Source organism: Lethenteron reissneri, chromosome 37, assembly GCF_015708825.2.
Source record: "Lethenteron reissneri isolate LAM-NWPU_2019-01 chromosome 37, ASM1570882v1, whole genome shotgun sequence".
NCBI lineage: Eukaryota > Metazoa > Chordata > Hyperoartia > Petromyzontiformes > Petromyzontidae > Lethenteron > Lethenteron reissneri.
In genome coordinates, this window is record NC_083815.1 from 11869867 (window position 1) to 11941955 (window position 72089).

Consider the following 72089-nt stretch of genomic DNA (forward strand, 5'->3'; position numbering starts at 1 on the left):
AACACTATATGGTCCAGTTCTAGCTGATTATAAATGTGGACACTTCGCTTCAGAATTGTGTTTACTGTTGACATCTCTGTCGGAGAAGCCTCAATGACTGGAAGATAATACGGTGCTGACTTTTGCAGAGTGCCATCACCTTGAAGTAATGTATGTAAACCTGTCCAGCTTGGTATTGTGCATCTTTCAGCATCTATGGACTTTACAAAAACATATGCCAGTTCAGTTTGTATAGCAGACACCGTGTTCAATTTGTATGTGTCCGCCTGTAATGGAACACTTTTCTGATGAAACAAGTTCTATGGTCCTTGTCTATTAGACTGATGGTACTGTTTGACAGGGATGCTAGGGGGTAGTTTCAATGAGGTTTTTCCCTTCTGTAGTGGTTGTCTGTTTGTTGTTGACACAGGTTCAACTACAGAACTTTGCAGCATAATCCCATTTGTGTGGTGGGTAGTTCCACGACCTGACAGTGTCTCCTTCCCAAAGTCAATATTGTCCCACACAAGTACTGTAGGAACCTTCTTTGAGCATCCCTTTGGTATTTTGTCTCTGCCCTTTACTAATTGAAGTTGGGCAAGGCTAGTGTCTAGACTGACAACTGTGTCCCATGCTGCACAATGTCCTGGTCTATTTAGAAGTGACACAATTTGTGATGAACCTGTTAAATGGCGAACAGTTAGACCAAGACACAATGATTTAGGGGTCTGCCTCCGACCCTTAGATGCAAGATACACTATCTTGACAGATAGATATCACTTTTAGGTTCAAATCATCTGGAATATCAACATAATGGGCCAGTGTTGGGTCCTCAGTTGCACCAATAATCCAGGAAATCATATTGTACAGTTCAATTGGAACGACAGATTTTGCCTCGCTCACATTTAGGTAATCTGATGTGGGTGGCCACTGGCATTTCATACCGGGAGTCACACAGATGCATCTTTAATATTAATGCCGCACTGTAAAGTGTCCTCGTGTCCTCTGCAGTATTGATGGAGGCCATTAAACTTGGTCTTTGTGGACCAGCTTTTGCACTAGCCCTGTTTTCACAGTCACTTTCGCTAGTTACCTCAGTTGACTGTTGTTTCTGTACCTGATGGATGAGGTAGCCTGTCTATCAGCTTATCTGCAGACAATGTCTCAACGAAAACCATCTCACTTAAGTTGCGCTTCTTGGGGGAGTGAAACACCAGCTGGGGGGAAATCACGGGCCAACCTCCTACTTTTGAAATGTGAAAATGTGAGGGAATTATTAATTAATATTTATTAATATAAAATATTGCTAACTCACTGTTCTTCTGAGGTCACAGTAACTGATGTACTAGACTTTGTCAAGAACCTGGTGTACTGTCTATAACAGGACTTGTGGTATCGCACCTCCAGAGACAAACAGTCTTTGTCTCGAATATGCACAAGAATGCTAGTGTCTTCCTTCATCTCAGCAGCTTTCAGCAAATTGCCTGTAAAAAAAAAAACAATTCAACTAATAAAAAACTGTGTTAAGAGTTAAACAATATTGAGTGTTCTGGCTGTAGCTGTATGCAAAACAATGCAAATCTGTCTCTGACTGTAAAATAAACATTACGTAAATTATGTAATTGTAATTGAAAGTTAGTCATGGTACCCAGCATAAGGGAATAAAAGTTCAAACGTGTGTTTGTGTGTGTGCTTTGTTTTTACCTACCTGCTGACAACGTTTCTGCCTGTGAAAGATGGTCCTTCTGGCATTTGCCTCCCACAGTAATGTACTTGTCCGTTTTCTTACAAATTATGCACAAGGCAGAAAGCACAGGACCAGCACAAGCTACAGGCAGGCCGGTCCTGGACCTAAGTTTTTTTGCGGGACAATCAACTGCAGCGATACTAACGTTACTACCCGATGGCACAGACTGGCCTTGATCTTGAGCTTCAGGACGCTGTGTGGCCCGTTTCTCGGCCGCATCCAAGAGCTTTTTGTCAATGAAACGCCTGTAGCAAGTGGAGTGAAACCCAGCGTCTTCGGGAACATTGTCAAACTCGATTTCTAGACAATGTTTGTATGTTTCTGCTATTCTCCGATTCTCACCTTGCAAAAAAGCCACCGTTTGACGCAGTTTCTGAATGTATCCCACCGTGTGCGTGTAAAATCCTTTGTTTCTTCTTTCTTTATGGACGTGAGATGCATGTAGCATTGTTTAAAATACTTTTTACGGACTTTTGAAGGAGGTCTGGCCGTAATTTCCTCCTCTTCACTACTCGATATTGACAACCAGGGGGCAGACATCTTGGACTAATGTTTACCTCTCGTCCCAAAAAAGCGGCCACCTTATTGGTCTAGCGGGAAGCACGTGACGATTGTTCCGCGAAGCCTCATCACTGATGATCAAAATATGATTAGGCGAGGAAAGAAATATTGCCGACTTTAAACGTAAAAAATTAACCCGTAAAAACACAGTTTTTCACTATAAATCCTTTATATGCGTGGCGGCTAGAATCCTCTCGTCCTCTGGCTTGAGATGGCTGCCACCTATGGGTCAGATGATTGCCTGCCACCATTAAGCAATTGGTAATTAAACATATAAAAAATTTTTCCTAAAAAGTGTAACATTTTGGAATTTTTTTTCACGAAAATACATTGTCACGCACAATGAGTCTGTGTGCAAAATGTCAGCTCGATTGGATCACGGGAAGTGGGTTAAAAAACGACCGAAAGATTTGCACGGTCGTAAGCACGCAAGCAAGCAAGTGAACTTAATATAAGTATAACCCGTAAAAACAAAGTTTTTCACTTTAAATCCTTTATATGCGTGGCGGCTAGAGTCCTCTCGTCCTCTGGCTTGAGATGGCTGCCACCTATGGGTCAGATGATTGTCTGCAGTATTAAACAATTGGTAATTAAATATTTAATTTGTTTTCCCTAAACAGTGTAAAATTTTGGGAAAAAAATGTTCACGAGCATTAATTGTCTCGCACAACGAGTCTGCGTGCAAAATGTCAGCTCGATTGGATCACGGGAAGTGGGTTAAAAAACGACCGAAAGGTTTGCACGGTCGTAAGCAAGCAAGCACGCAAGCAAGCAAGCGAACTTAATATAAAGGATTTAATAAAAAATAAACTGCAGGATTAGACATGGAGAACTTTTATTTTCACGCCCAAAAACAATAGATCTTTTTATTAGAATGAAAATAATTTACTACCCCATATATGGGAACGGGATTAAACGTAAAATGTCTTCACCTTACAGCCTATAGTTGGTTATTGGGTGGGTGAGTGTGAGTGGGTGAGTGTTACATGTTATGTTTCGGCTTGGGTCTATAATTGTCCACGCTCAACTGACGTTGGCTGTAAATTACCACGGCCCCTTACGTTATGGTAAGCATCGGGGCCACTTCCTGGAGTCGTGGTACATTTAATTTAATTAAAGCGTGTTTAAAAAAAAAGTACTTATTCAGAAGCGACTTGCCACCAATAATAGCTCAACGAAGTGGCTCATCATCACGTGTAAATTATAGCAGCCAAATACTTTAAACGAATATTCATATTCTTGGTTCTTTCGATAAAGTCACGTAAATAGAAAACCAAAAAATAAAAAAATGAGTAATGAAAATCGAACAAATTGTTTTTATTATTTTCAATTTATCTTATTTTTTTTACTTAAAAAAATAGATTTTTTTTCTATTTACGTGACTTTACCGAAAGAACCAAGGATATTCATTCCTACAGTCACGAAAGTTTTAAGTCAAAACTTTAAACGAATGTTTCTTAATGTGGAGAGAAAAACCGGAGGACCCGAAGAAAAATCCACGCGACCACGGGGAGAGACAGAGACACGCAAACTCCAAATATACAGCAGGCATCAGGGTCGGGATCGAACCTACAAACTCCTGTATACCAGGCGAGGTAGTTAGGGGGGAAAGCAGAGACAGCGAAAGGGAGAGGGAAGATAAGTGGTCAAATTCACACTCAGTATTACTCACCAACCATGATACACTCACCATCACACTCACCATGATACTCACCATCATACGCATTCACCATCATACTCAGACACAAGCACACACATCAACAGTCGCCATTCACTACACGTGGCGGTAACGTCACCACAATAACCCAGGTGCCATGGATTGACGGCTGTGCCAGGCTAAGTGCAGGAGGAGGTCACGGGCCAGACTCAGGTGCCATGGGCCGACTGCTCTGCCTGGCTCGGTACAAGAGGAGGGCTAGACCCTGGTGCTATGGGTTAACTCGTGTGCCACCACCTGCACAACCACCACAGTAACAACCACACAATTATAATCATAACAATAACCACGACCAACAACTGTAACCACAACTATAATGTAACCACAACTATAATTCCCACCAGCCACGCGGCCGTCTGGGAGTGCCTCTCAGCAGCAGCAGCAGGGCCGAGCTCTGCTTGAAGCTGCGCCGTGATCTCAGCAGAACGTGACGGCTGTTGGCCAGGCGCCTCCTCTGTCTCCTCCCACCGCCGCCGCCACTGCTGATGTGGACACACCGCGCGAGGTTCTCACCTTCAGGCTGAGTCGACGTAGAGGAGGCCCAGCGAGCCGCCGCTTCAGAAGCTTTCGCGAGCCACTGACGGTGGCTGTGAGCGGGAATCCCAATCAGCCGCTCGCCACCCACAATCCACAGCGCGCGCCGCCTCCACTCGGCCCCAGCGGAAGAAGCAGCGGGGGGAGGGGGGTGGGGCATGGGGGGTGAGGGGCATGTGGGGAGGGGGGTGGGGCATGGGGGGTGAGGGGGAGGGTCGCGAGGGGGAGGGTCGCGAGGGGGAGGGTCGCGAGGGCGAGGGTCGCGAGGGGGAGGGGGTTGCCAGGAAGGGGGGGGTTGCGATGGTGGGTCAGGGGGGGGGCAAAGGGGGGGTCACGATGGTGGGGAGGGCGGGGGAGGCATGGGGGTTCACGAGGGAGGTCAGGGGGGTTGCAAGACGGGGGGTCGCGAGGGGTTAGCGAGGGGGGGAGGGGACATGGAAGGTAGTCGCAAGGGGAGGCGGGGGGGGCATGGGGGGAGGAGCTCATGGCTGTGACATCACGACATAGAATTGTAATCTATTACTGTTAGTAGCTCAGCTTATTGGAGAGTATATTTAGTATACTGATGATACTATGTAGTTTATATTTAGTTGTTTACGTGGTTGTTTAGTTACTGCAGCTACATACTATTAACATTCCTTCCCTTTATTAATACTACCCCTATCCCCTCCCTTTAATGCTGCTAATCCTGCATAATGCACAGGCATAATATGACTTTAAACCCCCCGCCCACCTCCTACGCATTTCACAAATAGTACTAATCACATACCTGCATTTTCCATAAATATGCTAAGTTCCTCTTGATATGCAAATTATTTTGTCAAGGCGCCCTTCCCCCCTTCCAACCCAGCTTAAATATACGTTCCAAGCGTGGTGGTGTTTCATTCAGACGCTGTCTCCCCGACAGACCTGGTCTTCACCTGAGGACGGCTGCTTGCGTTGTGGCTGAAACGTCGTGAGAATAATTTTATTATGCTTTATTTTATTATTTTATTATTTCCCTTCTCCGTGACTTTACCGAAAGAACCAAGAAGATGAATCCCTGCACTTACGAAAGCTTTAAATCGAGATGTAGAGGTGTTACGTACCGGGGTGTAGCAAGCCATTACGTTGCGGTGTCTACATCACGGTCCGTGCGTGGGGTGTCTACATTAACGTCCGCATACAGCCCCGCCCCTCGGGGGGCAGTTGGCTATATAAGGCGGTGCGTGTGAGAGCTCGAGGCAGTCGTTGGAGCAGAAGAGCCGTTGAAGACTGAAAACCAGCTAGCTAGCCCTGGGACTAACCTGAGTCGGTCTCCTGCAGGAGTGGAACCGAGCTGTGGGTGAGTGGTGGCTATGCGAGTCTCTCCGTGTGAGTCTGTGAGTCTGTTTGTGTGGAACGGTCATGGTGGGGGTATTGAGGGGGGGGCATGGGGGGTCTCGGGTGGGGGGCAGAGGAGGCATGGGGGGAGGAGCTCATGGCTGTGACACGTGCTTTCCACTGGCAGTTTGGCCGTTAGAGAGGCGCCGACAGACCCCAGAGCAGGTGAGGAGTTGAACCGAGCTGTGGGTGAGTGGTGGTGGTGGTGTTAGTCTCTCTGTGTGAGTCTGTGTGTTAGTCTCTCTGTGTGAGTCTGTGTGTGAGTCTGTGTGTGTGTGAGTCTCTCTGTGTGAGTCTGTGTGTGAGACTATCTGTGTGAGTCTGTGTGTGTGAGACTATCTGTGTGAGTCTGTGTGTGTGGAACGGTCGTCTAGCTGACAGCGCGCCGCGCTATTAACTGCGAGACCCCGAGGTGGATTCTCAAGGCCAACAACAGTGACAATTATCTGAACCGGTGCTGGGCCTCCCCTAGGTCGACTCAACCTCGAATGAGTACCTGGTGCAGTGTGTAAAGATCACCACTAGGGAGACAAAGGCGGCCGGGCGTGGTGCTGGCAATCCAACCCCCTCGTGTGTAGTGCCAGCCTTCATACGTACTGCTGGCTAACAGTACTTTCCCCGACAGACTGTTAAGTCTCTATGGGGATCTTTGTTTTTATTTCGATTTAAAGCTTTCGTGACTGCAGGGATTCATCTTCAGTCATCTGGAATGCTCTTCCGACATTAGGAAGCCACTGGAGCGATGTTCTTTTAAATCTATAATTTTTGCGAACTTTTTAGTTTATTGTCCTTCCCCCTCACTTCTGATTAGCAGGGTTGCCGAAGCACAGTGCAAAATAAGTTCAACATACAGACATAACTGGTATTGGCCAAAACATCCAAATCCCCTGCAAATTCCTCAAATTGGGATCACACAGCAGACGTAATGGCAGCAGCGTCACCCCCATTCTCTGTAAATCATCTGCAGGAACCTCCTGAAAAGGAATCAAAACAAATGATCACCGACAGCTGTTGTTGTTATTCTCTTGCCTGCAGCAATCCTGGCTCTCTTTGGCCCTCAAATGACTCAACGGGAGAAGCTGGAGCTTGCCGCCATACAGGAAGTATGGTACTTTGCGCTCCGTAACAGATCCCGGGGACCAAACAACGATGGATACGACGACCACGAACATCATTACATTCCGGTGAGACTCGCCACAAACTCCCCGCCGTGGGGGCGGTCACAGGTGCGGCGGTCGCGAGGTTCGTGGCTTCTTGTCATTGCACCTGAAGTACCAACCAACCAGAGACAGCACACATGCACTCTCCCACACACTTCACAATCACGTTTATTTCACAAGTTAAGCCCATTGAGCTAATGAGCTTTTTTAAGGGTGTCTCAGCCAGCAGACATCAGAGCATTCCACAATTACAGATTTAAGAAAACCAAACACTTAATAAAACAATTATTTCGTAAAATAATGCTCACACTTCTTACATGTTGTGATTTTCAAAATATAGTCAGTCTAAATGATTGTAATTTGGTGCAGGTCCAGCATGAGCACCTCCACTACCGCTATGAGGTGCTGAAGAAGATTGGGGAAGGAGGTCAAGGCCAGGTGATCCGGTACCTTGACCACATGAGGAACACCCTGGTGGCCGTGAAGATCTTGGTATCACCATTGAGGTAAGAATTCAGAGCGGTGTTGTCACAAGGACGACGTTGTTGTTCAGTCCTTTGCTGTGGGCGGCCGTGTGATGAGGTGGTGACAACTCGTGCCTCAGAGGGTCCCCGGTTCGACTCCTGACTCGGGTGCCCTCCTGTGTGGAGTTTGTATGTTCTCCCCCTGTTCTGGATCAGTTCACTCTTACATTACATTAATTCTTCATTTCACCTGGTAGATGCATTCCTGAAAAGTGCCGTGTTAAGGGAAAGCACATTAAGCAAACATAATATCCCCATATATAATGTAACGATAAAGTTTTTCAAGCTATAATACACGCATACAGTGATATTAAGAGACCAATAATGGAAGGTATGCTGTCATGTCACGTTATCATTCCGCCTACTGTATCATACCGCTCAGCCGTGCAGTTTCATAGCGGGCACATTCCACGTTATAATGGGCGCTTTCCTGCATTACAACAGATGCATTCCGGATTATAATGGGTGCGGTCCACGTTATAACGGGAGCCTTCCACGTTATAATGGGCACGTTCCACGCTATAAAAGGCACGTTCCACGCAATAAAAGGCACGTTCCACGCAATAAAAGGCACGTTCCACGCTTTAATGAGGTTGTCCCATGTCATAACGGGCGCGTTCATGGGACCTCCTTTGCCAGTACCAAAGATATACTGGCAAAGGAGGTCCCATGATGTAGCTGCTCACCCCGAGCTCTCATTCCTCCGATAGTGCTCGTCTTTGTGCTGTACGCCTTTTGGCGTCCTCTGGTTTAACACCGTTTTGAGACTAGACTCAACAGAAAGCTGTCTGGTGTGGACCAATCAGTTTAAAAGACAATGCATATATTATCAGAGTATGTTTTTTGTTTGCATACTGACCACAAGTATTGTGGTTAATTCAGACATGATTCCTTGTAAAGGTTAAAGGTTTTTTTTACATCTTAACACCTATTTTGTTGCCAGGAAAAAGGGGAAAATCTATTCTCATATTTTGGTATTGGCAAAGGAGGTCCCATGATGTTCCACGTGTAGAGGAGTAGTGGAGAGTGGTGGCGTCGTGTGCGCTGTCAGGTGCGGTGACCTCACGGGACGTGGGGTCGCACGCGCTGGGCAGTGCACGTGACATCACCCCTCCGAGGGGATATAAGGGAGACCCCGTAACGTAAGCGGGGTCACTGGAGGAACGGGGATAGTGGAAGGGGTAAAGAGGGAACCAGGGATAGTGATAAGTGTTAATAAACCCTGGCGGAAGCCCCTAACTCAACCTCCGTCTCCGAGTACCTCCGTCTACGATACAACAACTGGCGTCAGAAGTTTACACCGTCGCCAACATGTATAAAGCGGGCGCACGGCGTAGGAACCCACCGGCACATGACTTGGAGGGTGCCGAAGGCGGAGAGGAGGCTCCAGCAGTGACCCCGGAGCCCGGGACCCCGGTGACGGTTCCCGTGGAGACGAGCGGGCCGGAGCGGGAGGAGTCGGCTGCGGGGAGTGCCAGCTCACCGCCGCCGCCAGAGACGGAGAGCGTCCCCGCAGCTCTGCTGCAGCAGCTCCTGCAGGCGGTGGGGCAGCTGACCGCCAGGTTGGCCGAGGTGGAGGCGCGGACGCAGCCAACCGCCCCGCACGCGGGACGGGAGCAACTGTCAACTGCCAACGTTGAAAGCGCCGCAGTTTTCCCAGCGACCGCTCCACCGGAAATGGCCGCCATGTTGGCTGCGACGCAATCCGCGGCGGCCATGTTGGCTCGGGAGCCATATGCGGCCGCTGCTACGGCTGCCATGGCGACCGCGACGCCGCGTCTCTCCACCGACGCGGCCGGGATTTCTCGGCACGCCGCTCCTGCGAGACCAGCCGCCGGCGACGACGCGGCTCTACATCAAGCGGCGCCCGCCGGGGGGGCCCAGGGTAAGTACGCGCGTGCCGTCCTCGCCGGGCCGCCGGGGTGGGCAGCGGCGGCTGCTGCTGCCCCGTACATCGCTGTGCCGCCGGAATGGGCCGCGGGTGCTGCCGCGGCTCAACCTGTCGCTGCGCTCACGGGGCCGGACACCGGCGATGCCGCGGCTCTGCACCTCGCCGTGCCTGCGTCCCTTCTCATGGATGACGCCGCAGCTGCGTGTTATTCTGCCGCGTCTTCGGCGTGGCCCATGGAGGCTGCAACGCCGTGGCGCCTCGCCGCGTCGCGAGAGGTTGCCGCGGCTGCGGCCGCTGTCCCGCACCTCGCTGCGCCGGCGGGGAGGGCCGCGGGGGCCACCGCGGCTCCGTGTTTTACCGCCGCGTCTTCGTCGTGGTCCGGGGAGGCCGCAACGCCGTGGTGCCTCGCCGCATCGCGAGAGGTTGCCGCGGCTGCGGCCGCTGTCCCGCACCTCGCTGCGCCGGCGGGGTGGGCCGCGGGGGCCGCTGCAGGCCCGAATTACACCGCCGCGTCTTCGGCGTGGCCCGTTGAGGCTGCAACGCCGTGGTCCCTCGCCGCGTCGCGGGACGACGCCGTGGCTTCGTACGCCGCCGCTGACCGGTGGGTCGCGAAAGCGCAGGCGCCTTCACACTTCGCTGCGTCTACGGCGTGGCCCATGGGGGCCGCAACTCAGCCACAATTCGCTGCGCCTACGGCGTGGCCCATGGGGGCCGCAACTCAGCCACAATTCGCTGCGCCTACGGCGTGGCCCAAGGGGGCCGCAACTCAGCCACAATTCGCTGCGTCTACGGCGTGGCCCATGGGGGCCGCAACTCAGCCACAATTTGCTGCGCCTACGACGTGGCCCATGGGGGCCGCAACTCAGCCACAATTCGCTGCGCCTACGGCGTGGCCCATGGGGGCCGCAACTCAGCCACAATTCGCTGCGCCTACGACGTGGCCCATGGGGGCCGCAGCACCACCGCACCTTTCCGCGCACCCTTACGCGTCTTCGGCGTGGCCCGCGGGAGCCGCAATGCTGCCACCGCCGCAACACGTCGCGTCCGCTGGGTGGCCCGCAGGTGCCGCTTGGCTTCCACACCTCGCGGCGCCGCGCGGCCAATGGCAGCGCAGGTTACCCGACGTTGCGCCGTTTGTCGCGCAAGGGGGCGACTGGTCGGCCTTCCAGGACCGGTTCGACGCGGCATACATGTCGGTCGGCTGGTCCATGGAGGAGGCCTTGCCGGCGCTTCCGACCTGCTTGGACGAAAGGGCTCTGCAGGCCTTCAAGTCCATCCATCCGGCCAATCGGGCTACACTCCCGGCGGCCTATATCCAAATGGCCAACGTTTTTGAGCCGCCGTCCACCGCGCAGCTAAAGTTTTCATTGCGGCGGCGGGAGGAGGGGGAACTGCCGCTGGCCTTCCGCTGCTCGCTCCTGGCCCTGGCGCAGGCTGCATACCCTGACCTGTACGGCAGGGCACTTGATTCTATGGCCTTGGGGAAGCTGCTTGACCTGGCAAGGGAGCTAGGAATTGCTCTGTCGATCAACAATGATCGGCAGATCACATCCTTGGCGGTCGCAGAAAACATTCAGGCGCACCTCTCCCTCCGCCAACGGCCTCAGATGGCGGCGTGTGCAGGGATCCTGGCGCCGGACGGGGGGGACACCCTCGCGGCCCTGGCGATGCCCGATCGTCGAGGAAGGGGGACGGGTGGTCGCCGTCCGGAGCAGCGGGGGCGGCCGGGACCTTCCCGTCCACAGGAGGCGGACACGGTGGCCTGCTTCCGCTGTGGTCAGCGGGGCCACATTGAGCGGGGCTGCCGGAATGCCCCGGGGGCCTTTGGAAAAGGGACTCCACCTTCTCCCAGACCCTCCTTGGCATCGGGTTCAGGGCCCCAGGCGAGTCGCGACGCATCATCTGCGCGGCCGCTCCCTTCACCTCATGCATCTAGCGGGGCTAGGGCCCATCGTCATGGGGTTGTCCTCGAAGGGTCGGGTGCACCATCGTCATCACCCCCTCAATGGCCCAGACAGACCCGCCACTGGGATGCGCTTGCGCATAGGATGGTGGCGGCAGCTGCCGGCTCCTCAGCGGTGGCAGGATATGTGCAAGGGGTGCACGTTCGCCTCCTGGTGGATACGGGGGCGTCGGCCACCATTATTTCTGAGGCCATTTTTGGGCTGCTACCCCGCAGCGTGGGTCCATTAAGGCCGGTTCGCGGGGCTTGTGTCGCCGCGAACGGCGGCAGTTTGGGCATCCTGGGCCACGTTGTAGCGTCGGTTCGGGTTGACGAGATTGAGTTGGCCGGGCCGATTTTGGTCTCCAGGACCTTGGCAGTGCCATGCCTCTTGGGGACCGACTTTTTGTCTAGGATGCCCATCCGAATTCTCGTTGACCAGGGCTGTGTGGAAATGCCGTCAGGGAGGCGGCTGCAATTCCTACAATCACCTACCGTCCTGTCTCCCTTGGTCGCCGGTGTACGGGCCTTGAATAAAGTGCCGGTGACCGTACCACCGGCGTCACAAATCCTGATACCCCTTAGGTTGCGCAAACCGCTCGAAATGGGCTCCACGGAGACGGGTATCCTCCTGTCCCCGTCAAGCTACTTTTCAAGGACGAAGGGGTTGGTGGGCGCCTTGACAGCCGTGTCGGGGGGCCAGGACCTTTTTTTGCAGGTCCTCAATTCGGGACCCTTGCCGGTCATAGTCCCGGCCGGCGCCGTCCTGGCACACGCAACCCCGGCTCCTCCACCCGAGAGCGCTGCCCCGGATGGAGGGGTCGTGGCGGGCGTGATGCGCACGGGGGACCCCGACGCATCATGGATCGCCACGTTGTGCGACGAGAATGCCTCGTTGTCCTTCGGGGAACGTCGGCAACTCCGCGACCTCATCGAACGGTTCACCGATGTGTTCAGCCAAAGTAAGTTTGATCTGGGTCGCACTACTCTTTTGGACCACCACATAGACACGGGCGACGCGGCCCCCATTCGACTTAATTCCCACCGCTTTAGCCCAGCGGAAAAAGATCATGTCCGCTCGGCTGTCGAGGAAATGTTGGCGGCGGACATCATCTCCCCATCTACTAGCCCTTGGGGTGCCCCCATTGTGCTAGTCAAGAAACGGGACGGGAGTCTCCGGTTCTGCGTCGATTTTCGTAGATTGAACAAGATCTCGGTGGCTGATGCATATCCATTGCCTCGCATGGATGATTCCTTGGACGCCCTCTCGGGCGCGCGGTTCTTTTCGACTTTAGATTTGCTCTCCGGCTTCTGGCAATTGCCACTGGATGAGGCCTCTAGACCCAAAACAGCGTTCCGCACGCCCCAGGGGTTGTTCGAGTTCAATCGGCTTCCTATGGGTCTCCATTCGGCCCCGGCCACCTTCCAGCGTCTCATGGAGATGGTCTTGGTGGGGCTGCAGTGGGAGTCTTGTCTAATCTACTTGGATGACGTTATTGTTTTTGGCCGTACGTTTGGCGAGCACTTGCAACGCCTTGAGGCGGTGTTCGTCAAAGTGCGTGCTGCTGGCTTGAAATTCAAACCCCAGAAATGCCACTTGCTACAACCATCGGTGAGGTATTTGGGACACATTGTTAGCACGTCAGGTGTCGCCACGGACCCGGATAAAACGGCTTGTGTCCGGACGTGGCCGACTCCCACATCTGTCGCGGAGGTGCGTAGCTTCGTTGGATTCGCATCGTACTATCGCCGGTTTGTCCGCGATTTTGCGACAATTGCGAAGCCACTGCACGCCCTTTCCGCCAAAGGACAAAGGTTTCACTGGGGCGCGGAGGAGGAGGCGGCTTTTGCGGCGCTTCGCACGGCCTTGGCGGATGCGCCGCCCTTGGGGTACCCGGATTTTACGAAACCCTTCCTGCTCGATACCGATGCCAGCGACACGGGAATTGGGGCTGTCCTGGCCCAGGTGGTCGACGGGGTTGAGAGGGTGGTAGCCTATGGCAGTCGCGTTCTGTCCTCGACGGAACAGCGATATTGTGTGACCCGGAGGGAGCTTTTGGCCATAGTTTATTTTGTTCAGTTGTATAGACCATATTTGTACGGTAGGCTGTTTACGGTCCGAACCGACCACGCGGCCCTGCAATATTCGCTGAAGATTAGTCAGCCCTCGGGTCAGCTGTCTCGCTGGCTCGAAGTGCTCCAGGATTACCCTTTTGATGTAATCCATAGGAAGGGGACACAGCATGGAAATGCGGACGGTTTATCCCGATTGCCGGCAGGCGGCGGGTGTGCTTGCGCCCTGGGCTCTAGCCGTTGCAAGGCCCCAGGGGACGCCGCGGCCCAGTTGGTCGCGTCGGCCGAGGCGGACACCCCTCCAGGTGCGGCGTCGACCGCAGATTTCGGCCTTGGACTTCCCCGGGAGGTATGGTCCGGCTTGCAGATGGAGGATTCCTCTCTGCTGAAGCTACGGCGCCGTGTCGGACATAACGCCCGGAGCTTAGCTTCGTCGGCTGCCCCGGCGATCGCCGTGCATGACGGACTACTCATGCGTTGGGATGCCCAATTGGAACGCTATTGTGTGGTTGTGCCCACTAGCCTGCGTGGTAAATTAACCCGAGCCATTCACGAGAAGCTTATGCACCTTGGCTACCACAAGACCTTATTGACCCTTAAGCGGGACTATTACTGGCCGGGTGTTGAGGGTGACGTAGCACTGATTTTGAAGGGTTGCCACGACTGCGCGCGGAGGAAGGCCCCAGTTGTCCAGGACCGGGCCCCGCTGCAGTCCATCCGGGTTTCTCGCGTTAATGAGCTCGTGGCGCTCGACATTTTGGGGCCATTCCCTGCATCCCAACGGGGCCACAAATACCTCTTGGTGGGCGTTGAGTACCTCACACGTTGGCCCATGGCATGGCCTTTGGTCGATCAGTTGGCCTCTTCTATCACCGAGGCCTTCGTCCAGGGGTACGTGTTTGACAAGGGCGCGCCGGAACAATTGTTGACTGACCAGGGGCGGAATTTCTCGTCTAGGTTGCTCAAGGAGGTGTGTGACCTCCTTGGCACCAAGAAAATCCGCACCTCGCCCTACCACCCCCAGTCAGATGGGATGGTAGAGCGCTTGAACCGCACCCTTACGTCCATGCTGTGCCACCAGGTGAACACGTCCCAGTCAGACTGGGACCTGTTCGTCCCGGGGGTCTTGGCGGCGTATCGGTTGGCCCCTCATGCCTCCACGGGATTTTCGCCTTTTTATTTAATGTACGGTAGGGAACCGGAGCCCCCGGTGCACGTCCAGATGGACGTTGGCTCCTCCAAGAAGGGGTCGTCGGTGCCGACCCCTTTGAAGGTCGCACTTGACCGGCTGCGCGAGGCGCGACAGGCCGCTGCCGAGAATTCCGCAAGCCGGCAGGCGGCTAATGAGCGGCTGCCAAAACACCAGGCAGCTGGCCTCCCGTGGGTAGCGGGTCAAAAAGCGTGGCTGCATTGTCCCCAGGTCCCCGTTGGCACATCGGCCAAATTGCATCGCCCTTGGCAGGGACCCGTGGAGGTTGTGGAGGTCCGCCAGCCGCAATGCGTCCGGATTCGATTCGGTCGCAGGCAGTGGATAGTGCACCCGTCCCGGCTCAAACGTTATGTTCCATCTACCCTGGGGGATCCACCCCCAATTCCGGAGCGGCCGGCTGATGATGTATCCGGCGTGCCTGACCGGCCGGGTCTCGTTGACGGAGGTGACGTCCGACCTGTGTGTGTGCCCCCAGGCCCCTCCCGAGTGAGGCCAACAGAGACCCCCCAGGCACCGGAGGCCACGGCGGTGGGCCTGTTGCCCGCTGACGGCCCACCTGCACGGGTGGCGGACACCGCACGAGGGAGCGGGCCAGCAGCGCATACCCGCTCGAGGGGGGTGCGGCTCCGGTGACGGCCCTGATGGCCGTTCAGCGGGCCTAGCCCCTGGCGCCCGTTCGGCGCTATCCGGCGGATGAGGCCTTCGGGCTCTATTTGTTTTGTTTTTTTGTTGTTACTGTTCTGCTTGAAGGGCCGTGCTGCCCTAAGGTTGATTGCAGCCGGGTCGGCTGTTTTTTTTTTACGGGGGGGGGTGATGTAGAGGAGTAGTGGAGAGTGGTGGCGTCGTGTGCGCTGTCAGGTGCGGTGACCTCACGGGACGTGGGGTCGCACGCGCTGGGCAGTGCACGTGACATCACCCCTCCGAGGGGATATAAGGGAGACCCCGTAACGTAAGCGGGGTCACTGGAGGAACGGGGATAGTGGAAGGGGTAAAGAGGGAACCAGGGATAGTGATAAGTGTTAATAAACCCTGGCGGAAGCCCCTAACTCAACCTCCGTCTCCGAGTACCTCCGTCTACGATACAACACACGTTATAATGCCTTGCTCTGAGAGCCACATTCAGTCACGAATCAGCTATGGCTCAGTCTCTAAAACTCAGGCTCAGCTCCAGCTCAGCCGTGGTTTGACTCAGGCTTGAGCCACTCAGCTGCTGATAAAGATACACGAGTGGCTCAGCCGTGGCTTGGCTCAGCTCCTGGAAATCCTGAGTGTGGCTGGGGCCATGCTCGGAGTCGGCTCAATTCACACATTAGGGAATCACTACGTTAAGGCAGCACCCCAAACCCCCTCTATCCCTTGCTTATTTTATCCTCTTCCCTATCCTTTCTGGAACCTTCCATGAGCGCGCTACTGGAACTTACAATGACATTACACTTGGGGAAAGTATAATTATTTAATTCTGAATATAATTTGTTTCTGGTCATTCCTTAAGCAAGTCTAAGTCATGATTCATTTGTGGATTTTCTCTGCACAGCTCCAAGCGTGATAAATTTCAGAGAATGGAGATCAAGATGGCTCTGGAACTTCAGGGCGAGGGCAGTGATGAGGACTACAACGTCGTCAAATTCCTGAACCATTGTCCTGGAGCTGTTGAAGTACGTACCATGTGTTCCCACCGCCCCCACCCCCCCCCCCCCCTGGCGTGGTTAACTTCATTAGCTAAACAAAAACTATTTTATTTAGCAGGTAAAGCCCACTGTCCGATTAGTTATTTTTCACAAGCGGCCTGGCTACAAATGATAGCTCAAAAAAGTGGCTGATGTGGAAATGTATGGCAGCCAAATACTCTAAACACATGTTTCTAAATGTAGAGGGAAAAACCAGAGGACCCGGAGAAAAATCCACGTGACCAGGGGGAGAACATGCAAACTCAGAATATACATGCGTCAGGGTCATGATCAAAGCCCCGATCTCTTCCACACCAGGGGGGGTGATAACATCACACCACCGGGGCTAGATGTTACTTCTGGGATTCCCGTGCCAACCTCGCATTGCGATACTGTGGAGCTGTCATGTGCCCCAGGTGCACTAGAGGCCACTCCTCTTTTCTCAATCAGCGCCGCCACTCGATCAGCAGGTTGGCTGCAGCACAGTGGTGACACTTGTGCCCCTCGGTGAAAATCCCTGAGTTTGATTCTCACACGGACGCCTTTCTGCGTGGAGTTTGTATCTCCTAATAGATAACTCCACCACCCGGAAACAGCCAATGAAAGCAAGTGGTCAGATGTGCTAGCTGCTTCGGTTTATCAGCAAACCAATGACCTAAACCCACACGGAGCTATGACTCATATTAGTCGTGAATGTGCAAATAGAATATTAATTTTGTCGTTATCATAATCCACGCAGTATTGCAGGGTATGACACTGACACTGCGTCATTGTTGTAATTGTTGTTGTTGCTTCTGCCTCTTTCACAGGGAGAGCCTCCATGATGTGATTAAGGAAGCGGGGCTCCGGCAATTGCACATGGGGATGGTGAAAACTTACACCAGGGGCATCCTCAAGTTCCTTTGCCACACCAAGGCCAGGAGCATCATCCATGCGGACATCAAGCCAGTGAGTGGACACAGCATTCAGCGCGACTTTGTTCCGGAGTTGTGTCATTATTGGGGACTCGGACCATAGAGAAAACCGCCCACGTTGGTCACAGGGTCGATGTGTTAGCTCTGTCCGTCTATCTGGAAGGAGACAGGGTCATGTTACCTCTGGTGATGATCCGGTATGAATTAAACTGTCGTGTAGAGTCGTGTCGCTATTGGGGGACTCACCACAGAGAAAACCAGCAATGTAGATCACAGCGTTGCCACAAACTTTGAAACACAAACCGGAGCTGAAAAGAATGATTTTCAAAACGTGCCAAACATGCGTTTGAACTGACAGGTGCCCCTTGTCGGCTTCCATGTTGTGAATAGAAAAGTTCCCAAATCGTCACTAAATCCGTGCGCCCTCGAGTGTGGTTTTTGGTTCGTAACTCGTTAACGGGCAGCTGTGAGCAACTAGGATAAGTTGTCTATAGAGCCGCACCCTTTTACTTAGATGGTGCTTCAGAGAGCTTTACATGTGATGAGCCTCGACGAACATCGCTCGTCTTGACGCATTTGAAAGGGGCACCCCCAGTGGCAGCTGTCTGAAAACAGGGAATGTTGCACTTGACTAAAGGTTGACGACTGTTTAGTATGTACTGTGGTACGTGATTGATCCACTGATGGCTGAATGCTATTGGCGTAACCTTCGAGTGTGAATTCCTTATGCCTCTCTTCCTTTGGGAAAATGTTCTAATCAAGGACACCGTGACCGGCACCATCAGGGTCACAGACTTTGGCACCAGCTTTTTTGTGAAAAGTCAACGTGAGTAACCTCACCTGGGTGTGAGTTTCTGCGTGTGGGTGTGTCTGTGTACCAGTGTGTGTGCAAGTCTCTTAGTGTCTGTACATGTGACAGTGTGTGACAAGGATGCTGTTCATGACATAGTGAGAACACACATACACATATATATTTGTTGTTGTGGTTGTTGTGCAGCTCTTTATGTTGGTGGGACTCGGCCATTCCAATCTCCGGAGGTATTGCTGGGCTACAGATTGACCTGTGCAGTGGACATGTGGGCACTGGGCTGCACGGTGGCGGAGTTGGTGACCGGCAGGGAATTATTCCAGTCGGACAGCCGCGACGACCACCTCCCGTGCTGCATGGAGGTATTTCCAACTGGGCGTTCACCCACTCGTGATTCCCCCCTCCTTCCTTGAAGTTGTAGGCTCTGGGGGGGGGGGCGGTAGGAGAGGGGGGGGGTCGATTTGGTACTTGGTGACCTGGCGAATGGCAGCCATCGTATGTTGTATGTGTGTACACGTGTGTGTCTTGTACGTGTGGGGAAGCAGTGGTGCAGGGGTTAGCGTGCTCAGCTACAAACCCGGTAATGCGAGTTTGATTCCAAATCACGGCCAACATCAGTGAGGATTATCTGAACCGGTACTGGGCATCCCCGAGTTCGACTCAGCCTCAAATGAATACCTGGTGTGGTGTGTACCTGCTTCAATATGGCCAACCATCCCCTCTCTGTGTGTGCCACAGTCCTGGCCCTCAACAGGTGCCGCTGCTGTTGCTGCTGTTTCTACTCACTACTAAAAGCACTTGCCCCTACAGTCTGCTGCACCTACACGGGTGACCTTTGCCTTTATCTCCACCATGTGCAGATCCTCGGGTTGCCTCCAAGATGTATGATGTATGCAGCTCCTGATGGAATGCACTACTTTGGTGAGTTGAAGGGTAGGGCGAGCAACCGACCGGATTCAGTGTTAGGGTGTGGCCTGGAGCTGTTGGGGTGGCCACGGGGGGGGCCTCTTTGTACTTTCAATTCCTTGGGTGTGGGTGGGTAAATGGGTGTGTGGGAGAGTGGGTGGGTGGGTAAGTGGGTAGGTAGGCAAAGTGGTGGTTGGTGACTGTGTGTCTCTCCTGCTGTGCATGTCTCCTGCAGATCGTGTGGGCATTATGTTCTGCCCAGTCAAGAGAAGGGTGCCAGGGAGCTTGTCACTTCACGGGGCACTCAATAGCCACGACCCGGAGTTTGTTGAATTCGTCAGCTCCTGCCTGCGGTAAGAATCATCCCCCACCCCCTCCCCATGAGGATTTCCTCCACCAAGGTGATCAACGATCGCTCTCCTCCGATCACCAGGAAGATGTGGAGCTGAGTGAACCTGCCGATGACCAGTACCACCGGTGTTAAGATCGCCCTCTTTGGAGGTTCATTAAAGATTCTACTTGGCAGTGCGAGGCTCAGGGCATTTTTAGAGTACTGCGTATTGAAGGATTTCCGCTGCTACCACGACTACCGCTGCTGCCGTGCGTTCCTGGACCTCGTGGGAGAAGGGAAGGAACGTCAATGCTCTCACCACGCCTCTCTCACCATGTGCGCCGCGTGTGACCCCCGTGTGTCTCTCAACAGATGGGATCCGGATTGTCACATGACGCCAGCACAGGCGCTGGGTCACAGCTGGCTCCGGACCGCGGCCACCAGCACCACCAGAAACGCCACCACCACTGCTACTCCTGGCAGTGTACAGTGTTTTGGAGCTGCTGAGCGACGGTAAGCCACGATCTGCTTGTCAAATGTTCAAGACAGTCCATAAGGAGGTGTGGAGCCCGGGGCAAGTCACAATTAAACCGGAAGTATTACTAATAATACAGGTTTGTTTCGGTTAGATCGCGTAGATATACGTGTGTTGTTAAACCCACCATCACCCAACACAGCCAATTAGTATGGTGTATCATCTTCTTGGTTCTTTCGGTAAAGTCACGTAGCAGGGAAGTAATAAAATAATAAAAATAAAACATACTAAAATAATTCTCACGACGTTTCGGCCACAACGCAAGCAGCTGTCCTCAGGTGAAGATCATGTCTGTCGGGGAGACAGCGTCTGAATCATGTAAACAAAATGTGACAATTAGTTACTAGATCAGCACACCAGTGTGTTGGAAAGTAAACCCACCACATTTACAATTCGAGTACGACATTTTGCCGGGGAGAATTGTGGAGAAATACTCCTGTTTCAGTCTTAAATAGTGATAAATGTGATGTCATCATTTGTGAGCCAATCTGGTACGAAAGCCTACGTGTTAAAAAGACATTACGTCTGACACCGTGACTTCGAAGCACAGGGGCCGCCAGAAGCACGGTGCCCGGGGCGGTTTCCCCATTACACCGTACCCGGCTCTATATTGATTACTACTACCCTTATTTAGCCAGCATGAGCCTAACTCAGTCTCAAGACTATTTTTAATTAGAGTCCTGCCAAGTTGTTTGCAGTACAGAACAAAAGTGCTTTTGCTACTGCTGCTATGCGATTCCTATTGAGTGATTTGGGGGTTCAATTTCTAACACTGCCGAGGATGTCCATCCAACACTGGTTGTGTGGTGTGTGTGTCAGGGTTCGGTTACGTGGAGGAAAATGCCAAACCCCAAGGAATGAAATTTACATTTTAATGTACAATTTTATTGAGGGACTGTGTGTTGTCTTGGTGAGGTCTGGGGCTGTTCTTGTTGATGTTTTGCTGCCTTGCCCAAGTTTGTATTTAGTGTTGAAAAACTGGCAGGATTTTACGTACTTTGTGCTTATATGCTCAATTATTTTGGGACTTGCTTACATTTTTACACATTGCACTCATTTTCTTATGTTTGTTGTTGTAACTTGCTGACCCTGTGCCTCGACTGCATATCTGTGAAAGAAGAGCTTCATAGCTTATCGGATTCCTCTTCATCCGGTCTAAATAACACTGGTCAACAAAAAGACATGTTTTTCTGGCCTGGACTTTTACAGCTGTTTTAGACTAATTTCAGTGTGCTGATTCCAAATCTTATCTCAGATTTGCTCGATCACATCTCATTTTTATGCTATCGGCATACCCCATTTTCATTAATTGTATCCGATATTAACTCTGTCACTTATGATTGCAAGTTGTTGCGATTCAGTGACTGCTTTAGTGTTAAAATATGGTGCTGTATTTTTAGGATAGTGTGTTTTATAATATAATTTTATGTAGATATCCACATTTATTTCATATTTTTCTTCTGCAGTTTTTATTGAAAGTGCAATATTTGAGATCTCAAACATCTGATGTGATAGACAAAAACTGAAGCCAGATTTGTAATCAGCACCCCAAAATTACCTTAAAACCGTTGGAATACCTTATGCCAGAAAAAGTGTTGACCAGTGTAATTTTCCACATTCCACACGGAGAAAGTGGCCCAAGTTTGGGCATCAAACCCAGGTCCCTCTGACTGGGAGTTCCAGCCCTGCCGCCTGCAAACGAACACATGTACAGTTCAAACCCCACGTGTACATTCGGTTATATACGGATGTATTTTTATAATTGGTTTCTGGGTGAGGACAAATCATGAAGCAGCCATATCTTTGCCATGTAGCCTTTCATCCAGTGTGATATCGCAAGACTAATGCCCATTTTGTAACCAGACCCACGATGGGCAAAGGTATGCTGTGTTACTGCAGCATCGTTATTAACCTGGTTAATCTATCTCCGCACGATGGTGGGGGGGGGGGGGGGGGGGGGGAGTGCGATCTCTGCTGTAGCAGGAAGTTGGAACGGTGTCGTGCGCATCTCTTTACAGAGCGGAGCCGGCGCTGCCCCCATCCTCCGCGCTTGCCCAGGCCTCTAAATGGCTGACGGTTGTTGTGGAGGAAGAGGAGACTCCGGTGGAGGAGCTGGTGGTGCAGGAGGAGGAGACCCTGGTGGAGGAGCTGGTGGTGCAGGAGGAGGAGACCCTGGTGGAGGAGCTGGTGGTGCAGGAGGAGGAGACCCTGGTGGAGGATCTGGTGGTGCAGGAGGAGGAGACCCTGGTGGAGGAGCTGGTGGTGCAGGAGGAGGAGACCCTGGTGGAGGAGCTGGTGGTGCAGGAGGAGGAGACCCTGGTGGAGGAGCTGGTGGTGCAGGAGGAGGAGACCCTGGTGGAGGAGCTGGTGATGCAGGAAGAGGAGACCCTGGTGGAGGATCTGGTGGTGCAGGAGGAGGAGACCCTGGTGGAGGAGCTGGTGGTGCAGGAAGAAGAGGAGATGAGGGGGAGACAGAGGAGGTATGGACGAAGAAGCAGGAGGAGGAGATGGTGGTGCAGGTGGAGGAGACATTGGTGGAGAAGATGGTGGAGAAGGAGATGACAAGTAAAGAGGATCAGGTGATGGTGATGCAGGAGGACAAGAGGAAGCGAGGGAGTCTGGCCCGCATAGCGAGAACCATCCGTTCACTCCTCCGACGCGTCCTGCTGTGTGGTGGCCGGTCCACCACACAGTAGAGGTGGTGGTGGTGGTCATGGATCGTTGCGAACCACGACCACTATCACCATACCCACCACACACACCCTGCACCCATTCACCCCCCTGTGATACCCACTACCCACCGCACACCACACACACCCTGCACCCTCCCACCCCATGATCGCACCCCCACCACATTCCACACAAAGGGTTAGGGGTTTGGAGGGTTAGGGATTTATAAAGTTAAGGGTTTAGAGGTTTCGGGTTATTTCAGGGATAAGGGGTTTAGAGGTTTTGGGATTTCGAGGGTTATAGGGTTTAGGGGTTGAGAGTGTCAGGGGTTGAGGGGATTCGAGAGTTAGGGGTTTAGAGGGTTAGGGTTTTCAGGGTAAAGGGGTTTAAAGGTAAAGGGGTTTAAAGGTAAAGGGGTTCAGAGGGTTAGGGGTTTATAGGGTTTTGGGTTTACAGTGAGGGAAAAAAGTATTTGATCCCCTGCTGATTTTGTACGTTTGCCCACTGACAAAGAAATGATCAGTCTATAATTTTAATGGTAGGTTTATTTAAACAGTGAAAGACAGAATTACAACAACAAAATCCAGAAAAACGCATGTCAAAAATGTTATAACTTGATTTGCATTTTAATGAGGGAAATAAGTATTTGACCCCTCTGCAAAACATGACTTAGTACTTTGTGGCAAAAGCCTTGTTGGCAATCACAGAGGTCAGACGTTTCTTGTAGTTGGCCACCAGGTTTGCACACATCTCAGGAGGGATTTTGTCCCACTCCTCTTTGCAGATATTCTCCAAGTCTTCTTGGTTCTTTCGGTAAAGTCACGTAGAAGGGAAGTAATAAAATAATAAAAATAAAATATAATAAAACAATTCTCACGACGTTTCGGCCACAACGCAAGCAGCCGTCCTCAGGTGAAAACCAGGTCTGTCGAGGCGACAGCGTCTGAATGAAACAGCACACGTGCTTGGAGCATTTATATAAGCTGGGTTGGATGGGAGGAAAAGGGCGCCTTGACAAAAGAATATGCATATCAAGAGGAATTTAGCATATTTGTGGGAAATGCAGGTATGTGATTAGTACTACTTATGACCGTGCATTATGCAGGATTAGCAGCATCAAAGGGAAGGGATGTAGGAAATGCAGGTATGTGATTAGTACTACTTAAGTCCGTGCATTATGCAGGATTAGCAGCATCAAAGGGAGGGGATAGGGGTAGCATTAATAAAGGGAAGGAGTGTTAATAGTATGTAGCTGCAGTAACTAAAACCACAACATAAACAACTAAAGTATAAACTACATAGTATCGTCAGTATACTAAATATACTCTACAATAAGCTGAGTTACTAACAGTAATACATTACAATTGTACGTCGTAAAAAATATATAATATGCTTCCATCTATACTTTATTCTCTTACATCACATGAGTCTACACTGTACTATATACTGCCATAGACAAACCCAACATTAAATTATATACTGTATTGCTATAAACCACATTATACATTGTAATATTACACTATGTATTATTCTACCCACCCTAATGTATATCACACTGCTGTATATTGACTATACAATTACGATACTATATATTACTTTGTACATTGTATTAAGCATATAAATGTTATACTATTTGTTATTATACACTGTACCATTGACCGTCGTGTGAAAGATACTAAGAGGAAGCAACAAAATATGTCAATGGGTGAGTAGTGGTAGGAAACTTGCAGCGGAGCAAAGAATCCATTCCCTGCGGAGAATACAATGCCAGTGAGTGGAACGTGGTCTGAAAGTCACCGTAAACGTGAACACAATCAGTTAAGATCCGAAATGGTTTATTACGTCCTTCCAATGATTGCTAAGCTAGAATCCATCCTCTTGGTTGAAATTGTTTCTGTGTTTGTATATGTGGATCGCCTCATGAACGAATCTCTCATGGTAGCCAGATGGCTTGCAGAGAACCTCTGTCTTGGAGAAGTCAATATCATGTGAGCCCACTGAATTGTAACAGTGATCTGCCACGGCTGAGGTGTTTGTCCTACCGTGTTTTATGTTCACGGATGCGGTCCGAGACATGTCGTTTGGTTTCTCCAATGTAACTGCTACCACAGAGGCAACTTAGTTTGTAGACGCCAGGGTACTAAACTCTACTGACCTGGTATCGACAATCAAGGGGATTTCCCTGTCCCCAGACAAAGTTCCTGTACCTGACACCATCTCAATCATTGAAGACTTGGTTCATCAAGGACTGAACGCTGGGGTACACCCCCTGGTGAGACACTGCTTAACCAATACATACTTCACCTGGAATGGAACTTTCTACAAGCAAACTGAGGGCACCCCAATGGGCTCCCCCTTATCTCCGGTTGTAGCCAACGTGTTCATGGAGAAATTTGAGACTGACGCCATCCAGACTGCCACTCTACGCCCGACCTTATGGAAGAGGTACGTAGATGACACTTTTGTCATCTGGCCACATGGCCGGCCTGCTCTAGACCAATTTCTCAACCACATCAATTCCATACACCCAGCCATCAGATTCACCATGGAAGTCGATGGCAAGCTACCCTTTTTGGATGTCCTAATTAAAAGGAGACTTGATGGTTCAATGAGCCACTCTGTCTACAGGAAAGCCACCCATACGGATGCTTACCTAAAACCGGATTCCCACCACCATCCATCCCAGAAGAATTCCCTCATCAAGACTCTATACCATAGAGCCCAATGCATATCCGACCAGGAACACATTGCCAGTGAACTCAAACACGTACGCCAAGCTCTTAAGGCTAATGGTTACTCCGACTACACAATCCGCAAAGCCATCACTCCAACCATCAAGAATGATCCTGTTGAGGAGCCTTTCAAGACCATCACCTTACCCTACATTGCTGGGGTCACAAAAAAGATCTCAAAAATCCTGATAAAACACAAGATCCAGGTCCGATTCAACACAGTACATAAAATCCGTGATCTGGTCCCGTCTGTAAAAGATGTTGTTCCAGACATACAGTACCCTGGCGTCTACAAACTAAGTTGCCTCTGTGGTAGCAGTTACATTGGAGAAACCAAACGACATGTCTCGGACCGCATCCGTGAACATAAAGCAGACTTGAAACACGGTAGGACAAACACCTCAGCCGTGGCAGATCACTGTTACAATTCGGTGGGCTCACATGATATTGACTTCTCCAAGACAGAGGTTCTCTGCAAGCCATCTGGCTACCATGAGAGATTCGTTCATGAGGCGATCCACATATACAAACACAGAGACAATTTCAACCGAGAAGATGGATTCTGGCTTAGCAATCATTGGAAGGACGTAATAAACCATTTCAGATCTTAACTGATTGTGTTCACGTTTACGGTGACTTTCAGACCGCGTTCCACTCACTGGCATTGTATTCTCCGCAGGGAATGAATTCTTTGCTCCGCTGCAAGTTTCCTCCACTACTCACCCATTGACATATTTCGTTGCTTCCTCTTAGTATCTTTCACACGACGGTCAATGGTACAGTGTATAATAACAAATAGCATAACATTTTTATGCTTAATACAATGTACAAAGTAATATACAGTATCGTAATTGTATAGTCAATATACAGCAGTGTGATATACATTAGGGTGGGTAGAATAATACATAGTGTAATATTACAATGTCTAAGGTGGTTTATAGCAATACTGTACAGTATATAATTTAATGTTGGGTTTGTCTAGGGCAGTATATAGTACGGTGTAGACTCGTGTGATGTAAGAGAATAAAGTTTAGATGGAAGCATATTATATATTTTTTTACGACGTACAATTGTAATGTATTACTGTTAGTAACTCAGCTTATTGTAGAGTATATTTAGTATACTGATGATACTATGTAGTTTATACTTTAGTTGTTTACCTGGTCGTTTTAGTTACTGCAGCTACATACTATTAACTCTCCTTCCCTTTATTAATGCTACCCCTATCCCCTCCCTTTGATGCTGCTAATCCTGCATAATGCACGGACATAAGTAGTACTATTCACATACCTGCATTTCCCATATCCCCTCCCTTTGATGCTGCTAATCCTGCATAATGCACGGGCATAAGTAGTACTAATCACATACCTGCATTTCCCATATCCCTTCCCTTTGATGCTGCTAATCCTGCATAATGCACGGTCATATGTAGTACTAATCACATACCTGCATTTCCCATAAAAATGCTAAATTCCTCTTGATATTCATATTCTTTTGTCAAGGTGCCCTTTTCCCCCCTTCCAACCCAGCTTATATATATGCTCCAAGCACGTGTGCTGTTTCATTCAGACGCTGTCGCCTTGACAGACCTGGTTTTCACCTGAGGACGGCTGCTTGCGTTGTGGCCGAAACGTCGTGAGAATTGTTTTATTTTTTTTATTTTTATTATTTTATTACTTCCCTTCTATGTGACTTTACCGAAAGAACCAAGAAGATGAATCCCTGCAGTCACGAAACCTTTAAATCAAAAAATTCTCCAAGTCATTAAGGTTTCGAGGCTGACAGCATCATCGGGCAATTTGCCCGATGATGCTGGATGCTGGATGCAATTACCAGCGAAACGTGGTACTCAAATTGTAAATTGTTGTGGTTTCACGCTTCAACACACCGGTGGGCTAAAGCAGTGAACTATTTGTCTTTTGTCAACGTGACACTTTTTTACTGATTGGCCGTGTCGGGTGGTGGAGGGTTACGACACATTTATAAATAACGCGATCTAAACCCAAAAACGTTGATTATGAATAATATTGGTCGCGAAAGCCTACGTGTTAAACTGTTGTCACCTTATCGCCAAGCTGCTTGGCGATGGTCTTGTAGCCCATTCAAGCCTTGTGTAGATCTACAATCTTGTCCCTGACATCCTTGGAGAGCTCTTTAATCTTGGCCTTGGTGGAGAGTTTGGAATCTGATTGATTGCTTCTGTGAACAGGTGTCTTTTATACAGGTGAAGTATTCGGAATGACGGCAGGAAACCACTTGACGGGTAGCACACTTTTTTATTAAACCTTGACTTGTCACGATACAACGTGTGGTCACTATTCCTCACACTACACACACTTCACTTGACACGTGTGGTCACTATTCCTCACACTACACACACTTCACTTGACACGTGTGGTCACTACCTTTCCCACTACACACTCCACTTGACACGTGTAGTTACTATGGCTCACGCTGCATGCTCACATGCATGCTCAAACTGCACTCCAGCCCCGTAACGTCCGTGGAGCCTCCAGGCCCACCCCAGCGTGGGCGTGGGTCACAACCTCTGGGTCCCGAGGGCCGGCCCTCACACGGACGTTCGGCCCCGGGTCCCAGGGTCCCGCCTCTGGGTCACACAGAGCCCCGGCCCTTACAAGGACAGCGGGACTAGGTGCCGATACCCAGCCAATCAGTGATCCCATCGCTGTTCATCCTCCGTCTTCAGTCTTCGCTGGTCACAAAACTCCCCGTGCACCTGTGCGCACCACCTTATATATCCCCCGCTCTCGGGAGACGGAGAGTATGCGGACCTCGACGTGAGCATCCCCCTTAGTTGACCAATCCCCGCGCGTTTGTCCCAGGATCCCATCGCTGTCAGCGCGCGTCACCGATACCCAGCCAATCAGTGATCCCATCGCTGTCAGCGCGCGTCACCGATACCCAGCCAATCACTGCCTCATAACCCCCGACCCCACGCTGACCCCTGATCCTTCACCGTCAGCGCGCGTCACCAACACACACAGCCAATCACTACGCGCTGGCACACGATTCCCACCCCAGCGCGTATCACCACTACATCACCCCCTCCCACATAGCTCGCAGCCGGCCCGGCTGCTAAACAACACAACACAACAAAACCCCACCCCCCAGTGTGCCCCGTAATGCAACAACAACGACACAACACCCGACAACAACCTATGTACAAACCGACAACCAACAATAAAAGTCAACAACAACACACAACACCTAGACAACAATCTATGTACAAACCGACGAACAACACAATAAAAGCAAGTCCAAGAAAAAGAACGTGTCCAGTGTCTCTGTGACTATCGATCCCCCCCGCTCCGCTCGCTCCTCCACCGGGATGATAGAGCGGTCGAGCGGATGAGGAATGCAGTGACGAGGCGCTCCGGCCGCATCGGCCCCTCATTCGGTTGGTCATGAAAAGTTCCGCGACTTAGCGCGAGTCCGCCTGGCCGGTCCATCGTATGGGACGGGACTCTGACGACCGTCTGGTGGCTCCGGCAGCCCTGGAAGGCGCGGATCGGGCCTGGAAGGACCGGCCGCGCCGCGGGGATCCGGCCGCCGGTGGTCGGCAGCTGTCAGTTCCGAGACACCTGGGAGCGGATCAGGCGGAGACATGTGAGGATCAGGCGGAGAAATTTCCCCCCTTGGGTCGTCGGTCACATCACATGCTCGGCCCTCACGACACAAAGGGAAGCCATATGGAGGCGAGAACGGTTTCAGTCGGGAGGGGTGGACGTACCAACGGCGCTTTCCCCATTTTATCTGATCACACTGGGGGCGTGCAACCCGCACGACCTCCACGGGTCTCCGCCATGGCTTCAACAATTTAGGCGACGTAGCCAAAGGTGCCTGAGGGCAGTGCAGCCAGGCCCTATCGCCTGGTTTCCAGTTGTGCACAGACACCTTCCGTGCACGCAAACGCTCGTTGGCAATTTGGCGAGCCCGCGAATTAAGCCGTGCGGCCTCCCGTGCCTCGGTCAGCTTATGAATGTTAAATTTAATATGTTCAGCCAATTTCGAATTCGTTCGTGGCGCGGACAGTCCCAGCTGCGTTTCCATGGGCGGGTCAGCTTCCTGACCATACATCAGATAGAATGGGGAAAATCCCGTTGCTGCATGGGGGGCCATTCTATACGCGGCGAGGACCCCCGGGACCTGCAGGTCCCAGTCAACATGTGCCTCACACACCTGCTGGCACAGCATAGAAGTCAAAGTCCTGTGGAGTCGCTCCACCATCCCGTCTGTCTGTGGGTGGTACGGGGAGGTACGCACCTTCTTAGTACCCAATAGGTCGCACACCTCTTGCAGCAATTTACCAGAAAATGTTTTCCCTTGGTCGGTCAGCAAGCGTTCGGGGGCCCCCTTGTCCAGAACGTAGCCCTGGACAAAGGCGTCCGTCACAGCCGCCGCCGACTGGTTGGCGAGTGGCCACGCCATAGGCCACCGGGTAAAGTATTCGACACCAAACGACAGGTACTTATTTCCCCTAGGCGTGACTGGAAAAGGCCCCAAAATATCGAGCGCAACGAGCTCGTTAATGCGCGGATTTGACGCCATGGGCGGCGGTTTTCGTCTGGCGCAATCAACACACCCTTTTAGAATATTCACCACATCACTCCCCATCCCCGGCCAATAATAGTCACGCTGAAGCAAAGCAAGCGTTTTGTTTACTCCCAAATGCAAGAGGCGGTCATGTGCGGCCAGGACAACTTTCCCCCGCACAGCGGAAGGCACCACGAGTGCGTACCGCCGGGACAAATTGTCCCATCTCATTAACAGGCCCTGCTTGAGTACCCAGGAGCCAGTTCGCTCCCGGCCCTCCTCGGGACCCCCCGCCCTGCGACGCAACGCTAGCAGGGAGTTGTCAGCCATTTGGAGACGGCCCCACTCAATCAGCGACAGTGAGAGCAGCGAGTCCTCTCCCTCAGGGGTAGCGGGAACATCACCGATCGGTGCATCGGCGGTCGCGGCCAACGCCCCCATACTTTCCGCAGCTGGCGGTTTACAGCGCGCCGATCCCATTAAGCACGCACATTTGTGACAAGGCGACAATCGCGACAGGGCATCGGCGTTAGTGTGGCGCAACCCCTTACGGTATGTAGTCGTGAACTGATAGTCCTGGAGGACTTCCAACCACCGTGACAATTGGCCCGAGGGTTGGGCGACCCTCAATGAATACTGAAGCGCCGCGTGGTCCGTCCGGACCGTAAAGTGACGGCCATAGAGATACGGTCTAAATTGCTGTACAAAAAAAACAATAGCCAGCAACTCGCGACGGGTGACGCAGTAGCGCTGCTCCGCCGGCGACAAAACCCTGCTACCATAGGCGACCACCCTTTCGACTCCCCCAACGATCTGTGAGAGCACCCCCCCAATCCCCAATGCTCGTGTTGCTAGCATCCGTGTCTAGCAAGAAGGGACTTGTAAAGTCAGGATAACGCAAGGGCGGGGCGCCCACCAGGGCGTCCCGGAGGGAGCAGAACGCGGCCTCCTCCTCCGGTCCCCTTCGGAACTTGACTCCTTTTGCCGTTAGAGCGTGCAAGGGTTTTGCAATGGTGGCGAAATGCTCAACGAATCGGCGGTAGTAAGAAGCAAAACCGATGAAACTGCGCATGTCCGAAACCGACGTGGGCGTTGGCCATGAACTGACACAGTTCGTCTTCGCGGGATCGGTGGAGATCCCCGAAGAATCGACAATGTGGCCCAAGTATCTCACGGACTTAGGAAGAAGGTGGCATTTGGCCGGTTTAAACTTTAATTTAGCCGATCGCATCCGCAAGAACACCCCCCTCAACCGCTGGAGGTGTTCCTCAAACGTTTTACTGAAAACAATGACATCGTCTAGGTAAATCAAGCAAGTATCCCATTGCAAGCCCGACAAAACCAACTCCATAAGGCGCTGAAACGTCGCGGGAGCGGAGTGAAGTCCCATGGGTAACCGGTTAAACTGGAACAGGCCCCCTGGAGTCCGAAATGCTGTCTTAGGTCTAGACTCGTCGTCGAGTGGCAGCTGCCAGAATCCCGATAATAAATCAAGAGTAGAAAAATATCGCGCACCGGACAATGCATCGAGGGACTCGTCCATTCTGGGGAGCGGATACGCGTCAGCCACGGATATTTTATTCAGGCGACGGAAATCTACGCAAAATCGCAAGGACCCGTCTTGCTTTTTAACCAGCACAATAGGTGCTCCCCAAGGACTGGAAGAAGGCGAAATAATGTCGGCCGCCAGCATATCGTTGACGGCCGACTGAACGTGTTCCTTCTCCGCCGGACTCAGCCGGAATGGGTTTAGCCTGACCGGTGCCGCATCGCCTGTTTCAATATGGTGGCGCAACAGGTCCGTGCACCCAATGTCATATTTATGCTTACTGAACACATCGGAAAATTTTATCAGCAACGCACGCAGCGCACCCAACTGTACCGTTGACAAATCGTTCGAGTCCGCGCACAGCGAATCGACCCATTCAAGGTCCTCCCTCGATGGATTGTTCTGCGTCGGGCTTGGATCAACATGCGCAACCAGGCGCTCTTCCGCAGGGACCCGTGCCGCGTGAGCTAGCACAGTGCCCTGCTGAATAACGGCCGGCCGCGAACCAGCGTTTAAAACCATCACGAACGGGTCCTTGTCAGCCCGAACCAAAGTGTGAGCCACCGACAAATCGAGACCCCCGACAGCCCTATTTGAAGGACCCAAAAGCATGCCCTGTTCCGAGGTCTCCCCAACCAATGGTTTCCTCAACCGGAGGGGAATTAACATCTGTGAACCCGGGGGCACGTGCACGGTCTGTGTCGCCAGCGCTTGTATCGTAGCGCACGCCGTCTGAATTTCGGTAGGATTCGTCAAGAATGAAATACGGCAACCCGATGGTAGCTCAATGCAACGCTGATCGATGAGAATTTTAATGGGCATTTTAGCCAAAAAATCTGTGCCCAACAGACAAGGAACCGCTAAGGAAGAAGAAACGAAAACGGGTCCCGACAATTTAATATCTCCAATGCAAATGGACGCCCTAATCTTGCCGACAATGCCCAACGAGCCCCCATTTGCCGCGTAAAATGGCACGTCCACCGGGAGCAGAGGTCGACATTGGACGGGGAGAATGTTGTAAATGAGGTCTGATATAATAGTCGCCGATGTCCCCGTGTCCACTAACACCCTAACCTCGACCCCGTCAATGGATCCCGTAACGACCGATGATCCCGCCGACGCAGTCACTATCCTTTGCCCCAACTCAGACCATTTAATGTCCCCTCGGTCCCGCACGAACCCCCCTCGCCGAACCGAATCCCCGATCCCTAACCGGCCTTGCTCCGCCGCAACACGACGGCCCATGTGTGTCGTGCATGTAGGCCGAGCATGTGAAGTGCCGCGACTTGCCGGGGGTAGTAGGGATGACTTGGGGCCTTGGTCGTCGTCCAGCCGAGGTCCCATGGCGCGCTGACGTGGAGCGCGGCAACCGGACGCCACGTGGCCCTGGAGGCCGCAGTTGTAACGTGATGAGGGACGTCGGAGTTCTCGGTTGCTCCAGCTTGCGGGCCGATCGCAGAGGCGAACGACCCCCCGATCTCCAGTCCCCCGGTCGTCCCGCGGTGAACGCCTCCTCTCGTGGGCTGACGACTTGGGGCTCGGTGACCACCGGGCCCGGAGCTGAGGCCACGGCAGCAGTGCAGACGACCCCCTGTTTACGCTGGAGGACCTCGTGCGCCTCTATACTTGTTGCGACCCGCAAAGAGGAAATATCGACCTCGTCGGCCGTGTTGATGGGGACCCCCAGGTCCTGCGCCAACTTGAGCAGTTGCTCCAAGACCATCGCGTCCTGGCCCTCCTCGTCCATACGAGGGAGTGCGGCGTCGGCTAGAGCCAACAACGCCGTGCGGTAGGCGAGCGCGGTCTCCGCGTCCGCCTTGCGTCGGGCGTAAAAGTGATGGCGACACGCCGAGGGAGGTCCGTAGACCTTGGCCATGAGACCCAGCGCAGCCTTAAGCGTGGAGCGGTCCGACCTCTGTGCGGACCTGAAGGCCGCGAGCGCGTCGTCATCCAACATGGCAGGCAGTGCCCGCAGCGCCGTAGCGTCGGACCAGGCCGACATTTCCTGATGCGCCAGAAACCTGCGCTGGAATGCGCCCCAGTCCCCGCCTTCCGCCTTGAAGGCTGACAATGTGGGAAGGCGCTGCTGGAAGATGAAGTCGTCCTCTGCCACGTGGTTCCTCTCCGCCGCACCGTCGGTCTGCAAGATGGCGGCCCCAATGGCGGGTGGCTGATGGCGGTCCGCAGCGCGCATTGATGACGTAAGCGGGCGCGCTTGGAGAACCGCCGCCACGTGTTGCTCGCCGTTCCCGCCAAAAGATGTCCGCGCAGTTGAAATGGCGGGAATCGCCAAGTCATTTTGGCGGGAATCTGCGGGGCGACCCTGTTGAATGTCCGCCGACGTCCCCGCTCCTCCCGACGAGTTGATTTCTGCCATGATGGACGCGGCGGCGAGCAGCAGCTCTGCCAGACAGGAGTGCGCCTCGCGGAGTACGGCATCGGTCCCCAGTCGCTCGTCCGGCGCCCTTGGCGGGTCCTGCGGCGTCGGCATTTCCTCGTCCTCTCCCCCCGATACCAGTTGGCCCGAGTCGTCAAGGTTATCCTCGCGGTCAATCCCGTGAGTCCGACGGGTCTTCCTTGTATCCATGCCTGGAAGACTGTTTCACTTCTGACGCCAGTTGAAGTATTCGGAATGACGGCAGGAAACCACTTGACGGGTAGCACACTTTTTATTAAACCTTGACTTGTCATGATACAACGTGTGGTCACTATTCCTCACACTACACACACTTCACTTGACACGTGTGGTCACTATTCCTCACACTACACACACTTCACTTGACACGTGTGGTCACTAGCCTTTCCCACTACACACTCCACTTGACACGTGTAGTTACTATGGCTCACGCTGCATGCTCACACTGCATGCTCACACTGCATGCTCACACTGCACTCCAGCCCCGTAACGTCCGTGGAGCCTCCAGGCCCACCCCAGCGTAGGCGTGGGTCACAACCTCTGGGTTCCGAGGGCCGGCCCTCACACGGACGTTCGGCCCCGGGTCCCAGAGTCCCGCCTCTGGGTCACACAGAGCCCCGGCCCTTACAAGGACAGTGGGACTAGGTGCCGCAGGGCCCTATCTCTTCCTCCTCCGTCTTCAGTCTTCGCTGGTCACAAAACTCCCCGTGCGCCTGTGCGCACCACCTTATATAGCCCCCGCTCTCGGGAGACAGCATATGCGGACCTCGACGTGAGCATCCCCCTTAGTTGACCAATCCCTGCGCGCTTGTCCCAGGATCCCATCGCTGTCAGCGCGCGTCACCGATACCCAGCCAATCACTGCCTCATAACCCCAGACCCCACGCTGACCCCTGATCCTTCACCGTCAGCGCGCGTCACCAACACACACAGCCAATCACTACGCGCTGGCACACGATTCCCACCCCAGCACGTATCACCACTACACAGGTAACAAGCTGAGATTAGGAGCACTCCCTTTAAGAGTGTGCTCCTAATCTCAGCTCGTTACCTGTATAAAAGACACCTGGGAGCCAGAAATCTTTATGATTGAGAGGGGGTCAAATACTTATTTCCCTCATTAAATGCAAATCAATTTATAACATTTTTGACATGCGTTTTTCTGGATTTTGTTGTTGTTATTCTGTCTCTCACTGTTCAAATACATCTACCATTAAAATTATAGACTGATAATTTCTTTGTCAGTGGGCAAACTTACAAAATCAGCAGGGGATCAAATATTGTTTTCCCTCACTGTAAGGGTTTAGGTTAAGGGTTCAGTGGGTTAGAGGTTTGGGGGTTTATGGGTTAGGATTTTAGAGGGTGATGGGTGTAGACCGTTATGGTTTTAAGGGTAAAGGGGTTTTGAGGGTTGGGTTTTAGAGGGTTACAGTTTAGAAGGATATGGGTTTAAAGGGTTCTCGGTTTAGAGAATTAGGTGTTTAGAGGATTTATGGGGTTTGATTGTTAAAGGGTTAGTGGTTTAGAGGGTTAGGAGTTTATAAGGTTATGGGCTTAGGGGTTTAGAGGTTTTGGGTGTTTCAAGGGTTATGATGTTTCGGGGTTGAGTGTGTTAGAGGTTGAGGGGTTTACAGGGTTAGGGATTTTGGTGTATTTGGGTTAGGATTTAAAAGGGTGAATTTAGACGGATACGGTTTTAAGGGTAAAGGGGTTGAGTTTAGAAGGTTATGGGTTTAGAGAGTTGGGTGTTTAGAGGTTTAGAGGGTTCATGGGTTTTGATTGCTCGGTGTATTGGTTTACAAGGTTAGGAGTTTTAGAAGGTTATGGGTTTAGAGGTTTTGATGTTTAGGGAATTAGGGGTTTAGTAGGTTACGTTTTTACAGGTTTAGGGGTTTCGACGGTTTGGGTTTTATAAGGTTAAGGGTTTAGGCAGTTAAGAGTGTTGGGGGTTTATGGGTTGCGGTTTTATAGGGTGAGGTGTTTAGACGGTTGGGGTCTTAAGGGGAAAGTCCTTCAGAGGAGTTGGTGTTTAGAGGGTTAGAGTTTATAACGTTTTAAGTTTAGAGGGTTTAGAGAGTTACATGTTTAGAGGTGTATGGGTTTTAGAGGGTTAGGGGTTTAGATAGTTACGTGTTTAGAGGTTTATGGGTTTCAATTGTTGGATGTTGAATGGTTTAGATGGTTAGAAGTTGAGGAGGTTATAAGGGTATGTGTTTAGAGGTATCGCGGTTTCAAGGGTTAGGGATTTACAGTGTTAGGGGTTTAGTGGTTTGAGAGTTGAGGGTTTAACACTTAGACTTTCACAACTAATATTGTCCATAATAAAGGTTTTTTTTTCGTTAGTCTCCAACACTTAATGGCACTTTTTGTTGATGTGACAAATTTTACTAAATGGCTGTTTCGGGTGGTGGTTGGTTTAATGACACGTTTATATTTACATAATCTAACAAAAAAAACCTTTATGGGTTTAGAGGGTTACGGGTTTAGTGGATTATGTGTTTAGAGGGTTAGCATTTTAGGGGCATAGGTGTTTTAAGGGTTATGCGTCTAGAGGGTTCGTTCTTTAGAGGGTTGGGGTTTAAATGTGTTGGGATTAGGTTACGGATTTAGGGTTTTGGAACGTTTGGGTTTTGAGGGTTAGGGTTTTAGAGGTTGAGGATTTAGGAGGTTATGAGTTCAGAGGGTTAGGGGTCTAGAGGGTTAGTTCTTTAGAGGGTTGTGGTTTAGATTGGTTGGTATTTAGAATGTTAGAAATTTAGGGTTTTAGAAGGTTAGGGTTTCAAGGTTTAGAGGGTTAGGGATTCAGAGGGTTTGGTTTTTAATGGCTTAGAAGGTTAGGGTTAAAAGAATAAGGGGTTTAGAGAGTGAGGGTTTTGGTGGGTTAGGGTTTTAAGGGTAAAGGGGTTGAGGGTTAGGGGTATAGGAATTTAGAGGGTTAGGGGTTGAGATGGTTAGAGTTTTGGGGGTTTAGAGGTTAAGCTTTTAGAGGGCGAGGGGTTTAAATATTAGGGTTGTAAGAGTAAAGGGGTTGAGAGGGTTAGCGGTTTAGATGGTTATGGATTTAGATAGTTAGGGGTTTAGAGGGTTTTAATTGTTCGAGGTTTAGTGGTTAAGGTCTCTGTGCGAGTCCAACATGTTTGTATGAGTCTATGGTAAGATAAAAAGAGTTCAGTTTAATTTGTATATTTCGAAACAATTTGTTTACCTTTCCTGTGATGTTTTTGTATTGTAGTTTTGTTATTTTCTGACCCACCCGATTGGACGTCTGTGAAAACAGATCGTTATAGCTTATCAGATTCATCCAGTATAAATAAATATTCAAATTCAAATTCTATTGACCTCTGTGCGAATCTATGGATTTCTGTGTGAGTGTTTGGGCCTTGAATGTATGGATCTCTGTGTGAGGCTATGGGTCTCTGTGCATGTCTATCGGTCTCTGTGAGTATGGGGTCGCTGTGTGAGTCTGAGTGTCTGTAGGAATGTATGGGTCTCTGTTGGAGTCTATGGGTTTCTGGGTATGGTTGTTTGTGCGAGTCTTACATGCACAAATTTAACTTAAAATGGCCATTGAGGGTTTGCGGAATCCAAGTTGAATATTAAGTTCCCTGCAGTGCAAGCCAGGTCTCTAGTCGTGTCATCAAACAGCCTCTTTAATTCTTTATAATAATAAAATATACTTAGTCCAGGAAATCCACACTGAGTCACAGTCGGGTCCTAAATTGTTTTTTTACATTTTCGACGAATTAATGATGAGTTCTTACACAAGTGGGGGAAACCGGAGCACCTGGAGAAAACCCACGCATACGAGGGGCAGCACTTTAAACCGTACAGGCAAAGATGGCGATTATCCCACTTTCTGTACTGCCTTCTCCTGGCCAGCCAGCCAGGAGAAGGCACCTCGATGCCCACGGGAAGGGGGTTTCACAACATTCACTGTGTGATCCACTCACCCTTGCTGCCTTCCACTGCTGGATTACAGGCTTGCAACACCACCGCCTGGCGAATAATAGTAATAATTAAAAGTTTTATAGCGCGCACAAGAACGACTCAGAGGCATGAGGAACCACAGCCGTGCAGGAAGGAAGCCACGTGGTGAGCCAGTACCAACAATTGTCCAAGCTCTGCGGTCCTCTATGGAGGCATTATGCGCTAATAAATGACTAGTGTTTATAACAGTGGGGGAAACTCCGGTACCCGGAGAAAACCCATGCGTGCGAGGGTGAAACACTCTATCCCTGTACAGGTGAAGATGGCGATTAGTCCACTTGCTCTACTGCCTTCTCCTGGCGAGTCAGATTATGACACCTCGACGCCCACGGGAAGGTGATTTGCCAACATCATTGTGTGGTGATTCACCAACCTTCGCTACCTTCCAGAGTGCTGGATTAGAGACGTGCACTACCAACACCAGGCGAATGATAACTTGATAACAATAGGCGAAAAATAACAACAGGCAAATGATAACGACAGGCGAATGAGAACAGTAATTATTATTTCCACTTAGAACTTGATAACAATAATTATTTCTACTTTTAACGAAATAACAATTATTTCTACTTATAACGTGATTACAATAATAATAACTATTTCTACTTTTAACTTGATAACAGGCGAATGATAACAGGCAAATGATAAAAACAGGGAGCACATCTACGCCTCTACATAAGGAACGAAACAGGTGAATGTCTCCACAAATCTGGCTGTTGCCTGATGAAGCTAGTTGTTATTACTGGCGAAACGTCGTACTCAGATTGTAAATGTTGTGGCTTGACTCTCCAACACACCGTGTGCTGTACTAGTTACAAATTGGCATGTTCTGCATACGTGACAACCCTTACTAGTTGGCTGTGTCGGATGGTGGTGGGTATTAACGACACATTTATATGTTTGTAGTGGGTTCGAATTAGGTGCACACACACGCAGCTTGGAGGCAACACTATTTATTAATGGTAAGTAATATAACACTGTACATGAGGTGGTGACCACCTTCCTCAACTCACCAACACTCTGGAACGCGACACAGACTGGACCAGGCAGGCAAAGGCCTGCCTGGCCCAGGACGACGACTCGGGACTTGACGACCGATGATCTCTTCTCTTTGGAGTACAGTACAACCGCCTCGCTCTGCGTTCTCACCACGCTTATATCTGCTTTGGCGTGGCTGGCTCCGCCCAGGCGTGGCTGGCTCTGTCCAGGCCACGCCTCCCTTCCCAGGCCACGCCTCCCTTCCCCCACCTCTGGGAAGGTCCGGATCCCTCCACCACGTGACCCCCCAGGCACCCCCTTGGGGCCCCCAGCCCTCGTACGGGCCGACACAGTAGTGACCGTTCTATGTCACTACATATTTACACGATCTAACCCAAAAAATAAACCTCTATTATGGATGATATTAGTCGCGAAAGTCTACGTGTTAAGCAAACCTGAAGGAATCAGAGAAAAATCGACGTGACCACGAGAGAAGATGCAAACTCCAAATATACAGACATCAGGGTTGGGGTCAAAAATACGAATTCCAATATACCAGTTTAACACGTCGACTTTCGCGAGGGGGTTTGCATTTCGCTCTGTGGTGCCTCATTATCTGACTCACCCAACCACTAAACTACGAAAGCCACCCACACACTCACTCACCCACTCACTATGCCACCCACTCACCTTGCCACCCACTCAACCGCTAACTCACTCGTTCAAGCACACACTCAGCCACTCAAGAACTTACCTGTGCACCCAACTACACACCCACTCATTAACTCAACGACCCACCCACCAACCAACTCAGTCACTTACCGACTCACTCACTCTAGACCAGGGGCGGTTTCTTCATTAGGGCGATTGGGCGACGCACCACCAATGTCATTCAACCACAGAGTCACGCTAGCCGTCACTGTGCCTCTGGATATAGTCCAATCAGCGTCATGTCACGTTCCATGGAGTACTGCCTCTTTTTGGGCGATTTCACCCCGGCTGAGAATCGCCCCGAGTGGCCCCATAGACTCACATTCCAAGATGTTTTTTTTCGAACGGCGGGCGCTCCAATGCATTCTCTATGGCTTCCGGGAGGGCTCGCACTAACGTGCTTATGTCATCATACGTAAGCACGTTTCATCCAACAATATAATTTGTCGCCACCTAGTGGAATCTTTAATAAAAGAAACTTGAGTGGATTGTATTAATAGTGAGTATAGAAACAAACAAGATGTATTGTAAGAGTCACTTTATTTTTCATTAATATTAAAGAAGTGAAGTTGCCTTTACATGCTTAAGCTGTTAATTTATCCATTGCATGGGTGGACCTTATCCTTATCAATCATCCAGACATTTGCCCCCCCTGAGAGATTTTGCAGGAGCCGCCACTGCTCTAGACTCCACTCACCCACCTGCTCACCCAGCCACTTACCGACTCACCCACCCACCCAACCACCCACGCACTCAATCCTGCCGTCATTCCGAATACTTCAACTGGCGTCAGAAGTGAAACAGTCTTCCAGGCATGGATACAAGGAAGACCCGTCGGACTCACGGGAATGACCGCGAGGATAACCTTGACGACTCGGGCCAGCTGGCATCGGGGGGAGAGGACGAGGAAATGCCGACGCCGCAGGACCCGCCAAGGGCGCCGGACGAGCGACTGAGGACCGAGGCCGTACTCCGCGAGGCGCACTCCCGTCTGGCAGAGCTGCTGTTCGCCGCCGCGTCCATCCTAGCAGAAATCAACACAGCGGGAGGAGCGGGGACGTCGACGGATATTCAGCAAGCGCGGCCCGCAGATTCCCGCCAAAATGACTTGGCGATTCCCGCCATTTCAACTGCGCGGCCATCTTTTGGCGGGAACGGCGAGCAACACGTGGCGGCGGTTCTCCACGCGCGCCCGCTCACGTCATCAACGCGCGCCGCGGACCGCCATCAGCCGCCCGCCATTGGGGCCGCCATCTTGCAGACCGACGGTGCGGCAGAGAGGAACCACGTGGCAGAGGACGACTTCATTTTCCAGCAGCGCCTTCCCACATTGTCAGCCTTCAAGGCGGAGGGCGGGGACTGGGGCGCATTCCAGCGCAGGTTTCTGGCGCATCAGGAGATGTCGGCCTGGTCCGACGCTACGGCGCTGCGGGCACTGCCTGCCATGTTGGACGACGACGCGCTCGCGGCCTTCAGGTCCGCACAGAGGTCGGACCGCTCCACGCTCAAGGCGGCGCTGGGTCTCATGGCCAAGGTCTACGGACCTCCCTCGGCGTGTCGCCATCACTTTTATGCCCGACGGAAGGCAGACACGGAGACCGCCCTCGCCTACCGCACGGCGTTGTTGGCTCTCGCCGACGTCGCGTTCCCTCGTATGGACGAGGAGGGCCAGGACGTGATGGTCTTGGAGCAGCTGCTCAAATTGGCGTAGGACCTGGGGGTCCCCATCAACACGGCCGACGAGGTCGATATTTCTTCGTTGCGGGTCGCAACAAGTATACAGGCAGTATGAGGTCCTCCTAGCGTAAACAGGGGGTCGTCTGCACTGCTGCCGTGGCCTCAGCTCCGGGCCCAGTCGTCACCGAGCCCCAAGTCATCGGCCCACGGGAGGAGGCGTTCACCGCTGGACGACCGGGGGACTGGAGGTCGGGGGGTCGTTCGCCTCTGCGATCGGCCTGCAAGCCGGAGCAACCGAGACCTCCGACGTCCCTCATCACGTGTTACAACTGCGGCCTCCGGGGCCACGTGGCGTCCGGTTGCCGCGCTCCTCGTCAGCGCGCCCTGGGACCTCGGCTGGACGACGACCAAGGCCCCAAGTCATCCCTACTACCCCAAGTCGCGGCACTTCACATGCTCGGCCTACATGCACGACACACATGGGCCGTCGCGTTGCGGCGGAGGAAGGCCGGTTAGGGATCGGGGATTCGGTTCGGCGAGGGGGGTTCGTGCGGGACCGAGGGGACATTGAATGGTCTGAGTTGGGGCACAGGATAGTGGCTGCGTCGGCGGGATCATCGGTCATTACGGGATTCATTGACGGGGTCGAGGTCAGGGTGTTGGTGGACACGGGGGCGTCGGCGACTATTATATCAGAACTCATTTACAACATTCTCCCCGTCCAATGTAGACCTCTGCTCCCGGTCGACGTGCCATTTCACGCGGCAAATGGGGGCTCGTTGGGCATTGTCGGCCAAATTAGGGCATCCATTTGCATTGGAGATATTAAATTGTCGGGACCCGTTTTCGTTTCTTCTTCCTTAGCGGTCCCTTGTCTGTTGGGCACAGATTTCTTGGCTAAAATGCCCATTAAAATTCTCATCGATCAGCGTTGCATTGAGTTACCATCGGGTCGCCGTATTTCATTTTTGACGAATCCTACCGAAATTCGGACGGCGTGCGCTACGATACAAGCGCTGGCGACGCAGACCGTGCACGTGCCCCCGGGTTCACAGATGTTAATTCCCCTCCGGTTGAGAAAACCATTGGTTGGAGAGACCTCGGAACGAGGCATGATTTTGGGTCCTTCTAATAGGGCTGTGGGGGGTCTCGATTTGTCGGTGGCTCACACTTTGGTTCGGGCTGACAAGGACCCGTTCGTGATGGTTTTAAACGCTGGTTCGCGGCCGGCCGTTATTCAGCAGGGCACTGTACTAGCTCACGCGGCACGGGTCCCTGCGGAGGAGCGCCTAGTTGCACAGGTTGACCCAAGCCCGACGCAGAACAATCCATCGAGGGAGGACCTTGAATGGGTCGATTCGCTGTGCGCGGACTCGACCCATTTGTCAGCGGTACAGTTGGGTGCGCTGCGTGCGTTACTGATTGAATTTTCGGACGTCTTCAGTAAGCATAAATATGACATTGGGTGCACGGACCTGTTGCACCACCACATTGAAACAGGCGATGCGGCACCGGTCAGGCTAAATCCCTTCCGGCTGAGTCCTGTTGAAAAGGAACACGTTCAGTCGGCCGTTAACGATATGCTGGCGGCCGACATTATTTCGCCTTCTTCCAGTCCATGGGGAGCACCTATTGTGCTGGTTAAAAAGCAAGACGGGTCCTTGCCGATTTTGCGTAGATTTCCGTCGCCTGAATAAGATATCCGTGGCTGACGCGTATCCGCTCCCCAAGATGGACGAGTCCCTCGATGCATTATCTGGCGCGCGATATTTTTCGACTCTGGATTTGTTGTCGGGATTCTGGCAGCTGCCACTCGATAACGAGTCTAGACCCAAGACGGCATTTCGGACTCCAAGGGGCCTGTTCCAGTTTAACCGGTTACCCATGGGTCTTCACTCCGCTCCCGCGACGTTTCAGCGCCTTATGGAGTTGGTTTTGTCGGGCTTGCAATGGGATACTTGCTTGATTTACCTAGACGATGTCATTGTTTTCAGTAAAACGTTCGAGGAACACCTCCAGCGATTGAGGGGGGTGTTCTTGCGGATGCGATCGGCTAAATTAAAGTTTAAACCGGCCAAATGCCACCTTCTTCGTAAGTCCGTGAGGTACTTGGGCCACATTGTCGATTCTTCGGGGATCTCTACCGATCCCGCGAAGACGAACTGTGTCAGTTCATGGCCAACGCCCACGTCGGTTTCGGACGTGCGCAGTTTCATCGGTTTTGCTTCTTATTACCGCCGATTCATTGAGCATTTCGCCACCATTGCAAAACCCTTGCACGCTCTAACGGCAAAAGGAGTCAAGTTCCGATGGGGACCGGAGGAGGAGGCCGCATTCTGCTCCCTCCGGGACGCCTTGGTGGGTGCCCCAGCCCTTGCGTTACCCTGATTTTACAAGTCCCTTCTTGCTAGACACGGATGCTAGCAACACGGGCATTGGGGGGGTACTCTCACAGGTCGTCGGGGGAGTCGAAAGGGTGGTTGCCTATGGTAGCAGGGTTTTGTCGCCGGCGCAGCAGCGCTACTGCGTCACCCGTCACGAGTTGCTGGCTATTGTTTTTTTTGTACAACAATTTAGACCATACCTCTATGGCCGTCACTTTACGGTCCGGACGGACCACGCGGCACTTCAGTATTCATTGCGGGTTGCCCAACCCTCGGGCCAATTGTCACGGTGGTTGGAAGTCCTCCAGGACTATCAGTTCACGACCACATACCGAAAGGGGTTGCGCCACACTAACGCCGATGCCCTGTCGCGATTGTCGCCTTGTCACAAATGTGCGTGCTTAATGGGATCGGCGCGCTGTAAACCGCCAGCTGCGGAAAGTATGGGGGCGTTCGCCGCGACCGCGGATGCACCGATCGGCGATGTTCCCGCTGCCCCTGAAGGAGTGGACTCGCTGCTCTCATTGTCGCTGATTGAGTGGGGCCGTCTCCAAATGGCCGACAGCTCCCTGCTCGCGCTGCGCCGCAGGGTGGGGGGTCCCGAGGAGGGCCGGGAACGGACTGGCTCCTGGGTGCTCAAGCAGGGCCTGTTAATGAGATGGGACAATTTGTCCCGGCGGCACGCACTCGTGGTGCCTTCCGCTGTGCGGGGGAAAGTTGTCCTGGCCGCACATGAACGCCTCTTGCATTTAGGGGTCAACAAAACGCTTGCTCTGCTTCAGCGTGACTATTATTGGTCGGGGATGGGGAGTGATGTGGTGAACATTCTAAAGGGGTGCGTTGATTGCGCCAGACGAAAACCGCCGGCCGTGGCGTCGAATCCACCGCTGCAATCTATTCAGGTTTCACGCACTAACGAGCTCGTTGCGCTCGATATTTTGGGGCCTTTTCCAGTCACGCCGAGGGGAAATAAGTACCTGTTGGTTGGTGTCGAGTACTTTACCCGGTGGCCTATGGCGTGGCCACTCGCCAACCAGTCGGCGGCGGCTGTGATGGACGCCTTTGTCCAGAGCTACGTCCTGGACAAGGGGGCTCCCGAACGCTTGCTAACCGACCAAGGGAAAATTTTTTCTAGTAAATTGCTGCAAGAGGTGTGCGACCTATTGGGTACTAAGAAGGTGCGTACCTCCCCGTACCACCCACAGACAGACGGGATGGTGGAGCGACTCCACAGGACTTTGACTTCTATGCTGTGCCAGCAGGTGTGCGAGGCACATGTTGACTGGGACCTGCAGGTCCCGGGGGTCCTCGCCGCGTATAGAATGGCCCCCCATGCAGCAACGGGATTTTCCCCATTCTATCTGATGTATGGTCGGGAGGCCGACCCGCCCATGGAAACGCAGCTGGGACTATCCGCGCCACGAACGAATTCGAAATTGGTTGAACATATTAAATTTAACATTCATAAGCTGACCGAGGTAAGGGAGGCCGCACGGCTTAATTCGCGGGCTTGCCAAATTGCCAACGAGCGTTTGCGTGCACGGAAGGTGTCCGTGCACATCTGGAAACCAGGCGATAGGGCCTGGCTGCACTGCCCTCAGGCACCTTTGGCTACGTCGCCTAAATTGTTGAAGCCATGGCGGGGACCCGTGGAGGTCGTGCGGGTTGCACGCCCCCAGTGTGTTCAGATAAAATGGGGAAAGCGCCGTTGGTACGTCCACCCCTCCCGACTGAAACCGTTCTCGCCTCCATATGGCCTCCCTTTGTGTCGTGAGGGCCGAGCATGTGACGTGACCGACGACCCGAGGGGGGAAATGTCTCCGCCTGATCCTCACATGTCTCCGCCTGATCCGCTCCCAGGTGTCTCGGAACTGACAGCTGCCGACCACCGGCGGCCAGATCCCCGCGGCGCGCCCGGTCCTTCCAGGCCCGATCCGCGCCTTCCAGGGCTGCCGGAGCCACCAGACGGTCGTCAGCTTCCCGTTCCATACGATGGACCGGCCAGGCGGACTCGCGCTCAGTCGCGCAACTTTTCTTGACCAACCGAATGAGGGGCCGATGCGGCCGGAGCGCCTCGTCACTGCGTTCCTCTTCCGCTCGACCGCTCCATCATCCCGGTGGAGGAGCGAGCGGAGCGGGGGGGGGAGGATCGATAGTCACAGAGACACTGGACACGTTCCTTTTCTCGGACTTGCTTGTATTGTGTTGTTCGTCGGTTTGTACATAACTTGTTATCTAGGTGTTGTGTGTTGTTGTTGTTTTTTTTATTGTGTTGTTGTCGGTTTGTACATAGGTTGTTGTTTGGTGTTATGTCATTGTGTTGTTGTTGTTGTGTTACGGGGCACACTGGGGGGGTTGGGGTTTTCTTGTGTTACTCTTGTTGTTGTTGTTGTGTTGTTTAGCAGCCGGGCCGGCTGCGAGCTATGTGGGAGGGGGTGATGTAGTGGTGATACGCGCTGACAGTGGGGATCGTGGGGCAGCGCGTGGTGATTGGCTGTGTGCCGGTGACGCGCGCTGACGGTGAGGGATCACAGGGCAGCGCGGGGTCATGGGTTATGTGGTGGTGATTGGCTGTGTGTTGGTGACGCGCGCTGACAGGGAGTGATCGTGTGGCAGCGCGGGGCGATTGGTTGTGGAGTGGTAACACGCGCTGGGAAAACGGATCGTAGGAACAGCGCGCCGTGATTGGTCGACTAGTGGGTGCTCACATCGCGGTCCGCAAGAGGGCTATATAAGGCGGTGCGCGTGGGCGCTCGGGGAGTTGGTGACCAGCGAAGACTGAAGACGGCGGAGGAAGAGATAGGGCCCTGCGGCACCTAGTTCCGCTGTCCTTGTAAGGACCGGGGCTCTGTGTGACCCAGAGGCGGGACCCTGGGACCCGGGGCCGAACGTCCGTGTGAGGGCCGGCTCGCGGGACCCAGAGGTTGTGACCCACGCCCAAGCTTGGGGTGGGTCTGTAGGCTCCATGGACGTTACGGGGCTGGAATGCAGTGTGAGCATGCAGTGTGAGCATGCAGCGTAAGCTATAGTAACTACACGTGTCAGTGGAGTGTGTAGCGGGAGAAGTAGTGACCACACGTGTCAGTGGAGTGTGTAGTGTGAGAATAGAGACCACACGTTGTATCGTAACAAGTCAAGATTTAATAAAAGAGTGTGCTACCCGTCAAGTGGTTTCCTGCCGTCATTCCGAATACTTCACATTTATTGCAGCCATATCCTCTGAATGCAAGTTTATTCTCAATGCAGAGGTAAAACCCCGAGGACCCGGAGAGAAATTCACGTGACCATGAGGAGAACAAGCACACTCCAAATATACAGATGACAGGGTCGGGATCTAATCACGACCACCTGTATACTAGGCGAGGTAGTTAACATCCCAACACCGTGGCGCCCTACTCTGACTCACCCACTCAACCAACCACCCACTCACTCACTCAATCAGCCACCCACCCATTCATCGATTCACTCGCACAACTTACCCAAATACCCACTCAATCTCTAACCCAGGGGTCGGCAACCTGCGGCTCCGGAGCCGCATGCGGCTCTTTTGAACCTTGACCGCGGCTCCGGGGCGGATGCTAGCGAGGGGAGGAGGCGCACTGTGACACCTGCTCTGGCGTTGCCGCTGCTGACAGGTCGCCGCTCCGCTCCACACTGCCCGCCCGGTGACAGGCAATAACGTTGCCGTTGCTAGGTAACGCAAAACATGGCTGCCTCCATCAGCTCCGCTCCTCATGGACAGAATCATTTGCATTCTCTACTGACGAGACTGGTTTACCAGTATGCTTAATATGTGGTGAGAAATTTGCAAACAACAAAAAGTCGAATATTGCAAGACATTTCCAGAATAAACACACAGCCTTTGCTGAAAAATATCCAGATGGAGATGAGAGACGAAAAGCCATTGCAGAACTTATGAGGAAGGTTAATATGAGCAAAAATAATTTCAAGAAGTGGGTGAAGACTGAAAATTCCACAACATATGCTAGTTTTGTGGCCGCTCAGGAAATAGTCAAGCACGGGAAGCCCTTCACAGATGGAGAGTATATAAAAGAAGCATTCATTAATATTTCGGAAGCATTCATTAATACATGATGCCTTGAATAAAGGTGTCAGTTTTGTACCAGTTAAAAGGGTAAAAACCTACTATTATATTTTGCCACTGGTAAAAGAGATCTCATAGTATATGCAGTGTTATATTTGTTTTAAATGTCGCAATGGTTTTGCGGCTCCCAGTTTATTTTTTCCTTCGGAAACGGGTCCAAGTGGCTCTTTATGTCTTAAAGGTTGCAGACCCCTGCTCTAACCCATCCCACTCACTCACCGACTCGCCCACCCGTTCATTTGCACCCCCATCTTCTCAACCACTAATCCAGCCACCCAAGCACCCACCGAGTAACACTCACCCACTCACCCACCCAATAACCCACTAACCCATCCAGCACTCACTCACTGAACTAATCAATCTCTAACCCATCAACTCGCTCTGCCACTGACTCTTTCAACCACAACTCACCGACGGACCCGCCCACTCACTCACACAATCACTAACTCACCCACTCACTCAATTTCTAACCCACCCACTACCCACCTAACCTCCTACCCACACACTCACTCACCCACTCACACACCCACTCACTCATCCATCCACTCGCATACTCACCTAGCCACTCACCTACTCACCCAGTCACATACACATCCACGTACCATGCCACATACTCCATTATTAACCCACACACACACCCAACCACTCCCTCAGCTACTCAGCTACTCACCCACTAACCACGTCATTATTCACCCACCCACCCATCACTCAACCACCCAATAATTCAACCACCCAATAATTCAAGCACCCATTAACTCAACCATCCACTACTACCCACGAGCCTCTCACAAGTACCCACTCACACACTCACCAACACACTACACTTACCCACTCAACCTCCCACATCAACTTACCCAACCAGCAGTCACTCACCCATTCACTCACCCACCCACTCGCTTACCCCACCCAGTCAACAACTCACCCACTTAATTAATCACTTGCTCACTCACCCTACGACCCCTCACCAAGCTACACACTCACCCACCAACACACCCATTCACTGACTAACTCACCCACCCACAAACTCACAAACAAAAAAACATACCCACTCAACCCATCACTCACCCAACCCCTCACCCACTTACTCAATCACCCACCCACGCACTCACCGACCCAACTCACTTCACCCACCCAACACTCACTTACTGAGGCACTCAATCTCTAACCCACCCACTCACCCAACCACCCACTCAATCTCTAAACCACACACCAACCCTGCTACCGACTCAATCTCTGAACCAAAACTCACAAACCCACCCACTCACTCACCCAGTGACTAACCGACTCACTCCATTTATAACCCACCCACTCATTCACTACCTACATAACCTCCTACCCACACACACTCACTCACCCACACATCCACGCACTCACACACTCACCCACCCACTCACTCATCCATCCAACTACTCACTAACTCACCCAGACGTGCACCTACTCACCCACTTTAAGATCAACTCACCCTGCCACCTACTCAATTTATAACCCACCTACTCACCCACCCAACTACCCACCGACTCCCTCAGCCACTTAGCCACTCACCCACTACCCACGTAATTATTGACCCACCCACTAATTTAATCACCTACTAACGTAACTACCCACTAACTCAATCATTGAGTCACTCGAACTTACCCACTCACCAAGCCACCCACTAAATCTCAAACCCACACTCATGCACTCACCCACCCGCCCACTTACTCACCAACACCCTTAACTAAATCTAAATTATGTTTTTTTGCCAGGTAAGGCACACTGACCTATATAGATTGTTTTGAGAAGCAGGGTTTGGATCGAACCTACGAACTTAAAAATACCAGGCAAGGTAGTTAACATTTTGCCAACATGGCACTTTACTCTCTGACTCTCCCACCCACGATAACACACACACAAACACCCACCCACTAACTCAACCATCCATTCATTCAACCACCGAGCCAAGCACACACTCACCCACTCACCAAGCCACCCACTCAATCTCTAGCCCACACTCACTCACCCAGCCACTGACCTACTACCCATCAAACATCGCACTCACTCATCCACTCTCCCACTCGGCCACTCATCTGCACACTAAATGAAAATTACGCTTTTTTTATTTTACCAGGTAAGGCACTCAGCTATATAGATATTTTTCAGAAACCACCTGACCACAAATAACAGCTCAATTAAGTGGCTTTTCACGTATAAAGTTATAGCAGCCAAATTCTATAATTGCATGTTTTAAAATGTGGAGGGAGAACCCGGAGCACCTGGAGAAAATTCCACGTGAACATGGGGAGAACATGCAAATATACAGGTGTCAGGGTCGGGATCGACCTCACGACCTCCTGTAAAAAAGGCGAGGTAGTTAACAGCTCGCCACCACGGCACTCCACCCACTCACCCATTCAAACACCCACCAACCCACTCACAAACCCACTCACCCTGACACCCACTCAATCTTTAATCCACTCACTCAACAATTTACTCACCCACTCACCTATTCAACTATTCACACCCCCACTCACACACCCACCCATTCACCCACTCAACCTTTAACCTACCCACCAACGCACTCCACAACCCACCTACCCACTGACCCACCCAAAAAACACAATCTTTTTTATTTTACCAGATAAGGCTCAGAACTACATTAATATTTTTCAGAAGTGACCTGGTTACCTGATTATCACGGAGACATTTATTGCAGCCAAATCCTCTACATGCATGTCGATCTTAAATCTGGAGAGAAAACCTGGAGGACCCGGAGAAAAATCCACACGACCACGGGGAGAACATGCCAACTCCAAATATACAGGTGGAAGGGATGGGATCGAATTCACAGACTCCTGTATACTAGGTGAGGTAGTTAACATCTCACCACCGTGGTGCCCCACTCTTTGACTCACCCACCCACCCAATCACACACTAACAACTCACCTGCTCAACCTTCGATATTCACTCACCCACCCACTAACTGACCCACCCAACAATCTACTCACCCACCCACTAACCTATTCACTCAACTCCTCACTCACCACTCCCCCACACAATCACGCACTGACCTACCCACTAACTCACTCAGTCAGTCACTAATTCACCCCTCACTCAACCATCCACCCATTCATGCTACCATCCACTCACTTACTTATCCAGGCACTCACCTACTCACCCATTCTCACCCACACAATCACCTAGTTACCCACCCACTCAATCTCTAACCCACCAATTTACTTATCCACTCACCAACCCACCTCTCAGCCACTCCCTCACCCACTCACTCACTTCAAACTATTCACTCACCCACCCACCCACTAATTCACACAATCACCCACCACCCACTCAATCTCTAACACACTCACGCACCCACTCACCCACCGACTCACCCATTGACTCACCCACCAACTCACTCACAGACCCACCCAGTTAATCACCCACTCTATGTGTCGTCCTCACCTCTTCCAGTATTGTGAGATATTCTTCCTCCCAGCGGTATCTTCACGACAACGCCCTGGGGGGTGGGCAAGCCTCTCAACGAGTCGGGCGAGCGGGGCAACAGCCTGGTCATGTTGGGTTCATAGCGCAGTGCGGCACACGCATATACACAAGCAGACCACACACATATGAACACAATAACAACAGTGGGAGCCACTCACGCGATAGGGATGGGCCGCATGGTCCACTCCAGCTCGATGTACGGCTTGCCCAGATACAATGTTAACTACCTCGTCTGGTATACAGGAGGTTGTCGGTTAGATCCCAACCCTGACAACTGTATATTTGGAGTTTGCATGTTCTCTCCGTGGTCAAGTGGATTTTTATTCTGGTCCGCTGGATTTTCCCTACACATTAGAAACAGGCGTTTAGAGTAGTTGGCTGCTATAAATTTCCACATAAGGCACGTTGTTGACCTATCATTTGTGGCCAGGTCACTTCTAAAAAAAGAGTTATGTTACTCAGTGAGATGGTTGAGACACAGGTGATGAGCCTGTGTGTAAGGGGTTGAGTGAGTGGTTGAATTAATGATTGAGTGACTGATTGGTTGAGTAAGTGGCTGAGTGAGTGAGTGAATGATTGGTTGAGTGAGTGGCTGAATGAGTGATTTATGGAGCGATTGGTTAAGTGAGCGAGCGGGTGGTTGAGTGAGCGAGTGAGTGGTTCAGTGAGTGAGTGGTTGAGTGAATTAGTGAGTGGTTGAATGAGTATTTGAATGAGTGAGTGTTTGAACCAATGAGTGAGTGTTTGAGCGCATGAGTGTGTGGTTGAGTGAGTGGTTGAGTTAATGACTGAGGGAGTGATTGATTGAGTGGTTGAGTGAGTGAGTAGTTGAGTGAGTGAGTAGTTCAGTGAGTGGTTTAAGTTAGTGGATGAGTAAGTGAGTGGTTGTATGAGTGGCTGAGTGAGTGAGTGGATGAGTGAGTGAGTGGCTGGCGCGCACCTTGCCTGCGTTGTCCAGAGTGTCCCGTTGGTGCCGCCCCACTGTGTTGCTGCACTCCGCCAGGGCGAGAGCGGCGGTGCCACGCCCGCAGCTGCTCCAGCGACTACGCCATCTTGCCCAGCCCCTCCTGGTGAGCACGCAGCATGCCCTTGAGCTCCCATCACATGGTGCTGGCAATCTGAGACACCCGCCTGTAGCACACACACAGAAGAAGAGATACGGGAATGGATTAGGGCGACCCAGGTAACGAGAAGGTCACTACTTCGCCCGGTATACAGGAGGTTGATGCTTACATATGAGGAGTTGCGTGACTTTTTCTATGGATCCTCTGGTTTTGCCCTCCACATTTATAAATATGCATTGACAGTATTTGGCTTATTTACATTTCATCGTGATAAGCCACTTCATTGGGATATCATTTGTGGCAAGGTCATTTCTGAAAAAGAGCTATAGAGCTCAGTGGGCTTTACCTGGTAAAATTTAAAAAAATGCGAGTGGGTAGATGAGTGAGTGGATAGGGAAGTGGGTAGGTTAGTGGAAAGGTCAGCGAGTGGGTAGATGAGCGAGTGGGTAGGTGGTTGAGTGAGTGAGTGGTTGAGTTAATAATTGAGTGAGTGATTGTTTGAGTGAGTGGCTGAGTGAGTGAGTGGTTGAGTGATCGAGTGAGTGGTTGAGTGAGTGGTTGAATGAGTGGTTGAGTGAGTGGTTGAGTGAGTGATTGAGTGATCGAGTGGTTGAGTGAGTGGTTGAGTGAGTGGTTGAGTGGTTGAATGAGTGAGTGCGTGAGCGGCTGAGTCAATGAGTAAGTGACTAAATAAGTGACTGAGTGAGTGGCTGAAAGGGTGAATGGTTGAATGAGTGAGTGATTGGTTGAGTGGTTTAGGAAGTGATTAAGTGAGTGAGTGGTTACGTGAGTGATTGAATCAGTGGTTGAGCGAGTTAGTGGTTGAGTGAATGAGTGGTTGAGTGAGAGGTTGAGTGAGTGATAGAGTGTGCAAGTGAGTGGTTAAGTGAATAAGTGGTTAAGTGAGTGATTGAATCAGTGGTTGAGTGAGTCAGTGGTTGAGTGAGTGAGTGAGTGGTTGAGCGAGTGAGTGAGTGGTTCAGTTAGTGGTTGATTGAGAGTTTGAGTGAGTGAGTGGTTGAGTGATCGAGTGAGTGGTTGAGTGAGTGGTTGAGCGAGTGAGTGGTTCAGCGAGTGGTTGACTGAGAGGTTGAGTGAGTTAGAAGTTTAGTATGCAAGTGAGTGGTTGATTGAGCGAGTGGTTGAGTGAGCAAGTAGTTGATCGAGTGAGTGGTTGAGTGAGTGAGTGGTTGAGCGAGTGAGTGGTTGAGCGAGTGAGTGAGTGAGTGAGTGGTTGAGTGAGTGGTTGAGTGAGAGGTTGAGTGAGTGCGAAGTTGAGTGTACAAGTGAGTGGTTGATTGAGCGAGTGGTTGAGTGAGCGAGAGGTTGAGTGCGTGAGTGGTTCAGTGAGTGGTTGAGTGAGAGGTTGAGCGAGTGATAAGTTGAGTGTGCAAGTGAGTGCTTGATTGAGCGAGTGGTTGAGTGAGCAAGTAGTTGAGCGAGTGAGAGGTTGAGTGAGTGAGAGGTTGAGTGAATGGTTGAGTGAGCGGCTGAGTGAGTTAGTGGTTGAGTAGGTGGTTGAGTGAGTGGTAGAGTGAGTGGTTGAGTGAGTGAGTGGTTGAGCGAGTGAGTGGTTGAGCGAGAGAGTGGTTGAGCGAGTGAGTGAGTGGTTGAGTGAGAGGTTGAGTGAGTGGTTGAGTGAGTGGTTGAGTGATCGAGTGAGTGGTTGAGTGATCGAATGTGTGGTTGAGTGATCGAGTGAGTGGTTGAGCGAATGAGTGGTTGAGTGAGCGAGTAATTGAGTGAGTGAGTGGTTGATTGAATGGTTGAGTGAGTGCTTGAATAAGTGGTTAAGTGAGTGGTTGAGTGATCGAGTGAGTGGTTGAGTGATCGAGTGAGTGGTTGAGTGAGTGGTTGAGCGAGTGAGTGGTTGAGTGAGTGGTTGAGTGAGTGATTGAGTGAGTGGTTGAGTGATTGAGCGAGTGGTTGAGTGAGTGCTTGAGTGAATGTTTGAGCGGGTGAGTGGTTGAGTGAGTGAGTGGTTGAGCGAGTGAGTGGTTGAGTGGTTGAGTGAGTGGTTGAGTGAGAGGTTGAGTGAGTGCGAAGTTGAGTGTACAAGTGAGTGGTTGATTGAGCGAGTGGTTGAGTGAGCGAGAGGTTGAGTGCGTGAGTGGTTCAGTGAGTGGTTGAGTGAGAGGTTGAGCGAGTGATAAGTTGAGTGTGCAAGTGAGTGCTTGATTGAGCGAGTGGTTGAGTGAGCAAGTAGTTGAGCGAGTGAGAGGTTGAGTGAGTGAGAGGTTGAGTGAATGGTTGAGTGAATGACTGAGTGAGTTAGTGGTTGAGTGGGTAGTTGAGTGAGTAGTTGCGTGAGCGATTGAATGGTTGAGTGAGTAAGTGCTTGAGTGAGTGGTAGAGTGAGTGAGTGGTTGAGTGAGTGAGAGGTTGAGCGAGTGAGTGGTTCAGTGAGTGGTTGAGTGATCGAGTGAGTGGTTGAATGAGTGGTTGAGTAAGTGGTTGAGTGATCGAGTGAGTGGTTGAGTGATCGAGTGAGTGGCTGAGTGAGTGAATGGTTGAGTGAGTGAGAGTGATGATTGAGTGGTTGAGTAAGTGATTAAGTAAGTGAGTGGTTGAGTAAGTAGCTTAATGAGTGCGCGGCTGACTGGTTAAGTAAGTGAGTCGTTAAGTGAATGGCTGAATGAGTGAGTGGCTGAATGAAAGAGTGAGTGGCTAAGTGAGTGAGAGAGTTATTGGTTGACTGGTTGAGTAAGTCATTAAGTGAGTGGTTGAGTTAGTGAGTGGTTAAGTGAATGGTTGAGTGAGTGTTTGGGTGAGGGGTTGAGTAAGGGGTTGAGTGAGTGAGTGATAGAGTTAGTCATTGAGCGAGTGGTTGGGTGAGGGGTTGAGTGAAAGGTTGAGTGAGTGAGTGGTTGAGTGAGTGCTTGAATGAGTGGTTGAGTGAGTGGTTGAATGAGTGGTTGAGTGAGTGGTTGACTGAGTGAATGGATGAGTGAGCAAGTGAGTAGCTGAGCGGTTAAGTTAATAATTGAGTGATTAGTTGAGTGAGTGGCTGTGTGAGTGAGTTAATGGTTGAGTGAGTGACTGAGTGAGTGGATAATTGAGTGAATTGATTATTGAGTGAGTGGTTGAGTAGTTGAGTTAGTGGGTTGAGTGAGTGAGTACTTGATTGAGCAAGTGAGTGATTGAATGAGTGAGTCTTTGAGTGCACAAGTGCATGGTTGAGTGAGTGGTTGAGTTAATTATTGAGTGATTGGTTGAGCAAGTGGCTGAGTGAGTGAATGGTTGAGTGAGTGAGCGGTTGATTGAGTGGTTCAGTCAGTTAGTGGTTGAGGGAGTGAGTGGCTGAGTAGTTGAGTGAGCGAGTGGTTGAGTGATTGAGTGAGTGACCAGCTGAGTGTGTGGCTGAGTGAGTGAATAACTGAATGAGTGAGTGGCGGAGTGAATGAGTGAGTGGTTGAATAATTGAGTGAGTGGTTGAGTTAATTATTGAGTGAGTTGTGAGTGAGTCAATAGCTAAGTGAGTGAGCGGCTAAGTGGTTGAGTCAGTCATTGAGTGAGTGGGTGGTTGAATGATTGGTTGAGTGAGTGGTTGAGTGAGTGAATAGCTGAGTGAGTGAGCGGCTGAGTGGTTGAGTGAGTCGTTGAGTGAGTGTGTGGCTGAGTGAGCGAATGGCTGAATGAGTGGAATCAATACAATTAATCTCGATTCATGATCAACAAAGACCATATATGGGAAAATCTCTGATGGGTGATTTTGATTGCATCATATTGCAGCGCCCCTTTGATGATGTTATAAAGCACTTGCCCCAACAGTCTGTTAAAGGCTACAAGGGGATAGAGAGAGAGAGAGGCGGACCATAGTGAGGCTGGGTTCCCCTCCCCTACCCCAGGTGAGGGGCTGGGGGGGCCGTTCCAGGATCCTCTGGAAGATTCCAGAAAGGGGGCGGTACCGGGGGTGGAGAGTCCCCGGGACAAGTATAAAGGCGGCTCTCTGGTCTGTTCGAGGCAGTGCTACGACGACGAAGACCAGCTAGGCTAGGACCCTGGAACCCGGGACCCGACGTCCTTGTAAGGGCCGGGGCCGAGCGCGGACCAGTGGTCAGGACCCGTACCTTGGCTGGGTCGGGTCAGTTAGCCTCCCCTAGGGTACAGATAGCCGGAGGGCTGAGAGCCAGATTACCCAGTGCGAGTGCACACTAGACCCGAGGCTGTGCCTCCCTAGATAGTGGGAGTTAAGGGAGTTCTGTATTGTAGTTTACAAGAAACCGTGTTGCCTCTAACAGACGTCTCCAGTCTCCGTGGAACCAACTACAAGTCTACGTGTCTGGGGGTGAGGGGGCGGGTCGCGAAGGGGAGGGGCATGAGCAGGGGTTGCCAGGAAGGGGGAGGGTCGCGACGGCGGGTCAGGGGGGGGCATGGGGGGCAAAAGGGGGGTCACGATGGTGGGGAGGGCGGGGTGGGGGCATGTGGGGGGTCGCGAGGAGGCGCGCGGGAGTCATGGGGAGGGAGTCGTGAGGGAGGGGCATGGGGGGTTGTGAGGGGGGAGGGGCAGGGGGGCAAGGGGGGTCACGAGGGGGGGGGGCTGGGGGTCACGAGGGGGTCACGATGGTGGGGGGAGCGGGGGGGGGGGCAAGGGCGGTATGAGGGGGCTGGAAATAACAGCTGACATGGGCGGGAGGATGGACACATCACAGTCAGTTAAGACTTTACCTGGTTAACGTCCTTCCAATGATTGCTCAGTTTGTACCCATCCTATCGGTTGAAGGTGTGTCTGTGTTTATATATCTGGATGGCTTCATGAACAAATCTCTGAAGGTAGCCGGTAGGTTTGCAGAGTACCTCCGTCTTGGAACAATCTATTTCGTGCCCTCGTCGAGGAGGCCGCTCTCCTATCTTACAGTTACATGCGAATTTCTCACATTAACATCACTAGCCCCGACCACTTCTTTATGGCCCTTGGGCTACACCCATTGCAAGCCTTTTACAACAGTCTGCCTCAGCAGCAGACCATGCTTTCCCACCTGATGACAGAAGCTTGTGTTGTGCCTGAAACGTCGTGATTTATTTTATACCTACGTGACTTTACCGAAAGATCCAAAGAGTACGATGATGGTTACGATAATCGGGAGGGTGACAAGATGTTAAATACCTCGCCTAGTATACAAGAGGCTGTGGGTTCAATCCAGACCCTGATGCCTGTATATTGGAGTTTGCATGTCTCTCTCGCCGTGGTCGCATGGATTTTACTGCAGGTCCTCCGGTTTTCCCCTCCACATTTAAAAACATGCATTTAAAGTATTTGTCTGCTATAAATTTCCACTCGATAAGCTACTTTATTGGGCTATAATTTGTGGCCAGGTCACTTCTAAAACAGGACCCTGCGGGGTGGGCTGGTAGGAACGAACAATTGAATGGCTATAATAAAATGAAATGGCAAAAAATGGCCGCCAATAAGTGGATGCACCGTGGCCCCGCCCTCCACCCGCGTAACCCCGCCCCGGCCACCCGTGGCCCCGCCCCAACCCCGCGTAGCCCCGCCCTCCACCTCGTGCCCACGCCCCCTGCCGCCATTGCCCCACCTAGCCCCGCGTAGCCCCGCCCCCTGCCGCTGTAGCCCCGCCCAATGCACCCCTAGCGGGGGAGAGATTCCCAGGCATGGCTCTAGGCTGGAGAGCCGCCGACGAGGGGGGGGGGGGGGGGGTAGGGAGTTGTTTTTAATGTAAAAGCTTTAAATTAAAATGTTTCTATTAAAAAACATCAGGTAATGTAACATTGTTAAACATTAACTCCCTTTCACACACGCGGGGGAACGATACGAAGGGAGAGTTAGAGGCCTACTTCTAGGCTTTAGGCCTAGCTGTAGGCTTTAGGCCGCCGTGAGTTAATTGTTAATTTAAATGTTTTAATTATTTATGTAAAAGCTTTAAATGTAAATGTTTCTATTTAAAAACATCAGGGAATGTAAAATTGTTAAACATTAATTCCCTTTCACACACGCGGGGGTACGATACGAAGGGAGAGTTTGAGGCCTAGGTCTAGGCTTTAGGCCTAGCTGTAGGCTTTAGGCCGCCGTGAGTTAATTGATTAATTTAACTGTTTTTATTGTTTATGTAAAAGCTTTAAATTTAAATGTTTCTATTTAAAAGCATCAGGGAATGTAACATTGTTAAACATTAACTCCCTTGCACACACGCGGGGGAACGATACGAAGGGAGAGTTTGAGGCGTTGTTAGAGGCTTTAGGCCTAGCTGTAGGCTTTAGGCCGCTGTGAGTTAAATTTTAATTTACAAGTTTTAATTAAAAGCTATCTCAGGGAATTATAAGGGAATGTTACACTTGTTTAGCCAGGAACGCCTCATTAATTGAAATGTTTTAATTAAAAGCTATCTGAGGGAATTATAAGGGAATGTTACACTTGTTTAGCCAGGAAAGCGTCACTGAGTAAAGGTTTTTGTAGGGTCATGCCAAGTGTTTGCTGTAGGGGGCGATGTTGCTACACGGACGGATGGACGGACGGACAAACGGACAAATGGACGGACGATATAATCTATTGTAGGCTGGTCCACTTCGTTCCTACCAGTATAAGAGCTATGTAGCTCATTTGGCCTTACCTGGTATAATGAAAAAATTACATTTTATTTAAATCGGCTCCCTTAAATAGTAAAAATGTATTTTTTTTAATGTCTGAAAAAACAATGATTTCTATAAATAATACCAGTGTCTTCATGCTCACTTTTATCGAGCATCGCGCAGAGCTCATCTGCAATGGTGGCACTGCACTCGGAGTGACGAGTCCACATTGCAAGACTATCCGTGGAACAATCGATATGATATACTGACAAAGCAGACTATCAATGCACTAAAATGTCAGTATACATTTTAATTAAGGTGAAAGAAATTGCAGAAAACAATAGGTTTAAGCTATGGTAATATAATTAAATTAAACTTTTTTTTACGTAAATATCGCTATGCTTGCCTGAATTTTAGTTTGAAAAAGAATTACATTCACATTTGGTCATTTGTTATGCAAGCAAAGTTATTGTTTTAATTCAGAACTTTTGCGTTAAAGTAAACAAACTGGACAGCATAATAACACTCGAGATATATATTAAACATCGTATCGCGCGGCGTTGCGGCAAAGAGATCGACGAGCAAAGTGAAGAGTGCCAAATTAAAATGGCGCTCGGGGGGGTCGACTCGGCCATTATCGTTTCGAGGTTCATAAAATACGCACCGCTTTATGTATGTTTGTTGAACTTTCGCACCGTACATATTCGACCATGGTATTCGGAGGTGCAGGGGAAAGACAAGAAACTAATCGCATCTAGATTTAGTATTCAATCACGATTCAAAAGATTTATCAGAAGTCAAGAGCGAAAGTCCTATGGAGGGACTGGTACCCGGCGCAGGAATGTGCAATGTCCATTGATGTTCTCAGACGCTGATGGAAACGAGTACAATCCCATCGCCGTTGGGAAATGTTTAATTCCGAAGAAAATTGTTCCTCGATTATTGCGACGGGATGGGTCGTTGTCTAACCAGCAGTTGAACTCGCACGTTTCTGCATGCGAGTCAAGCGTTCTGCCACAGTGCCTCTCAGCAGTGCTTGAATACACACACATTTTAATACCATATTTTAAAAAGGGCCAGCACATTGCAACAAATAAAACAGCAATTCCCCCATTTGACAAATTGGTGACTTGGGCCCGAAATGGCATCTTTTTGCAAATGTCAGCGCCCTGCTTCTTAGAGTGGCATCATTATTACATGCGTGTGAGCTTTTCAATATTCATCCGGGCACGGTAGGCTGTGGCGACCCACCCCTGGTGTGTGTCTGTACATGGGGAAGGGGGGGTCGGTAGTGTAGTGGTTACTGCGCTGCGCTACAAACCTAGAAACCCGAGTTTGATTCTCGGCCAGAGCTGACATTGCACTCTGCCTCTCTGGAAATGGACCATTGCCCGAAACGTTGCCAATTACGTCATTTTTCTTTTTACGCCAGTGTTATTGACAAATGTGTTGAGGCTTTTTTTATTTGTGCCATCTGGTGTCTGAACTTTTCTTGAGTATTTGCAGTTTGTGAACACTGGAGAGACAAATGCGGTTGGATGTTGTGCTGACCACATAACTCCCTCGTATGTCGCTCGAACCTAAACAGGCGCTCGTCAACAGAACTCACCCCAATCTAAAACGTTATGTATTATGTAACTTTGCATCAAACTAGACCCAATAACGTAAAGAGAGGTGATTCAAGCAAGTGCGACTGCTGATGAGACACTGAATGTTAAAACCAGTCTGGAGTTTTCTTGTCTTGAAACAATGCTGCTGAATGTATGTACTTCCCAGAATGCTGTGCAGCTGATGGGTTGTGATAAGACATTTATTTTTTATTTGGAGATACAAATATGTGAGGACAATTTTGTACGTCTGCACGAAATGAAACATTTAATTTTGTAAGGCAGTAGTGTTTAGCAGCCATCCGTCCACCACCGACAACTGCCTCATTCCACCCTCCCCCCACCTGCTACACGCAGTCATTCATGACCTGCAATTAGATGATTAACCGCAGTCAGCTTTAATTGATTACAGGAAAGGTCGATCAATTGTAAAATGTAAAAGTAAATAACAGTAATACATTAAAAGCGAGGCTAGCAGTTGAGGCGCAGGAGCATTGGCCATTGTTTTTTTGTGGCGAACTATTGTGGGCGTTTGTGCCAGTTCCAAGGCAATGTGATAGCAGCAATATTTTTGAAAATCTCACATGTGCCTTTGCATGTCCATAAAATCCATAAAATATACGACTTATAAAAAAGCTTTGGCAGGTTATTCGCAGACACAAGCAAATATTGACAAATTAAATCTTGTTTGAATCAGAAGGACCAGTGGAAGGTCATAGGGCAATCAAACCGATCGATTTACATTTGGCATTTAAGGGTTGCTATATGGCAACGCAAGGGGTAATCTACTTCAAAGCTAACAATACCACTCTTTGCACCCCAATATTCATCATTTTAAGTCACCAAGTGGATTATTGCTCAATATTCATTGATAACTTTGCTTCCATCATTGTTGACTTTCCCCAACTGAAACAGATTTGTATATGTGTCAGGGCTACTGCCTCCCGATTCCTCTCTGTGTGACATAACTCTCGGCTGGCCCCTTTAGCCCCCCTTGTTCATTCAAACACCCTCCGCGTGCCTTCCCTCAAACATTGGTAATAACTAGCCGCACGCTACTGTTCAACTCCGTGCACACTCTAGAAATCGCATGGCAGCTGGTCGGAGGTCAGAGGGCAGTGGCGTTGCTCGCACACGCGCGGCCGCCGTGAGCGGGTGATAACGCTCGTTTAAAGAGGTCTTGGGACTGGTGTTTACGGTGGGTGTGAGCCCTCAGGCAGCCCGCGTCTCCACAGCGACAGAACGGATCGTGTACCCGCAGAAACACCGACCACCCACGTTACGAGCGCACACCCGTGGAGCACTGACTACACATGCTGTGAGCGCACGTACACACAGCACCTCGCGCTATCACACGCTCGTCCAAACCACACGCGATACGGCAAGCGGACACCCGCCCGCACGCTCTTCCCACACACCCGCAAAGACCAAACCAGGCTGTTATTGATCCTAACGATTTATTCCCGGCGTATTAGCGAGTCCTCATTACCCGAGTCAGTAGGAGTCAGCAGGGCAGGACCACTCTATCTCTCGGTTGTCGGGAATCTTACTTTACCTTATCCCTCTGAACTAAAACTTCCCAGGTTGTTTAAGCGAAGTCCCACCTCCCTCTCTCTCACTCACGGTTAGACGCTCCTGTCGGCTTGTCCTCGCAGCACGTCGACACGTCGCACGGATGTTTGAGTGGCTGGACTAGGGAGTGGACGGCCCCGGAGCTGACTTGAGAAGAATTCCCCTATGCCTCCTTCACCCCTCTCTTTATTCCCCTCACCCCACAGGGGGTCCCCCTCCGCTGGCCAATCAGAGGACAGGTGAAGACCTGTCCTCTGGCCGGCTTCGGGCGGTTAGAATCCGGTTAGCGCGACGGATTGCGTCATCTCATCGAACAGTGGCGGGGCCCCGTTTTCCCGCCGTCCGTTTGTGGATTGCGGAACCCTGCCTGCCTTGCCGATACGTGTGTGTGTGTGTGGGGGGGGGGGGGGTGCGTTTCAACCGTGGTGGCTAAACAGCCCCTGCCGTGACCATGCAATCTCAACCCGGGTCACAGCGCCGCGGTGCAAATTAGCATCGGGGGAGGTCGCCCAATTCCCTGGCCGCAGGAAACCGTGAAGATTATCCCTATGAGGGCTTTCGGGTAAAAACCTGCTGGCCAGGAGACCTCCCCTCGGAGCTCTATGGGGGAAAATGTGTGAGGGTGTGTTTATGTGGGGGGCGGTGAGCGGGAAGCGGGGTCGGCCCCGTCGCTTGGTGGTGGCGAGGTCGTAGATGGGGCGCTCGCCGAGCGGCTTCGCGGCGGCTGCATCACATATGCCATCAATCATCTGACCTACACAATAACGTAAATCAGCAACTGACAGTGAGGTTGCGTTAAGTTTAATATACCAAGCTAAATGTGACACAGCAATGTAAAGTAGTATCGTCACGATGTGACACAGGAAATTAAAAGTGGCTTTGTCATGAGAATGGACCATCAGCGCAATTTCTCCCATTTTAACAATTGCGGACGTGCAGTAGTAAGACAAAGTGCATTTTGGGAATCTCCCTGTGAAAGAAGATTTACAAAGGCTTTCGGGTTTAACTCTCATTGCTTATTTTTCCAACCTAAGCTTCAGCGTTACCGGGGTGTGAGTGTGTATAAGTGGCATGTGGGGAGTGGTGGTCCAGCAGTTTACGCGCTGCACTATTAGCCTAGTGACCTGAGTTCAAGTCCCGCTCGTGACCAAACACGTTCCTTTGGAGTGGGCAGGTAGGAACTTGGTTGGACAGCGCATTCGTGCACGACAGACAGACAAATAATCCCCGGTTGGCAGTGTGAAACCTGTTGTTCCTACTTGTATAAGTGTAGTGTATCGTGTCGTGTATAGTGTATTGTGTAGGTTAAACGTTGAGTTTTATAAGGGCACCACGGAGTGACCAGCCCCTCCCCACCCAGCCCCACCCCTCCCACCCCCCACCCAGCCCCACCCTCCCCACCCAGCCCCACCCTCCCCACCCAGCCCCTCCCCACCCTCCCCTCCTCCCCCAGCCCCTCCCCACCCTTCCTTCCCCACCCAGCCCCTCCCCACCCTCCCCTCCTCACCCTCCCCTCTCCACCCAGCACCACCCCTCCCACCCCCACCCTCCCCTCCCCATATGCACGACAGACAAATAATCCCTTGTGTGGAACCTGTTGTTCCTACTGGTATAACAGTGGGAAATATCTGAACCGGTCCTGGGCCTCCCCTTGATCGACTCAGCCTCAAATGAGTACCTGATGCAGTGTGTACACATCACCACGAGGGAGATAGATGCGGCTGGGCGTGGTGTTGGCCACCCACTCCCCTGTGTACTGTGCCAGTCCTCATTAGGTGCTCACTAACACCACTTGCCTCAAAAATCTGTTAAGGCTATGAGGGGGATCTTTGTCTTTGTACAGTGGCATTGGCTACGTATAAACTGATACTTTGAACGGAGTTTATAATACAGCATGGCCTATGTGTAACGCATCATATACCGTGTACACAGCACCATGAAAGTGTGTGCCGTATAATACAGAGTATGTGTAAAGGAGCATAGCCTGTGCACGTACTGCAGCGTTACTTTGAACTGAAACGTGGCATGGCCGTTATGTGTAGAACAGCATTTCTTGTGTATATGTAGTGGGTTCCCATGGAGACTGGAGACGTAGCTTAGAGGCAACACGGTTTATTTAAATCTTATAACAGAAGCCCCTTTTACTCCCACTACTTGGGGAGGTATGGCCTCCGGGCTAACGTGCCCTATCACTGGGGCTACGCGCTCTGAGTCCTCCGACTAAGGGTGGCCTAGGGGAGGCTATGCTGACCCGACCCAGCCAATGTGCGGGTCTCGACCACTGGTCCGTGCTCGGCCCCGGCCCTTAAAAGGACGTCGGGTCCCAGGGTCCCAGGGTCCCAGGGTCCTAGCCTAGCCGGTCTTCAGTCTTCGTCTTCAGAGCACTGCCTCGGGCCGTCCTGGGGTCCGTCTTTTATACCCACCTCGGGGACTCTCCACCCCCGGTACCGCCCCCTTTCTGGAACCTTCCAGGTGGCTCTGAAATAACCCCCCAACCCCTCACCTGGGGTCGGGGGGGGGGGGGAACTCGGCCTCTCAACGGTCCCGTTTCTCTCTCTAACTCAGGGTGGCACCCCCTGCAGACTCGTGCCTGCAACTACAGATAAGCATACAGTGTGGTGTGTGCTTTGCATTTCCGACGCTACATATACAGCAAGAAATACTCTACATAGAGAGAGCATTGCATCTGTGTGTGTGTACTGCATGACACACGGTGTACAGTGTGTAATGCACAGTGATGGGCTGCTGCTGCTGCTGCACCTGTTGACGTTGATGTCGGGGCAGGCAGAGTCCTCGCTCCGGGTCCCGGTGGCGTTGCTCCGGGGGAACGTGCAGAAGAAGGCGTTGGCCAGGAGGCAGGCGGCCTGCTCCTGAGACATCGTCAGCATCAAGCCGGTGTCCCGGCGGAGCAGCGGCAGGGGCTGGGGACACGTGCGGTGCACAGGGCGCAGCGACGTTACACGCGGCAACGGGTGGCACGGGGTTGCAGAGGAGCAACGGCGCAATGGTAACACCGATGCAGAGCACTGAGCCTGCAGCACTGGGATGCTGGGGTCTGGATCAAGGAGTTCTGAAATGCACAGAAACCAGATTATTGTTGTACACGTGAGGTTAATGCTGCATCCCTGCAATTACTTGCTCATGCAACTGCTGGTGAAAGAACCACCACTAGAGGGAGATCTAGAGTGCTGATCCGGTGGGTATTTTTTGGCCAACTTTTCCACACTGACCATACGTCTTGAAAGAGGTGGGAGTACTCGCCATTTAGCCCACTGCACGCGACCCACCGATGGACTGTGGATGGACAAAAACAGGGAATTGTAAGAATCCTGGTCAATCTTCTTGGTTCTTTCGGTAAAGTCACGTAAAAGGGAAGTAATAAAATAATAAAAATAAAACATAATAAAATAAAATAATTCTCACGACGTTTCGGCTACAACGCAAGCAGCCGTCTTCAGGTGAAGAATGAGACACTGCCAAGCTAGGAGCTTATATATAAGCTGGGTTGGAGGTGGAAGAGCGCCTTAACAAAAAGAATGTGCATATCAAGAGGAATTTAGCATATTCATGGGAAATGCGTAGGAGGTGGGCGGGGGGTTTCAAAGTCATATTATGCCCATGCATTATGCAGGATCAGCAGCACCAAGGGAGGGTGCAGGGAGTAGCATTAACAAAGGAAAGGAATGTTAATAGTATGTAGCTGCAGTTACTAAACAACCACGTAGAAAACTAAAGTATAAACTACATAAAAAACTAAAGTATAAACTGCATAGCATCATCAGTATACTTACTATACTCTACAATAAGCTGAGTTACTAACAGCAAGTAATACATTACAATTCTACGTCGTAAAATTATATAATATGCTTCCATCTAAACTTTATTCTCTTACATCACACGAGCATACACCGTACTATATACTGCCATAGATAAACCCAACATTAAATTATATACTGTATTGCTATAAACCACATTATACATTTTAATATAACACTATGTATTATTCTACCCACCCTAATGTGTATCACACTGCTATATGTTATCTATACAATTACGATACTATATATTACTTTGTACATTGACACGACGGTCAATGGTACAGTGTATAATAACAAATAGTATAACATTTATATGCTTAATACAATGTACAAAGTAATATATTAGACCGAAGCTGCGGGCCGTATGAAATCTGACCGCGGGCCGTGATTGGCCCGTGGGCCGGACTTTAGACATGCCTGCTTTATCAGATCCTCAGTAAGTCTGCGCTCTGGCTAACATTGTAGATCGCGGCGCAGACAGCCGAGTTAAATGGAAGCGCTCGCGTTTGCTCTACACGTAGTGTTAACGGTCCGCCGCCATGCTGAGCACGTGTGGAAGCGTGCTCAGCAGCGTCAAAGCGAGCCGCCGTGAGTTGGGCGAGAACGTTGACAGCCCTGACCATGTGGGACGTGGCTCGTTCGGATCGCGCGGCGACTCTCGGTCGCGAGCTTTCACTCTAGCGGCATTGTGACTCGTTGGGGTCGCTCCGTGCCAATGACCCGCGTCGGTCTCGATTGTTGCCTAGCCCAGGACTCTGGGCCTCGATTGGCCACGCAGAGCCAACGCCCTCCAAAACGTTGACCTGCAGCACGTTGTGTGGCCGAAAGGGAATTGATGAATGTTCCGAGGAATGTTGGACCGGTGGCCCGTGGTATGGACTAGAGAAACACGTTTTCCATTCATGAAAAATGTAACGTGATCTATTTCTAGATTTGAAGCTTTATTATGTTCTGCTCTCTCTGTGTGTCTCGGCTGTTGTCCCTCTCCCTCTCTGCCTTTGTCTGTTCCTCGTGTTTGTGTCTTGTCTCTCTTTAAAATTTCATACAGTACTTAAATTCTAACTTAGCAATCTTTGAAAAACGTAATCAACCAGGCTATGCGTTAATTGTGTGTTGACCGATATTTTGCTAGGTTATTTAATGTAGTGTGTCTCTCTTCCTGTCTCCTAATTTTCAAGCTTTCGCACCCACCGTACCACTCGTCGTGCTACTCATTGACATGCTAATTTTCTCTAACCCCTCCCTCTCTCTCTGCCCCTGCCCCCTCTCTCTATTTAAGGCCTCGACACAGAGGCGTTGCTTTCTCTGTGTGCCTATGTTTGTTCTCTCTCTATGTATCTCTGTGATATCTGTCTGCTTATATGTCTGTCTATATGTTTCTGGTTCTGTGTTTGATCTCTCTCTCAAATTTAGCATTCTCAGGAATAACATAATCAACCAGGTAGGGTGTTGACTGTTATGTTATCCGACTCTCTGTTGTATTACATCCCATTTCTAAGTATATTGATAGATTTGAGTTTCTATTTCATTTATACCTGATGATTGCTTGTGTTGCAATCGAAACGTCGTATGCTAGTATTTAATTTATTATTTTATCCTTATACGTGACTTTACCGAAAGAACCAAAGAGTAATGTTATGTTTGTTTAGAATTTTGGAGATCTTTTTGGTCACGCCTGCTATGTATGGTAACGTGATAGTTTTGATTGGAGTTTCATGTGGCTGTTTCTGTGTGGTGGGAGAAACAGCTTGGCGGATGGTGCAGTCAGAGTATCCGTTCATCCTGAGGGCCCGATGTACATGTCTTAATTCACTGGCCAGGTGGTGTTGGTGAGTTGATTGAAACCTAGAGATGTAAAATAGCAGACAGGTCACTTCTGTCACCAGGCCTTTTAGCTGCGTTCCAACCAAGGCTTTTTCTATTCCCACACCTCCGATTAGCACAGTTGGCTATGTACGGTGCGAAAGATGTTCAACATACATATTCATGAGTTTGTTTACCCCAGGAAGGCCTCAGGCTTTCACGACCATTATCCATAATCGAGGTTTTTGGGTTAGATCACGTACATATAAATGTATCGTTAAACCCGCCACCACGCAACACAGCCAATTAGTAAGGGTTGTCACGTAATCAAAACGTGGTCTGTTCGAGAGTAAACCCCCAATATTTACAATTGAATACTCTTTTGTTCTTTCAGTAAAGTCACGTAGTTCTAAAATAAAATTAACAATTCGAGTACGACGTTTTGTCAGTAATTCCAACTCGCATCAACAGGCCAGGGTTGTTAATATAATCCACGCTTTCCTCTTTCTTCTGCATATTTCCCAGCAGGCATTTCTCTCAACGCTTTCATAATATTCGCTCTGCTCTATCTGCTGCTGCATTAAGAGCTCAATGCGATTTGTCCAAATTGTGTTCCCCCCTCCAATCCATACTTCTTCCTCTCTCTCTTTTCCTTGTTCCGAGCATGCATTTCTGTTTTTATCATCATGATTATCATCATGTTTCAGTCAATGCTGCGTAAAGCTCAAATTTGCGTCTCTAATTTGGCGTATTGTCTAATATACTCTGTACCTTTGTATCTCAGTGTAATTTCCAGCATCCCATCTCTCCACGCCGCTGTGAACAGCTGTCTATTTTCTTGCACTCTCCGTTTTCATTTGTTGTCCACGTTTCTGATGTCCACGTGTCATTCCGACAATGGGTAACCATCGCATTTCAGAGTCCGCCAGGGTGAAGTCCGGTGCAGGGTTTATAATATGTATGAGGCTTTCGCTCCAATATTGTCCATAATAGAGGTTTATTTATTATACGTAACAAACCTTACAAATTGGCTGTGTTGGGTGGTTGCAGTTTTAACGACACATACATTTTTACGCGATGCAACCCAATAAAAACCTCTTGTGGATGGTATTGCGTCGTGAAAACACGACTGCTACTACTACTACGTGTGAAAAGTAGCGACGCACACTGTCGCACGCCACAGTCTGAGCAGCTGTGACGCCGTTTACAACGCATCACCCAGGGTGGTCACCGCTTGAGACTGGCGCCGAGTCACAGGAGGCGAGAGTCAAGGCTGGCTTTCTCCGAGTCCCCCGCTTCCTCACTGGTGCCCGCATCTGCTGCTCAGTCTCAAGGCAGCTGCGTCCTCGTGCTGCCGTCCTGACCCGGGACCGCCGCCGCACGCGACGTGAGGGTGGTGGGTGGACGGAGGGGGGGGGGGGGGACCCGTTGGGGTTTGTTAATCGCCACGCTTCTTGCCGACACTCTCAAGTCAGGCGATTGACTGGCTTGACTAACTTGACACGCCTGCGCGGGGTTTGTCGCACTGCCTGGTCTCCAAGTGCAGGTGCTGCTGCTACCCCGCCGTGGCGGTGCACCGCTGTCACGCTCACTTTGACGTAAGCGCTCCCTCACAACCCGCGTCCACTCTGACGCGGCAGAAGTGCACGCGCGCGTGTGTGAACGATGTGACGTTTTATAACCGCTTCCTTTCGTATGTTTACAATTTGCCTCAAGCCGGCCCGTCCACACGGCCGTAAACACGGTGTTGTGATTTTCCTGAAGGTTTTGTGAATCCCATCCCCATCCAATCATCTCCCCCGTGGATTTGCCTCATTTGTGAATGTCGTCTTTATACGCTCCACGTTGGTCCTTCTCCCTCGAGTGCCAGTCGTCAGCTCATTACGAGAATGTAGCATGGGGTGGCAGCTCCAGGGGCTTCCTAATATCGAAAGGACGAGTGTTCGAGACGGTCGCAGAAGTGCATCTGAAGGCGCACGATGCGTTGACAGTCTTTGTTCGATGGCCAGACAAATGCCGCTGCTGCGAGGATGACCCGAGTTCACGTAATGGTTTATGCTCCTTGATGAGATCTGCAAAGAATTGTCGTTCATTTGTTGCAAGCACTGTGTGTGTATAATGAGTGGGACCTTGTGTATTAGTTCAGCAACCGGAAGCCAATGCAGCTTGCCGACCACCGGACGGACATGGTCAGATCTTGTTGCACCCGTCACGACACGTGCCAGATATTTTTTGTACACGCTGCAGCTTGGTAATGTTTTTACCAGATGTCACGTAAAGTAGCAAGTTGCAATAATCGAGCTTTGTCGATACTATGCTACATGCCACCATGTTGGCTACGTCACGGTTCAGTAGTGGCCGAATGTGTTGCAGAGCCCTGATATGAAAATTGGTGGTCACACGAGATATACTGGTCGAGTGTGGTGGCAAGGTTCTTTAGATGAGTAGAAAATGGAATCCTGGAGTCTGCAACCACCACACCTGGGGTTCTCCCACTTGTTTTCGTGCCCGAGCCCAAGGATGCGTTCCCAGCCTTCGTAATGAACCATTTCATATGATATACACTTAATAACTTACCATTCATATTGAATCAATATTGATTTTATACTGTGCAATATTAAAATGTAAAACTAACATGAATAAAAGAAAGTGTCCTGTACTGTAAAATATCTTCACACTCACCGGTGTAGTCTTGGGTGCAAGTCGTAAGGTTGCATTGCTCACGAAACACCACAGCTCCGCAATGTAGTACGTTGCTATGTGCTGGTTGGCCGAGACCAATGTTAAATATTCTATGACTCATTGCCAAGCGCAAAGCTCAAGAAACGCAATTTGATTCTCATGTTTATATTTTTGTTATTGTTTCAGAATATTTATTATTTTACTTTTGAAAAAATCTATTAATATAATAATACATCCAAAGTTCATTACATGGACTCCTCTACTTAGGAACGAGTTAGGTTTCAGAGGTCTGTTCGTAAGTTTTTACTCCTGTCGATTTCAAACGTGTGTAGTGGGTTCCAGGGAGACCGGAGACGGAGCGCTTGAGGCACACGTTTATTCAATACAACTGCGGGATACACGGGTCCCTAACACAGAGGGGTAGTGGCCCCTCTACCCGATACCCAAGGAGGTACAGCTTCCGGGCTCGCGTGTCATAACCACTCGGACGACACTCACGCTCCTCCGGCTAAGGGGACCTAAGGGGAGGCTATCTGACCCGACCCAGTCAAGGTCCTCGGGTCCCGACCACTGGCCCACTCGGTCCCGGCCCCAAGAAGGACGCCGGGTCCCGGGGGTTCCCAGGGTCGACCACTGGCCCAAACACCCCTGGGGTTTCCAGGGTCCTAGCCTAGCTGGTCTTCTTTCTTCAGCTTGACGAAGACTGCCAGACTCGTCCAGAGGTCCGGCTTTTATACCCGTGGCCGGGTCTCTACGCCCCTGACCACGCCCCCTTCTGGAACTCTCTAGGGGGCTCTGGAATACCCCCCCCAACCCCTCTCTTGGGGTTGGGAGGGCCGAGTGTCCCAGCGGCCCGGCTCATCCTGCCTATCCCGGGTTACCACCCCCTATGGACACGTGTGTGCTACTACAGGTAAGTGTGCATAACAATGCTATATACAATGCCTGACACCGACGCTACACATGTACGCCATGTACACTAAACACGGGGAATGGCTTTAAAAGTTGTATAGTCTCCTGTAGATGTAGATGCTACCGGTTCTTCACGTTCTGCAGATGTTGATGCCACCGCCGCCATCCATTGTGCGGCGGCGGCGAACTTATGACTCTCGGACCGAACAGGCAACTGGACATATGGACAGGTTTGTTCGTATCTCATAAGTCGAATGTTTGTAAGTAGAGGAGTCTCTGTATACTGAAACTGACTAGAGTGAGATGAAGGGGAGATGCAGGGGAGTGTGTGGAGTAGAGTAGAGTGGGATGATAGGGGACAGGCAGCAGAGTGTGTGGAGGGGAGATGATTGGGATGAGAGGGGAGAGGCAGTTGAGTGTGTGGAGGGGAGTAGAGTGAGATGAGAGGGAAGAGGCGGGAGAGTGTGTGGAGGTGAATAGAGTGAGATGAGTGGAGAGAGACAGGTGAGTTTGTTGAGGGGAGTAGAGTGGCGTGAGAGGTGAGAGACAGGTGAGTTTGTAGAGGTGAACAGAATGAGATGAAAGGGGAGAGGCAGTTGAGTGTGTGGAGGGGAGTAGAGAGATGAGAGGAGAGAGACAAATGAGTTTGTTGAGGGGAGTAGAATGGGATGAGAAGGGAGAGGCAGGTGAGTGTGTGGAGCAGAGTAGAGTGAGATGAAAGGGGAGAGGCAGGGAAGTGTGGCCTCGAGTGCGATGAGATGGGTGAGAGAGGTGAGTGTGTAGAGTGGAGTCGAGTGCGTTACAACTGGCAGGCTTCCAACTCGTAAGATTGGATCGGGACATAGCACTCTCCGACAAGACGAAAGGCGGTGGTATATGTTTTTACATTAATATTGGCTGGTGTGTAGATGTCACAGTGATTCTGCAACATTGTTCTCCGTTCCTTGAATCATTTTTTATAAACTGTAAACCTTTCTACTCGCCTCGCGAGTTCGCGTC